This window comes from Melopsittacus undulatus, chromosome 8 (assembly GCF_012275295.1).
Source record: "Melopsittacus undulatus isolate bMelUnd1 chromosome 8, bMelUnd1.mat.Z, whole genome shotgun sequence".
In the NCBI taxonomy this organism is placed as follows: Eukaryota; Metazoa; Chordata; class Aves; order Psittaciformes; family Psittaculidae; genus Melopsittacus; species Melopsittacus undulatus.
Window position 1 is genome coordinate 50,792,002 of NC_047534.1, and position 51,785 is coordinate 50,843,786.

General features: G+C 40.1%; 2 protein-coding genes across 3 annotated transcripts; one reads left to right on the top strand and one right to left on the bottom strand.

The window, feature by feature from the left end:
• The first annotated feature begins 1,070 nt into the window (after window positions 1-1,070).
• Window positions 1,071-25,834, top strand: ANXA11 (annexin A11). Its single transcript, XM_005152703.4, has 16 exons — window positions 1,071-1,154; window positions 4,872-4,932; window positions 11,598-11,658; window positions 12,852-12,964; window positions 14,323-14,688; window positions 15,563-15,650; window positions 16,034-16,128; window positions 16,567-16,680; window positions 18,134-18,224; window positions 18,346-18,425; window positions 18,572-18,628; window positions 19,517-19,610; window positions 20,371-20,466; window positions 22,713-22,771; window positions 22,957-23,079; window positions 25,086-25,834. Exons 3-16 carry the CDS (start codon window positions 11,607-11,609, stop codon window positions 25,143-25,145), a joined length of 1,488 nt encoding a protein of 495 aa, XP_005152760.1. The 5' UTR covers window positions 1,071-1,154; window positions 4,872-4,932; window positions 11,598-11,606; the 3' UTR covers window positions 25,146-25,834.
• A 739-nt stretch (window positions 25,835-26,573) lies between these two features.
• On the bottom strand, window positions 26,574-41,149 carry PLAC9 (placenta associated 9). Of its 2 annotated transcripts, XM_031052261.2 has the most exons (4): window positions 40,682-41,125; window positions 29,314-29,414; window positions 28,813-28,933; window positions 26,574-26,738 (listed from the first exon to the last, which is right to left on the bottom strand). In XM_031052261.2, exons 1-4 carry the CDS (start codon window positions 40,737-40,739, stop codon window positions 26,728-26,730), a joined length of 291 nt encoding a protein of 96 aa, XP_030908121.1. In that variant the 5' UTR covers window positions 40,740-41,125; the 3' UTR covers window positions 26,574-26,727. The 2 variants fall into 2 exon arrangements, with proteins under 2 accessions (XP_030908121.1, XP_030908120.1); XM_031052260.2 differs by lacking the exon at window positions 26,574-26,738 and having other exon boundaries at window positions 28,781-28,933; window positions 40,682-41,149.
• Between the last annotated feature and the right edge of the window lie 10,636 nt (window positions 41,150-51,785).

Below are 51,785 nucleotides of genomic sequence, written 5' to 3' on the forward strand. Positions count from 1 at the left end.
TTCCACTGAAAGGAGCTGGTGGGCAAACAGGATGTATGTATGAATGCAGCCATCAAAACCAGTTCGGTCCTAAATCACCTGATACAGAACACACATATGAGGGAAGCAACCATTGGAAAGGTTCTGAGACCCTGTTCGCAAAAAATCCCAACTGCAGAGGCGAGTTTATTCCCAGCCCAAGTTGTATAATGCTATGATTCAGTCAGCAGTGTTATTGTGATGAGTGTCTGGCAAAACAAATTTAATTGGAAAATGCTAGGCCTTTTTATTCTTCATTTTTATTATTTTGGTTTCTATCTCTAAATGCTTCCATGTGAGCAACTTCACTCATCTTTAAAGAATGCATGTAGGAAAAAAAGATGTTTATTGGAGCATTTAGCTAGTACGGATTGTATTGGAAAAGGTCAATGTGAAAAATCTTCCTTTAAAACTTTTCTAGGATTCTACTGACGGAAATATATCTTATATAACATGGAGTTTTCTGTCCCACCTTGCCTTGAAAACACATCTTCTGAATGTCTCATAACTCCTGGTGAAAGCAGTCAGGATTGAGGGTTTAAAAGTCACGATACGCTGAGTACTTATACCTGTGACTTCGGCCGTAGCTTCCTTGGTTTGGTTTTGTGGGGTCTGCGTCCCCCATCCCTCAGGGAGGACGTACCCATACAGACAGCCCAGGCTGCCCGTGTGATGGGTGCAGTTACGTTATTTTCCTGCTTGTTCTGCTTTTTATGAAGCGAACCTCTCGCTGGAATTCGCCTTTCTGACAAACCTGTTCTGTGGAATTCGCCCCTTGTTTCCAGCGGAGGCCGGGCCAAGGCGGGTGGCCGAAGAACGCCACCTCCCTCAAGGACACAGCACCGGGCCTAGGGCAGAGCAGCGCTTCCCCGCCGCACGGAACAGCTGCCACAGCGGGCGGCCGGAGTCAGCCGTATCCGTCACCTTTTCCGTTCCCTGTCACCCTTTCCACTACCCGGCCTCACCCCTTGGTCTCCCGGCCCTCCCTCACAGGGAGGACAGCACTGGTAAGGGCGGAAGAAGCTGCGGCTGCAGCGGCCCCTCCTCTTGCCGCTCCGGCCCGCCCCCAGCCACGCCTCGCAACGCTACTGGGGACTGAGGGCGGCGGCGGCCACAGCGGCTCCCAGGGACTTGGGGTAGGAGCGACCCCCGGAGCGGGGTGGGACGGAATGGAATGGAATGGGATGGGATGGGAAGGGAAGGGATGGGGAGAGGGGTGAGCTGTACCCTGTGACTGGGCCGGTGTCACCGGGGTGCCGGGGAACTTGTGTCCGCCTGGACGGGGTGACGGATACCGGCCCGGGGCGACAGCGGCCCGGGGGCTGGTACAGGGACAGGTCGGGGCCTGCTGTGGCTCCTCAGTTCGTAGAAAGCTGTTCTTATTTCTTGGGCGGTTTCAGAGGTGGTTTCAGAAGAGAGTACGTGTTTTGCTCCTGTAGTTGCAGTTCCGGACTTTGCCTCTATCCTTAGTTTATCTTGAACTTTAATTTTGACGTGGATGGTAATAAGGAATAAGCCCAGGACGGCAGTCTTGTCATAGCCATTACACAGTGCTTGGTGGTTTTTTTTACCAAATATCCTTTTCTACGAACTGCGTGTAAACTACTTCTCACTTTTTCTTATGTCTATTTAAAGCGTCTTAAAACCAAAACTCTGAAGCTCTTGTTATACCTCAGCTATTCATATGACAGAAAATAACATAAACATCTCAGTATTCAGGAAAGCAGGTTTTCTCCCTGTCCACATCCTGTTTCTGGAGGGATTCGGTAGTGGGGAGAATTTTCTTTGGCTATTTTGTCCTCGTTTATCAGATTAACGGTAGTTCCTGGTAGCCTTTTCCTGGTAAGGAGGAGCCAGCTGAGGGAGCGGCAGAGGCGTGCAAAGCAGCGCAGCTAAAAATAGGGACAGATGCACCGAGGCAGAAAGACCTGAGGTGGAGGAGAGGAGAGAAAACACTGATGAGTAAAAAGTGCTGGTGCAGTGTCTTTGGATGAAGGAGCCGGTTTTGATGTGTCTGAAAGCCTTGCTGCTGTAGGAGCAGTTCATTCCTTGACAGTCCCCCAGCAGACCCTGTGTTCTGCAGTCAGTTCTTTCCTCGAGCACACATGGTAGCATCAGAAATGGTACAAACCCGGTGTGAGTGGATGGCTGATGTAAAGCCTGAGCGCGTGAATGCTTTCCCCACAGCTTGGCTGTTTCTATAATTTCCTGGGTTTTGGGCTGCTGTAAGTGTCACACGGAGTGCTCTCCTCCCACTGATGCAGCAGGTAACATGCACTGAGCATTGCTTCCAGACCTCTGTCCTGGTCCCTGCTGTATTGCTGCTAAATTTTTTCTCCTTGAAAGTGCCTCTGTGGCTAGTCTTGTGAATTCTTCTGCCCCCACAGTACCATATGTAGTACACTGTAATATAGCTAATAAAGATTCAGCAAGATTTTAAAGGGCCTAATGAGTTTATGTTTATATCAGCTTATGTTTACATCAGTTTATGTTTATAAGAATATTTATGTAACTTTCTTTTGCCTGAGCTCAGTGTGATGTTAGGAGCCAAAACATACCTGTGAATCTGGATGTCAATTTCTGTCAATTTTCATACCTGTGAATCTGGATGTCAATTTCTGGCACTCATTCATATGCTATATCACTTCTTTAGCTTGTTCTCTATAGTCACAAGAAGTTTTGAATCATCAGACTGAAAATTCTGTGAAATGTCAAAAGTCACTAAGTGATACAATGAAGCACAGTGGAATGGAGATGCTTCATGGAGATATTTATGTAGTCAATACAGTATACTAAGGAAAAAACATTGTAGAGACCGTAGTGTTAGCCAACAACTTAAAACCCATCATCTGATCTACAAAAAGTCCAGCCAAAAAGTCTGTCTGGTTTGAAGATTACAGGAGATGCTGTTTCCTAGACCTCTAGCAAGTTTCAGAAGGTGGACCATCTAGAGGGTCTGATAAATAACACTGCATTAATCAGAGCTGAGGTAGAGCTGATCTTAGTTCTTTGATAATGATCTAAGGGTAAAGGAAGGAAGCTATAGTTAAAACAGTGTAATAAAAAACAGTAGGTGGTTTAATGGTGGCTACAGAATTTGTAGCCACCATGGTGGTGCCGTTATGGTATTTGAACAAATCAAAAGTTTCATTTGTTTTTAGCCAAGGCTCTGTGTAATCATCCATAGACTTTTCTGTTGGCTTCAAACAGCAGTTAGAGGCCTCCCTTGAATTAAGTGTACAACTGAGTGACAGCACTAATGTAATTTCTCTTGTTGGCTGTATGTAGTGGCTTTTGGGTTGTTTTTGAAGAAGGTAGCAGAAGCCCTTAAAGAAATAAATAACAGGCAAGCCATCTGAAACTTGTCATGCACTGAAGTGAGGTGATCCTTTTGCTTCTGCTGTTGGCAGTTGATCTGAAAGCAGGTGTGTTTGATGTAAATGCTGAGCATCCTTCAGGCAGCCTCCCAAAAGGCGTAGACAAGTAAGACAGAAAGCAGCAGGAAGTAGATAGAGTGTATACTTTCCTTGTTGTTCCATGTTCCAGATTTTATCAGAGCTTACTACAAAATCTTGGTAAGAGGTTAGATCCTGTCTGCGGCAAGCCTGGAGTCAGTTACAGGTCAGACCAGGGACTTGCACAACCTCACACAGTCCTGCTACCTGACTGTCCTTCTCAGATATTACTTCCTTTTTTTTCCCTTATATGTTACCTGTTTGAGAGAGAAGATAATGTTTGGTAATAGGGAAGGTTAAAAGCACCTCTTTTTTAATATATATTTTTAACTACAAAGCATGGTGTGTGTTTTTTGTTGGTTTTTTTTTGGGCAGGGGGTTAGGGCATTGGGAAAGTGTCACCAATAAGTTGCTCTGTTCTAGCTTTAACTCAGCTGTTGTCTTGGTGAAGCACTAGGCTTCACAGTTTCCTTCCTTCTTTGGAGCTATTAATTGGCATTCATTTCATCATTAGGAGAGGTAGGCCTCTGATCCAGGCTTTTGAATCCCAGCTTCTCTCAGGGTTTAGAACTGTCATCTGAATTAATCCCATATTAAAGATCCACATGAGTTTTAAATCTTCACAAGGCCTCTGTGCTAAACTTTACTATAGCTGTTCAGTCAATATGCACATGAAACAGTACTCACTGTAAATTTATGCATCTCATTCATGTTCCCAAAGACATCTGGCTTGGGTAAAAAAAACATGTTACATTTCTAACTTCATTAGAAGATACTCTAAATTAAGTGCTTAAGTTGCCTAAAGCAGATAATGTGAATATCTGTTTTATTGTTGCTAGAGAGAGCAGCGCCAAGTTTGGAAAATTGCCCTCATTATGTAAACACTGTACCTATCTATAGTCCAAATAACAGGTTACTGGCTGCACTTGACAGTGTTCTGAAAATACTCAGTTTTCCATTAGTTAGGAGAATAAATGTATCTTACAAATGTTAGGATTTAAGGGGGGAAATCCACCTATTTTTCAGTAATAAGCTTTACCAACTAAAGTTTGCTGATCCCATGCATGAACTGGATTTGTACACCATAGTCTTGGTTTGTCTTAACTTTGCTTGTTTATGGTTGTTGTGAAATATCTGGCTTTCTAGTTTACTGCACTAAATTGGTCTGTCCTTGAATAAGTCAGTTCCTGGAAAGAATTAATCCATCATCTGCGAATCAGTGTTTCTGTATAGACAGGGATGAATGAAGTGTGTCCACTTGCTCACTGATGAGCAATAATCTTCTAGCATTGCTGGACAGCTATGTGTGTAAGCCCTCCATTGTGTAGAAAGCATGAAATCTGTCAACTTTAAGAAAAAGTTAATGTATTTACACATTTGTATTTGCCTCTTTTTCAGCTGGGAAGGCCCAAGGCTGTCAGCCTGGTGCGGAGCATAGAGTTTTTGTGAGAAACATAAGGTAAGTTCAAAGAGTTTTTTAACCTAGGGTCCTGTGCAGGTCCCGTAAGAGTGCCTTTCTTTGTGCAGTTGTCACTTGAACAGCTTGGTGTTACTCACCTTTTTCTGCAGCCCGAGCAATGTAAATGTAGGAAGTACTGGCACAGGGCCTAATGGAAAACTTTCATTGTCCTTTTGCTTCCCCATAGGTCTGGGGAATGCTGGAACTCTCCACTTTTGCATTGGAGCCACTGCCTGGCTCTGCACTTTAGGCTTGGGCATAGCAGCTAATTAAAAATTGATGGCATGAAATGAACAATTAGGTATTTTTCTAGTAACTGTTTTAGAGTACTGAACATTATGCTATTGCTTTAGTTTTGTAGGATTTCCCAGACAATGTACTTTGTGAAATGGGGTAATTGGTATTTGCCTATTCTGACTTGCACTGATGATGTTAAAGTTTGTTCTTGCATGGTAGATCTTAAAATAGATGAGTATAAATACCTGAGCCATTAGTCAGTTGAGAACATGATTCGGACTATTTATAGGATGACTGGTTTTTGCAGCAAATTATTTTGTATGTCAAGTTATGAGTAGAAAAACATCATTCTATTATTTCTTCAAATATAAACCTATTCCAGTACTTTTTCTTGCTTGTTGTGTTGTTAGGAAACTGTCCTTATCTGTGTTTTCATTTACGTTTTGACCGTATTGTAAATATTGTAAAGAGAACACTGCAAGAGTGTGCTACAACAGGAAACATTTGAGTTGAAGCAGAGCAGGAATCCAATGTGAAGTTAGCCTTCTGGAATTAACTCATGTTTTTGCTGTGTATGGATCTTCAGAGTCCATGTAACTCAATAAAGTTCACTGGTGTTTGTTGTTTGCGGTGTATATATATATATGTATATAGGACCTATTATGTAAACCCAAAAAGGTCTGTGATCTTCCTAAAAAGTTACAGATGCTGAATGAAACTGTATGCCTGGGGAATAAACGTTTAGCTACGCAAGCAGGATCTTAACAACGATGAAGTGTTGCCACTGAGTGATAACACTGTACTACCTTTTTCCCTCTCCCCTGCTGTCTGCTTTGATTGCACCACTAACACAAAGGTCAAAACCAAGCCCAGAAATATGCTTCCTTCTGTTCAGCTGTTTGCCATCACTGTGGTTCAGTGCTGGTGAATGGTGTTAAATTGCCATCTCCAGCAGACCAAGGTCCAGCAACTAGAATACGAGGTTGGCCTGCTTTCCCTTCCAAATTTTGACCCTCTGAATGACGTGGGTCTTGAGTTGTTGAGGAGAGTACACTTGAGCTGCCATGAGTGTGTCTCATGAAGGAGACAAGGAGACTGGTTATTGGAGCTTTTGGTGCCTATTTGCTGCTCTGGCATGGCAGATGCTGGTTATTATTATTAGATATTTAAAGAATTTCATCATGAAGTGGCTTAGTTGCTTGTTACATCAGAATTATCCTTTGTAGGCTTCTGAGGTCTTAGTTGAATGAGGTGTAATTTTTGTTTTGTTTTCTTCCTAGCCAATGAAAGGTATTAGTTGTAGGTCAGAGTGAGTCATCTGGTAAATTCCATGTGGACTATATGATCTCAGAGGAGGAAGGGAAACCCAGTCTACTAAATTAGTTTTTTCGTAGTCAGAGGAAGGCAAGGCAGGGAGTCACATCCATAAAAAACTCAATGGAAAACCAAATTGCAGGGCTTTTTGTCTGTCAGGATGGAAAATATTACATCTGGTGCAGGAGAGAACAATTTCTGTGCTGCAGTGCGTAAGTCAAAGCTAAATCTTGCTCAGGCTGGTACAATATCGGTTAGCTAGCATGATGCTGACTGTGGCTTGTCCTTGTCTTGTAAAAGCACAGTGGTGGATGACTCAGTTCACCTCTGATAAAAATCCACAGCATATTGTAAGGTGACAAATTCTCTTCTGCTGGTTTCACAATCAGGGCTCAGTCTTGGAGCAGGTTCTGCAATTTATAGCTTTAGGCAGCCTTTCATAGTACATCCTGGTAATTAACCTGGAGGGAGTAGTAAAGGCCAAAGGTTAACTTTACTCAGTGTTCCCTGGGAAACAGGCATAATTAAACAGATTATTTTGAACAAATATAGGTCATGGTCTTTTCATCCTTTTTTACCCTCAAATTATTGGACCTTGACATAGCTGGAGCCTGAACAGCCACTAGAAATATTCCAGGGATGGGTGTGAATATAACTGCTGAGCTTATATCTCTTGCACTTTGAAACAGAATTTTTCTGGCAGTCTTAAGATTTTATTCTTTACTTTTGCCATGTTAATGTAATGTGTATTTTTATTGTAAGTATCTCCAGTTGTCATTTTCTGCTGTGCTGTGACTAAGAGGAGCTTATTTTAAGATTCCCATTTAAAGTATATTGCATATTTAATCTCTTATGAACAGATCTGTTCTCTCTTAGCTGCCAAAGCAACAGGAAAATGCTGCCTGAGCAGTTCACGGCTTGCAATGTAAATTGAGATAGCAATGTCCATTACAGCAGTAAAATCTCAGATCTTTATTTAGTTTTGAGGTGGACCTCCAGGATGGGAATGGGGAGAGGACTTTAACAGTCTTTGTTCTGTATTTCCTTCAGGGCACTCCCTCTTTCTGTGTGTGGTTTGGTGATTTGGCTTTTTTTCCTTCTCTTGTGCAGAACTTTCTTTCATGGCTGGGCAAACACAGATCTTGCTGTTCCTGTATCCTTCCACACAGTATTTATAGAGCAGGGTGGACTTGTGCATGTTCAGTTCCTGGTCTGTGTTACCACTTTGTTGTCAGCAGGCAAGTGCTGCTCATCACAAACCCTTCTAGTAAAATGCTATGGATGTAGCAGAAGAAATTCGGGAAGCTGTGCTTAGAAGATGAAATAGAGACAAGGTTATGGGAATGATTGGGAAAGTTAACTTAGAGGAGTAAATATTTTCAAAGTTAGAGAAATGGCCAGCAGAGCCTTGATGAGGTAGAGAAGAGGTAGTGATGAGGGAAGGTTTTGAATATAAGAAGTCAGTGTGGTTTTGGATCAAACCAGTGTGGGAAAATTTCCCCTTAGAAAAGTCCTGGATAAATGCAGCATTTGAAGGAAGCAAGTGGAATATTTTTATGTATATATAGTAACATTTTTTCAGATTGCCAATGAAGTTAGCCATTATTTCTTAACTTCAGCTTTAATGGCCAAAAGACTCTTTCACCTTTTTCCTTTCCCAATTTGAAAGGAACTTTCTACATAGGATTAAAAGCAAACATGCCAACCCTACTAAGAAAAATTACTATTCCATTTCTCCCCACTCTCTACCACAGGAAAAAACAAACAAGCAAAACCAAACCCCCATACCTTTCTGCCTTAAAATTGCACCTAGAGCTTATTGAGAAGGCATCTCATCATTTTTAGGGCAGTATCCTGTCATTATTTTATTTACACAAGCTAAAAAGAAACAATTATGGTTGCATGTGATAAAAAAAATAATAATTTAAATGCTGTAATAATTTGTTGACATTATCAACATTAAGAATGTGGGTTTCTTATTTGTTTTTGAATATCTTGAGTAATAATCTTTTTTATTCTTTATTTTAGTACCATGCATGGGTTTATCGCATAAATCAAATTACCAATGTAGTTAGGCTCTGAAGCGCCCAGCTGCCTTCTCTGGCTTTCGGTTGACTTCTTGGTTTGGTGATGATGGAGTTGTTTAGTGTTTGTTTTTGGTTTTTTCCTGGGCTCTCCAGCTTCCGTGCACGTGTACATTCCCAGAGGCAATGGGGAAGCGGAGCTGGCAGCATGGGCATTGCAGGCATCAGGCTGAGCCACTTCTCTGCTGCATGCCTATGACATCCCAACATGTGGCTGGGACCCGGTGGCTCCCTCCTGCAGTCAGACATGCAAACTGTTAAGAGCATGAAGCACTAGGAGGGTGGAAGCTGCCTTCTCTTTTTCCATCAGAGAGGGAGAATATGTGTTTTGCTTTCAGCTCTAACCATAAATGTTGGTTTTAATTTTTGACCTCAAAAACTTGGAGTCTTAACGGTCCTTGGGTGGGTAACAGCAGGCAGTCTCCAGCAATTATGATTCCCTTGGGATAGCAATATCTTGCAAGCACTGTTTGTATAGGTTTTACAACCTGAATTTGTATCTATTTTAATAAAATGTTTAGCTTTACCATGTTCGTGTTTGAGTTGCAGTGAAGTGCAGTATCTTTCTGAAGATGTTCATGCTGGGACATTGTCTCTCATAGAGCGTTGAAGATCTGAGGTAGCTGCTACTATACCTTCATGCTATTGATGTTAGTGAATATTCAAAAGTAACAACTGATTGTTTTGCTCAACACTGGATGGCAGGGATGAACCAGCAGAGACAGTTCCCCAAGATTTAACTTTAGCATTATAAAGTGGACACAGATAGGAACCAAATCTTACTGTAGGATATGCATTGGGGAATAATGCACCTGGGAAAATAAGTTTGCTCTCCCTGGTGACTGCTATATATGCTGTTTGCTCTCCCTTATGTATATTGCACAAGTAATTGTATTCTGGGTTTGGTGCTGTAGGTTTTAGCACTGTGTTTGCATTTGAAAAATTCAGAAAAATCCACAGAGCTTAGTCCTGTAGAGAAGTGCTTGTATAATCAAAAGCTTGTCTCTTCATCTATAGCAGCTGATTGATGCTGCTTCTTACAGCAGACTCTTCTCTCTCAAGTGGAAGAGTGACAGTTTTGTGGGTAGTGCTGTTATTTCGAACTTTCAAGAATCCATTCTGGAACATTTAAGGTTTTTTTTTTAATGTGGCCCTGTGTGGAGGTTGTAGAATAAGTGCTACCAACAGCCTTGATATTTAAGTTATTCTCAAACTCCTAGATAGACTGCAGCGAAAGATCTCATTGAAAACCAAGGCTGAAGAGAATGTGGGAAAAGCATTTACTGTATTGTTGAGAACATCTTTTAACCATCTGCTACAATATAGAAATTTCTGTGAGCTCAATATAACCTGGTTATGAACGGTGTCATGTGAGCTAAGCTGTAGTCTGATCTTTCACTTGAATATGCAGAGTTGGGTCAAGATGGTTTTGAGTGGCTTTGAATTCCCAGGACCTTTTTTGAGGTTTAAGTGTGGCTCTTTGTGATTGACAGTTTACTGAGTTAATGCCTGATTCTGTAAAATGTCAGCAAGTTTCCCAGCTGTGTGTCCTGGTGGCCTCACATTCGGAGCTGGGTGAAATAACTGTTACACCCATCAGAGGAGGGGGTAATGGTTGTACTGGTTCCTGACCCCACCTTACACTTTGGCTTGTAGGATGAACGAGTATGAACAAATGGCATAAATGGAAGGGCACTGTGTAAATTTGCATGCACAGAAATAATTATTTTCCTATTAAAGGCATCCTTTATTTACTGATAAAGAAGTTTTTATGCTGAGAAACTGCTCATTTATGTTAGATGCTTTAAATACTGGAGTAGAGGTAAGGTAGGGTTTTTAATTATAGTCTGTTCTGTTCATTGCAGTTTTTGTCCATTTGTTTCTCTCTCTTTAAATCTAAATGAGTACATGCAGCATGTACTCCAAAGAGTTTTTAAATAAATGGAAGATTTCCTTTGAGAAAATTGAGGATTTTCCTTTAAGAATAAGAAAAAAAAATTCCAATTCATCTGTTGCTGTGCAAAAGAGCCCTGCAAACCAGAAAGGGAAGTTAGCATGATATTGCAAAATAATAACAGTCTCACAAAAACAGCATCCCCCACAACCCAAACCAAACCCAAACCAAAACTTCACAGCTGAAATCCAAAACACAGCAAAATGAGCCAAGTGCATAAGCTAGTGCTTTAGGGGAAAGAAAGGAAAGGGATTCTCTTTGCACAGCAGTTTAAAAATAGACTGAGAATTGTCACTAAAGACATCTTTGAAAAAATTAAGACTGATTGCCCTTCATCTGGAACAATCTCTCTTTAGTTACTTTTACCATTCTTCCTGATAATTATTAGGTTTTAAAATGAGGCTTAATGGGTTCCAGAAATTAAGTTTTGTTTTGTCCTTGTAGTTTTCCCTTTTGACCTTTCCTTCTGTTTTGGAACTGATGACTGTGTGCACTTCAGTGCTGACAAAGGCACTATCCACCAATTTGTTCTGGTCCTTTCAGTAAACCTTTCAGTAAACCTTTTGTACTTCATGGCAATGCTGTAAGCATGAGGTGTAGCCCTTCTCCTTACTCTGACCTTGCACTTTTGCAGACATTTGCATTTAAGTGCCTTCTAACACTTCTTATAAAATTACTCAATTGAAAATGTGGCTTGTTTGTCAAATGACTTTCTACTCTTGATAAAGAAGACTGCTCTGTATGTTATAAAATTCTGGAGACTATAATAGCATGATGAAGTAAGCATTTTCAACTAATACATTCTTAACATAATAGACGGAGTAATAAGTAGTAAGTGAAACAAATAAAAACAATAGTCTGAGGAGTGACTCTACAACTACTGAGATATCTGAATGCATTTATTGGTCCAGCAGAAGGTAATAGGAGGAGATTTCCCAGGGAAAAGCCTGTGCCACTTGGGCAAAGTATGTATACATTTTGGGAACTGGCTACTGGAAACATGTTGCCTGTTAATTTTGTGTGGTGTAATTAGGGAGACATTACAGAAGGTAACTGTATCACACATAATTTTTCAGATCTTTGGGATGAGTTACCCTGGCTATCCCCCAGCGGGTGGATATCCATCAGCAGCCCCAGGTAAGTTGTTTAGATGAAGTAAATGTTAAACAGCTGTGATGGTCCTATCTGGAGTGGAAAGATGGCATGGATGAAGAAGGAGACCATGGAGGCTTTTCATGAGTTACCAAAACTTTCTGTGCTCTCTTGTTAAATCCTGTTTTATTTTGGGTGAGGATTCTGGTTTATATAGCATGGGTGCTCTACCATGTGCTCATATGAAGTCCATTTTCATTCATCTCAAATGAAGCACACAGCACTAGGGCATGGTCATAATTTGGCCAAAATCAGTAAGTGTCAGTCTTGTCAGTACTGATTCTTGAAGACAGCTGATGAGAAAAATGAGTTTGGAAAGAAATTGGTCACACAATTTAAGAACATATTCAACAAAAAAGTAGGGCTTTAATTATGTTGTTATTCCTAATTCACTGTTCTTAGGCAGGTGGTTGTATATGGAAGGGAGAGGGCTGGTGAAAAGTGTATCAATTATAATAATATAAAGCTGATGAATTATGCTTGGTATCAGGGTGAGCTTCACAGTTGTCAGTAATGAACTTCACAGTTGTTGGTATTGTTGGCAGAAAGAAAGGACTGGAGTCATGTGGGTGTGGTGAAATGTGGAGTTAGGCAGGTGAACTCAGGAAGGGGAAGCAGTGTACTGTGAGAAGCCAGACTAGCCTGGGAGGATAAATCCAGTGTCTCTGCAGGATTTATCCTCCCAGACCATCCCTCTGAATGTTCTGGCTTAGACTGCTGTGGAGAGAAGACTGTATTGCTGTGTGCAGCTGAGTTTTGTAATGTAGGTATCTCTGAATGTATTGTATCATGCTCTGTAGGCATCTCATATTAGTAGCCTAAACAGAATTAATATAATCTTCCTACTGGAATACCCAGACAAATTTGTAGTTTAAGAGAAACTACTCTCTAATCAAAACATGGTGTTTACGGTATTAACTCTTGAGTGTTAACCTTGAAATATGCTTAGAGTTGTTTTAAATGAGAACTTTATAGATGCAACAGTAACTAATGTGGTTAGAAATATCGAGTGAGGTTTTTCTTTATATCATTATTGAATTGCTACCCTTCACCGCTTCAGCTGAATATCCTCCCAAATTGCTAGTGTTGAACAGACTTTATATTAGAAATGTAAGTAGTGAAGAATGAGTTTAAAAAGCTTTAGTTTCTTGTTTCAGCACAGCTGTGTTTGATTTCAGGTAGCAGTCCTTGGGGTGGTGCTGCCTGTCCACCTTTAAATCCACCTCCAATTGGTCTAGAAAATGTGGCTGGCTATGCCACTCAGTTCAATCCCAACTACATGGCTGGAATGGTGAGTTTGCTTTCATTTAGTGTACTTTACTGTCACTTCCTTAAGTGCAAGATGTGTTTCTGGCATTGTCACTGAGAGGTTTATCACTTGAGTTCTGTGCTTTTATGTCTAGTCTGTTTAGGTGTTGAGCATTCAATATCATCTATTGAAGAAAAGGATTACCACAAGCTATTCCTTTACTTTAGGAAATGAGACCACTAGTTAAATGTTGATTTAAGAGCCTAACTTCAAAAGTCGTGGGTATAAAAGTAATATAACTTGGCTTTTGCTGTGTACAGGAACAGCAGAACAGACTATTGACACTGAGTGTCCTTTGTCAGTATATTCACATTGACAAACACAGTCCGGATTTTGCTTATTACCTGGCTTTTGGCCAGTCTTTGTAAGGAACAAGACTGTGCAATTTGAGGTATCAGTGACTCATCCCTGAAAAGAATATGGGATCATCTGTCTCCTACAAGCACTGATGTTTAACAGATGGCAGCAGAAACCTTCTACATTGATTGAAGAAAATGCAGACATTTCCAGTGTGACTTTTTTCATAGAGTAGAAGAGAGTGACACTTTGACAACTTAGTCTTCAGAAAGCTGTTATGCTGCATAACAAATACAGTTTGTAGGAAGACATTTGCATTACAGATGCCTTTCTGATGCAGATTACATTAAGTGATTTGGCAGCCAGAAGTCAAACTGAGCAACAAATTACCTAGGATGCACAGTGCAATATCTGCAGCAACTAGCTTCTGTGGTCACTGCAATCATCAAATGTCAGTTCATCTGGTTCCCCAATAGAAGAGGGTCTGAGTAAGTCGTGGAAGATAGTATTGCATGTGGAGTGAAGTATCTTTGTGGCAGTTTCTGCAGATGTTTTTCCAGATGTAGTCCAGGAACTTTCTTGTTGTAAACTAAGTACTAATGCAGCTAGTGCAGCCAGGGATTGCTCGTAATAAATCCCTGCACTCAGATGATGTTGTGGTCATATAAGGCAGCCATGGACAGAGAAGGGATAAGCAGTTTTGTGTTGCTGGGATTAATAGGTGTAAGTTCCTAGAATAAGAGTTGGTGGCTATTGGTGCTGTTCCATGTGAGTGGTATGTCATGCTGGATGCAGTGGCAGGTATGTGACTGTTGGTTCTTCTTCATGTATGGAAGCCAATGATTACACTAAAGCGAGAGTCAACGGAACATGGGTTTTTTTTCACATCTTGTATGCTAGTAAGACATAAATGCAAAGTTTTTTACAGATTCAGAGCTACCTATCTGTGTTGGAGGGGGTAGGTTGTATTGTATTAAGCCCATTAATGAATCTCTACTGTTGGTATACCTTCCTACCTCTTGCTTTATTGGCTGTCATTGCAGGCATCCAATCTGGAAGGGACCTTTGGTGGAACATGTGGACCACAAGGCGTATATCCTCCAACACCTGGAGGTTTTCCCCCAGTTCCTCCAGGTGGCTTTGGGCAACCTCCATCAGGACAACAGCCTGCTTATGGAGGGTATCCTCCACCTGGAGGAAATCCACCATCAGGAATGCCATCTTATCCAGGATACCCAGGTGGTCCTGTGCCAGGCCAGCCCACACCACCACCCATGAACTATCCAGGACAACCACCAGCAACTTACCCAGGGCAGCAGCCCATGCCAAATTATCCACCAGGCCCAGCTGTGAATCCATCTATGCCCTCTTACGGAGGAAGTACAGCACCTACAATCCCTCCTGTAACAGTAAGAGCATCAATGCTGCTGTTTTGAGATGTGATCATATATGTGTTTCTCCACATTTTATTTGTGTATATTAATATAAACTGGTTCTAAAATTGAAAAAAAAAACCAAAACAAAACCCAAAACCAAAACTCATGAAAAGACGTTTGACTAAAAGAGATAGGTACTTTCCAGATGCAAGGAATATAGGCTCAGGATTTGAAATAAATGCTGGTTTACCATATTGTCCAAGAAGAAAGGTTTGATGCGAATTCAAAAGTAGTGAAATTTGCCTTCCCTGACTTAATAAAGTATTGCCAGTTATATATACAGTTTCATCAAAACTTGAATTAATTGGACAGCGTATTTGTATCAGAGAATCACAGAATCCCAAGGGTTAGAAGGGACCTCGAAAGATCATCTAGTCCAACCCCCCTGCAAGAGCAGGGTAACCTAGAGTACATCACACAGGAACTTGTCCAGGCGGGCCTTGAATATCTCCAACGTAGGAGACTCCACAACCCCCCTGGGCAACCTGTTCCAGTGCTCTGTCACTCTTACAGTAAAGAAGTTCTTCCTGATGTTAACGTGGAACCTCCTGTGCTCCAGTTTACACCCATTGCCCCTTATCCTACCACTGGATATCACTGAAAAAAGCCTAGCTCCATCATCCTGACACCCACCCTTTACATATTTGTAAACACTGATGAGGGCACCCCTCAGTCCCTCATAATTTGGAAATAGAAATTCCAAATTGTTTCAGGTAGGGGTTTTTTGAGTTTTCTCTGTTACTTCTCTAACGTGAACAAATTTGGTTCTAGTGGTCAGCTTCACTATGTAGTAAACCAGTCTTTTATTGATTAGCATTAATATGCAACTCAACTTGTCTTATTTTAGTATGGAAGCCGAGGCACAATCACTGATGCACCGGGATTTGACCCTCTGAAGGATGCAGAAGTCTTAAGGAAGGCCATGAAAGGATTAGGTGAGCAGTCTAGTCTTTTTTTCATATAAAAGAAGGGTTGTAGCTTTGATTCATCACTGAGCTTTCTCCATTGTTATGTATGTTATGTTAGTTTACATGTAGTTGTCCTTGGTAATCAGAAGAATTACTCATTTAGGCATAAACAACATCATGAGTTAGGTATTTGGCCTTCGGCTTGGTTTCTTTTTGTATTTGTACTGTGTTTGTGATTGGGAGTAGAGCTTGATGTTCTGTGGTCATACACAAGAATAGATACTGTAGATGAATTAAAAGCATACATGTCCTTCAGATGGGTTTAGACGAGATAGGATCAAATGAAAACAGAAAGTTGAGTCCTGACATGACGTGCATGCTCATTCTGTGGTGTCTGTGTGTGTGTATAGGAACTGATGAACAGGCGATTATAGATTGTCTTGGAAGTCGTTCAAACAAGCAACGTCAACAGATCATCCTGTCCTTCAAAACAGCTTATGGAAAGGTAAATACATCATGAGAACAGAAGGAAGAAATAAGAGCCTTCATTCCTTCACTGGAAGTTAGAAGACATAGTATTTGGAAAAAAGATTGAAAGTTGCTTAAGGGAAAGAAGGTTCACAAATCATAGCCTGTTTAGGGTTCTGCTTTTACTTTTGACTTTTTCATGCAGTGTTTCAAATGAAATACATAAAGCATTTTTTTTTCCTAAATGGTTCCTTTGACTCTGGTCTGTTCAGTCAATTTAATTGGACCTTAGTTACCTAGATGTACATGTTACCTTATGCTGGGTTTAGTGTTGTTAAGTGTAATAACTTTATTTGGGGATACATTATTGAATGCTTATGCATAAAGAACTCTAATTAAAATGCACAGTTTTGGTCCTTACTATGTCAGCTTTGGTCTTCATGCAGTTTTTTTCCCTGTTTTTACTTCTTATTAGGATTTGATCAAGGACCTCAAGTCTGAGCTATCAGGTAACTTTGAGAAGACAATCTTAGCAATGATGAAGACACCTGTCATGTTTGATGCTTATGAAATCAAGGAAGCTATAAAGGTTTGTGTAGGAGATATAAGTTTAGAAGATAGAGGAAATAGTTGAGCTGATGAAATTTTTGGTAGCCATTTAAAAGCTTGGATTTACATCCCCTCCTTTCTGTCCTGATAGTGAACCTGCTGTTTGTCTGGCCTGTACTCCATTTCTTGGAATTACATGATGGTAAAATTGAGAAATACTATTCCCATAGGTTAAAGATAAAATACCATTTGATAGGTTTGTGTTGTAACAAAAATATATTAGTAAATAAATCCATACAAAAAAAAAGAGGCAGAATTTGAGTTCTAACAGTCTCTGCAGTTCATTTATTCCATAGTCTTGAGTAAGCCACTGAGGCAGCCATCTTCTAAGCCAGCCACCGCATCTTTATTTCTGGAGTTTTGCTTTGAACTGTGATGGAACTGATTATGACAATGCTTAATTTACAGTTGACAGCAACTTTACACTCAGTGCTCAAGAATAGTTCAGTAAACTAGGCTCATAAAGATTTTGGGAAGGGTGTATATTTTTGTACTTCCTTTTATCTTTTCCCATGCTGAACCTCTTCTAAAATACTATGGAAGTATCTGAAGGGGGTTTATAAGGATGCTGGGGAGGGACTATTCTTTAGGGATTGTAGTGATAGGACAAGGGGTAATGGGTTAAAACTTAAACAGAGTAAGTTTAAATTGGGTATAAGAAATTCTTTACTGTAAGGGTGGTGAGGTACTGGAATGGGTTGCCCAGGGAAGCTGTGAATGCTCCATCTGTGGCGGTGTTCAAGGCCAGGTCGGACAGAGCCTCATGTGGCATGCTTTAGTGTGAGGTGTCCCTGCCCGTGGCAGGGGGGGCTGGAACTAGATGATCTTAAGGTCCTTTCTAACCCTAACTATTCTATGATTCTATGATTGTATACTTCCTCTTTAAAAGAGTTAAACTATTTTATATACATTTAGGGGTTTATAAACATTTAGGATTTTAAAATAAAGATAAGGAAACATTTGTATTTCAAGACAATGTTTAAATGAAGGTGAAATAAATATTTAAATTTCTGAGTCAATACACATTCTTTGGCCACAATTTTCAAGTAGCTAAGAGGATGAAATAATATTAACTTCATTGTAATTGCAACTGCTATTTATTAGTGAATGAAATTTACCTATTAAAATTAAAATCACTGATAATGGTAGCAAAAATGATTCCTAAAATGCCTGAAATCTGGGGTGAGAGATGACATTTTAGAATGAAGTTTTGTTTTCATAATCATTTTACTTATCTATTCAATTTGTGTCTTTAATACATCTCTGTCTTGGAAATATAAGTAGCATTTAAACTGCTTGCTTTGACTTCTCCTGTAAAAAGATTGTATTTTGAGTTGTATTTTGTTGTTTAATTTTATTCCATTTCTTTTATACTAGATTGTGTAATTAAGATGAGAGTCTGAAGTGTGGTTTTTTCTTATGCTTTCTTTCAGGGCATTGGCACAGATGAAAATTGTCTCATTGAAATCTTAGCTTCTCGCAGTAATGAGCATATTCAGGAACTCAACAGGGTCTACAAAGCAGGTTAGATTTGTTATAGTTCCATTACAGATTTCTTCCTTTTCTTCTTAATCACTGTCTGAAAACATAAAGTTAGAAAATGAGCAGGGCTGTATGATTATTTGTGACTCTGTGTCTCTTTCAGAATTTAAGAAAACTCTGGAGGAAGCAATAAAAAGTGATACTTCTGGACACTTTCAGAGGCTTTTGATTTCACTTTCTCAGGTATTTGCATGCTGGTACTTTGGAGTTTGGGTTTTGTGTGTGTGTTTGCAGATGGCTGTTTTTTAATAAAAGAAAATACATTAAAAAAAAAAAAGGAAAAAAAAAAGCACCCACCAGTAACACTTTGTATCTTCAAATTCTTTCAGGGAAACAGAGATGAAAGTACAAATGTTGACATGGCTCTTGTCCAAAAAGATGTGCAGGTCAGTAGAAGTTCCTCATCATTTCTAAATATAGTCAACTCAATACACTGAAATTTGATTGTGTGGTTTCTGCTTATTCCTGGTTTTGGTCACCTTGTGAGTTCTGTTGTAGTGCTTATGTTTCAGTGGGTGGATGTGATATGAAAGGCCCTGACACAGCAGCAGAGCCACATAGCTCCATTACAGAGATATGAAGTTCTTGGAAATAGAGTCCATAGGGTTTTTTTTTAATCTCTCATTCTGTCAGCTATCTGATTTTTCCATGTATTGGGTGGCTTCATTGTGCTGCTTTTAAAGGGAATGGATCAGAGGGTTTTGAGGATTAAAAGAGTTTTGATTAAATTTTAATGTATTCAACACCTGCATTAGCCTTTGCCTGCTATTTAAGGAACTCTGGAGTTCTGCAGCAAATAAACTGATAGGTCTCTAACCCAGTTAATTTTTTTTTGCATGTTCCATTTCACCACATAGCAAAGAGGAAAACCCTGGATCGTTTCAGCACACTACTGCAACATAACTAGTATGTGATTAGCTTTCTACATAGTATGCCTTAGCAAGAGGTGAGAATGTCCCAGAACACACCTAGGGAGTAGGGAAAAAGGTAGACATAAGCTCTGTTAGGAAGAACAATTTGCAAATACCTTTTAAATTTTCCCTTCTTCAGTAATCTGGAGCTCTTGTGTTTGAACACTTCCATATCAGTAAGCTAGAAAGACTGCAAGCAGAGCATATATTAGGTTAGAACTAGCTGCTACTTATTACTTGCTTCTGTTTTCCAGCAGAACTAAATATAAAAGGAGAAGCTGCAAGGAAGCAGATCTGTAACTCAGTTTTTCAAGTGTTACTGCTTTTCTGAGTAATGAAGTGGGAATTCCCTTCTGTGTTTAGGAGCTATATGCAGCTGGAGAGAACCGTCTAGGAACTGATGAATCCAAATTCAATGCCATTTTGTGTGCAAGAAGCAGGGCCCACCTCAGAGCAGGTAATGGTGTCCCCTACAAAATTGGTAACTTGATTCTGTTATGTGTGGCGATATAAATGTACAACAGTGCTCTGTGCTTGAATTTTCCCCTGTCTATAAAATTAATGTAATGATACTTCAATGAAAAGCAGGGTAAATTCTGCTGAGGGAAAAAATACACAAGAGCTGGACGTTATAGTATTCTTTATTAAATATCAGAGCAGGTAGAGGTCATGCTTGTTCAAATGTTTCTCTGATAAAAGAAGTGAAAAACTAAGATTGTTTCAGTTTAGCATGCTTGTGTGTGCACAAGACACTTGAAATCATTTGCTTCCCCTCTTACTTGCTAGTGACTAGGTGTTACATTGGTCTGTATAGTAATGCTGGAGATGTTGTAGTAACTATGTAGAAATGTGCTACATACTGAGGAAGTTATGTAGAGAGGAAAGGGATGGGATGTGTGTGAAAACCTGGATTTTCTTCTTAATTTTATTGACATACGGAGCTTTCCTAGAACAGTTTTCACTATATGCCTTAGTGATTTATTGGTCTAGCAATTTAAAACTGAGGACAGAACCAGACAAGCTAGAAGGAGCACAGCAACATGTAAATGGAACAGTATGGGTGATAAAATAGTATTAGTCTTTGAGATGTTAAAACTTGAGTGAGTATACTCTAGTATCTAGTTGAGAAGTGTGATTGAAATGAAGCCATCCAGCATGCACCAGTGCTGCCTCTTTTTGAGAGGCTGACTCCTGAAATCTTTCTCTGCCATTAACAGTCTTCAGTGAGTACCAGAGGATGTGTAACCGGGACATCGAGAAAAGCATATGCCGTGAAATGTCTGGAGACCTGGAAAAGGGCATGCTGGCAGTAGGTATGTGTTGTCTTAGCAAGTTCATTCCTGGTATTCCACTACAACTGGCTTAGATGGTGGCATCTGTGACTCCAGCTAAGGATGTACTTAGTAATAATTCCAGTTTTCTGCATTTTATTTTTCCACATTTCCTTTTTGTAGTTAGAGCTTTGTTAAGTGCCTTCTTTTTGAAGAGTAAAGACTCTTACCTCAAGTTTACTGTTGTCCTTGGGAAGGTAGTCATTTGTGTCCGTGAGGTTGGCACAAGGTCTCAAATTGTGCAGTACTTCTATTTGAAGTGTTTTATTCTACGTAAAATTGTGGACCTCTTTCTCTCTTCTTTTGTCTCTTGTTTCTTAGACAAGACTGCTTCTTTACATCTCCATTTATTTTTCTGTTTATTACTGTGAATTTACTGTGGTATCTACTGCTGCTGTTTTAAAAGTGGTATTCTTTGGTTTTGAATATCACAGTGGTTAGAAAAGTGCTGTAACAAAAACAACAACAAAACAAAACAAAGAAACAAAAACTCCCCCCAGAAATCCCAGAACATACTTGTGTCATCTGGGAAACAAGATGGGAGAGGACATTTGGCTCAACCACAACAGATATTTTTCATGGAGTTTTGTAACAAAATCTTGCAAAATGGGAATAAATTATAAAAGCCACATTTTTATTATTCCTGTCTTGTGCATATGTGAACTATGTAACTATTTTTCTTACTCTGCTTGGCCAGGCTGTCGCTATAGTAGCCCTTTAATTAACTAAACTGGGTACAGCTCTTGGTGTGGCACATTCACAGATCTTTTCCAGCCTTCAAAACTTGTCATCTCAGAAAGTATTGTTAGAACAAATCTTAGGGAGAATAAATATTTCCCAGTGTCTGTAGGAAAAGGTCACCCCAGCAAAGAGAATGTGTTGTCACTTTGACTTCATGGAGCTCTGCAGTAAGTTTTCAGGTCCCATGTAGATACAGGTTCAGAATTGGGAATGTAGCGTACAAATAAGTCAATAATCTTTTGAGTTATTCCCTAAACAACACCTTTATTGAATAGATTTTGGTTTGGTGGTTTTATTTATATATACATATATATATGTATACACACACATATATATATCTGTATCAGTTGATGGTAGCATCATTTGTTCTATGAACCTTATTTTCAGAAAAGAAAAAAGGTTTTCTAATTCAAAATATTTAATTTTGCTTTCTTTAAAGCTTTCTGGATTGTGCAACTGGTAATTTACAATAACATCTTCAAACATCTTAAAGTGCAAGTGTGTTGTTTTAGCTAAATGCAGTGATAGAGAAACATGCATTCCATTTGTCATTTGTTTTTGGATTGTATTATACATATCACTGAGAATTGTGTGTGGTGAACTGCTACCTCTCATCTACATTTTCCTACTCAGAGAAGTACTTTTTCCTATGTAAGATGTGTGTTGCTGTGAAATATATATTTAGGTTTACCTGTTTTGTTTTGTACTGATTTTATGTAATAGTTTATGATACCTTTTTGTGCTATAAAATACAGGAAAGGTGTGGTTTGTTTTCTATGCAGTTTGCCACGGATTGCATGATTGTGTGTTTGTAACCAACATAGGATCAATATATAGATTTTAAATCTGATGAGTGATAGAGGGTTCTTTCATTATCCTGATTAACATGGCAGTAATCTGATTTAGATTTTGCTCTTTCAGATTTCTAATGAACTGTTCTAAGTAAGTATAAAATCCAGTCATTACTAAATAAACAGATTAAGAATTTTTCAGGAGTCCTGGTGAACTTGGTGGCTAAAAAAAATAATTGTGATTAGCTTTAAAATAAGGTCAGGTTTCTGTTGTAGGTGGCTTCCCAACTTGTATTAGGGCAGGACTTAATTTTGTCATATGTTGCAGATGCATGGGCTAAAAAGTCTTAAATTAGGAAAAAGCCTGGGACACTACTATTTGTTCCTTCAAGCCATCTGCCCTCTCCCATCCCCTCCTTTCCCTTGATAAGCAAGATTCTGGTCATTATGGCTGGTTCGCACTGGATGGTTTCTAGTGATGAAAAAGTTTCCTCTGGGCTATGTTGTAGGTTCTTTAACTTTATTGCAGCTACTGTTTGGATTAAAATTCATTTTGGTGACTAACTGAAGAATTGGAAGCTGCATTATATGAAGTTTATGTTTATTTAAAATTAAAGCATGTAACTATCTAGGGTAACGACTGAGTTCTGATTGAGGGGGGATACCTGATTTCTATAATGCTGTTTGTTTTTGCAGTGAAGTGCCTCAAGAACACACCAGCTTTTTTTGCAGAGAGATTACAGAAGGCTATGAAGGTAGGTCCCTGTGACAGAATACATGAACATATAGTGTGGTGGGGTTTTGGTTTGTTTTTTTGGGGGTTTTATTTATTGGCTTGTTTGGTTTTCTTAATGCTTGTACAGCTTATTGGAATTAATTGTTCAGCTGAAGCATTTCCACACATTATTAATACATTATATTATTGTTTTGTTTGTTTCAGGGAGCAGGAACAAAAGACAGAACTCTGATTCGAATCATGGTATCACGCAGCGAGGTTGACCTGCTGGACATACGTGCAGAATACAAGCGGATGTATGGCAGATCCCTCTATGCAGACATCACGGTAAGTCTTGGAGATTTTATTTTCCCTCAGGTGACGTCCTTTCTGCTAGTAGAACATGAATACTTCTGCTGAATAGCTATTAACAGCACTGAGTGTAGCTGGCTATGTTTGGTTTGCTGCATTTGTCAGGGGAATGGAAGCTGAAGTGCCAGAGAACAGACAGCACTTGCCTTTGTGTGTGGGCTAGATGAGGTAGAAATGGGAAGGAAGCCAACAGAGAAGGAAGGAAAGAAAAATTGGTCCAGAGGGGTTTCAGAGACCTGGTTTTAAGCTTGGTTTCTGTCACAGTCTCTGTATATGATCTTGTAGAACCCACTAAGTCCTCCTCATAACAGTGGTGCTCTACCTCATGTATGTGTTGAAGAATGTAAAGCTCCTAATGAGCTTTGAAAAGATTGCCTCCTCTTTCTCTTGAAAGTGCAAGATTTTGGAAATAGCTTAAACTTCACATTCTTTAGCAATTAGTCAATCTACCCTATTACTGCTATTGACAGCTGTAGCAACAGTCAAGAGAATGTCTGGCCAATGGGGAGGGTAATAAAAGCTGCAGGAGAATAAGTAGTGCACCTACATTGACCTTGTAACAAAGGTGACAAATCTGTTAAGTCTCTATTTATTCTTTCCACTGATGGCACTGGGGCTGCACCAAAAAGTCTTGGTGTGAGTTTTCTGCCAGCAACTCTGTGGTCTTTCTGCCAGTGGGCCACAGAGGGTTATCTAGCAGAAGCTTTTTCCAAGTGTATAAATCTAGAGTGAAGATGTGCTTCTACTACAGTAGTTGTGCCCTGGAACCACCAGTGTGAGAGTAAAAAACAGTGAGACATTGGTGGAAAAGCTGTCCCCTCTCCCCATTTTTTCCTTTACTCCTTTACCCTCCTGCCCCCTTTTTTATTATCTTTTGTGCTGGCATTAAAATAATTCTACCATTCAGGAACAGGCCATACCCATTTAATGGGCTGAATGTCCTCAAAACTTGGTTTCAGTAAATGTGGGCATGCATGGGCAGTTATGTTGATGTATGTAAATTATAGTTCTTATTTTTGTTTTGTTTATTTTTTTTTCAAAATCCTTGGAAAGAGAGTTCATTCTTCTTCTCTCATGTGTATGTGTGTAGGTGGACAGCAGTTCTTTCCCTTCAGTGCGTATATAAACAGGAACGTTTCATATTTTGCCCATTGTGCTTTACACATGCACAGGATTTATCCTGATCCTTGAAGTGTCTCGTAGTTCCTATTGTAATGATTTTGCTTTGGGTAGTTTTCAGTTATACCTGAGAATGAAGGATGAGGGAAATGCATGAGCAGAAACTGTTCTGTGAAAAGGATTGGCAAGTCTCATCAGCTGAAACTAGTAAATGAGTAGCTCCCAGGAACACTTTCTACTCGCAAGAGCATCAGGCCAAACTCGGGGCCTTTTGCGATTACTTGCTTGTTTGTGTGTATCCATGTTGATTTTCACTGCCCACAGCATGAAAGAGTTGTTCTCTAATTGTGGGAAAAACCTGAACTCGTGTATCTGTTGATATCAGGGCGTTGTTTTTAATGTTTGAATATAGTGCAAACTTTCAGTTGCTGCCTCTGGAAAAATGTCCACATTAATGGCAAGGAAAAAGAGTTCTGTATTAACTTTTCTGTATCTTCATACTTTTTTCTTTTTCCTGGAACACAGCTTTTCAGTGAGGTGTTTTGTTTTGTTTTTAAATTGAACTATTCCCAAGAAGTAGTTGAACCTTATACTGAGTTCAGCTTGCTGAAGTAATGTATTTCTATGTACACATTCAGTTCCAGCTGTGAAAAGAGCAGATTTTACTGTGTACTTGTATTAGAGTGGTTTCCAACGAGTAGGCTTTTTAATTACTTTTTTTTAGGAGGATAATAATTGCATTCTTTCAGCCCTGGCTTCATCTCTTTTGATTGTTGATGTTGTATTTAGGATGCTAACACTTAATGTTTCCTCTACTTCAAAACACAAGTCTTCAACTTTTCTTCTTCTGGGTTTCTTTTCAGGGTGATACTTCAGGAGACTACCGGAAAATCCTACTCAAGTTGTGTGGTGGAAATGACTAAATGGAGCTTTGAGCTTTTCTTTAAAAAAAGCTGCTATTTTCATGGCTGTACTTTAAAACATCTTTTTTTTCCCTCCAGAAGTAAATACGTGATGACCTGTTTCTCCTACAGCAATTACATCTTTCAAGATAATATTGCCTATATTTTCAGTTAAAAAATAGTAGGTAATAAATGCCAAGTAAAAAATTCATATCAAGCTTATGTGCCATCTGCTCAGGATTCTGGGTAGTACTCTCAGCAATCCTTGAGTGACAGGTTGTCATTTCTTTCCTGCTTATATTATGCTGAAATAGTATATTTGTTTTATGGAAAAAGTCACAGTTTTATGATTTAAGCTTTATTTTATATGAACAGTCATGTCATTTTAATGCACGTTTTATATATATATTGTATGCAGAGCTGGATTCACGCTAGCCAACTCCCTGATATATGGAGAGAATAGCCTTAGGTTTTGTGTCTAGTTAAGACTGTTTTAAAGAAGTTTTGTCAACTCCTTTTTTCTTTCCTTGATTGTTTTTAAGGAAGATGCGTTCCACATTTCATTCTCACAAGGGCAACTGTCACAAGGCAGTAGTAATGTTCACAGTAGTAGAGATTCTATGGTTAATGTTTTCAGGTTTTGGATTGTGCCTTAATATATGTATGTAAGAAGATACTATGAAATTAAAGCTGTCTTCTAACTCTTTGCAGACTGTGCTTTTTAGTGTTGATGCTGATTTATCTGTGAGTGATGACTGAATGTGGCACAGAAGTTTTGTGCTTGAATCCACAGAATTACTCAGATAGTTATGTTGACAAGAGCCTGGGACTTGTGGCCTGTGGATGAGCAATTGTCTGTATGTGATATAGGCAATCTGTAGTTCATTGCTCAGTATTTTCATCTTGCATGTTATAATTTCTCTGACTCTTGTAACTCTGAATTTTTATTCTCTGCTAGCATGGATGATATCTCTTCAACTTCTTGTTCCCAAAATAGAAACATATAAAGAAAAATAAGTACAAGGAGGGGGAAGAGATTTGGAGCTAGGTCAGTGAAAATGTACATGGGGGTGTCATGGGAATAAATGTTGGAATTAATTCTGAGTGGCATTGTCACTAGAGCAAAAATGTGTAAATATTACAGAATAAGGTGTTTGTGAGTCCAAATGACACATTCTGACTAGGACATGCAGATAGGACTCCTGCTTTGGTCAGTGGCAGCAACATGACTTATGTCCAAAGCTAGACAACTCCATACACTCATTTTTGTCAGACAGTCTAAGCATATCTTGAGAGGAAATTGCAGCTGAAAGAGTATCTTCATTGGGAAGTTAGCTGCGCTTTAGTCCCAGACCCCACCTGATCTCATTTTCTTACTGAGAATGCTGTATTTGAAATGCAGTTTTGATAAAGCAGGCTGCTGAAAGATTAAAATATAAAACTTTTAAATAGTGTCTAGAAGCAAATACTTGTTTATTATAAAGCACAGGATCACAGAAGGCAAACTACAGTTGGGGATTGTTCCTCCATGCTCAAGCTTATCAAAGTGCAACTCTTCATGACAAATACACCGTTACATTCAGCCATCTTGTCTTTGCAGTGCTCAGCTGGTATCTGTATGGAGAAGAGTTGATGTAATTATTTTTAGTTGCAAGATCAGGATCAATCTTTGTGGATAAACATTGTTTAAAACATGAATCAGGTACTTTGAAGTGGGGAATTGTCACTTTGATTTACCATATCACAGAAGGAAGGTCCTATTTGCAATTCTTAAGCCACAGATGTGCTGTAAATATGCCTTGGTTAATTTTAGGAATTTCATTTCAAATTTACTGTAACATTTTACTGGAATACTTTTTAAAGTAAATTACCATTTCAGTGGTGTAACTTAATTGTTACCTATTAACTGCCCTTCACAGAAGACTTGAAATCTTAATGAATTACAAAATTAGTGAGGACATTTCAGTCATAGTGACCAGATCCATACAGCTGACTGAAAGAAGTAAAAATAAACTCTCCTGCTGTCTACTTTGTGCTGATCTTATATCATGTAAGTGCACTAATGTGAGTATGCATATATGTATGTACCCATCTACAGCTATCTTAAACGAAAAACCCAGCACTGATGAAACTGACTTCATAAACATGGCTGTGAGTGGCTGCTTATACTTTTCCACAAGAGGTTGTCTTTCCACCAGGAGTGTCTCTCATGGTGTAAAATGAGCTATTGATAATTGGGCAGAGAATGAAAAGGTCAGAGCAACAATAATACTTCCAATATCTTTTGTTGCCTTCTCTTATTTCATTTGCCATACATGAAACTAGAGAATCACCTTAAAGAATCATCTTAAAACGGAAAGAGATTTTGAGATTGGTTAGCCTGTCCTGCTGTTCTAAGGTATGATGCTTGTTTGACATTTCCATTGCTGGGAAAACCACAGTCACAGAATGGTTTGGGTTGGAAGTGACCTTAAAGATCATCTTGTTCCAACCCTCTGCCATGTGCAGGGACACCTTCCGCTAGACCAGGTTGCTCAAAGCCCCATCCAACCTGGCCTTTGAACACATCCAGTGATGGGGCAGCCACAGCTTCTTTGGGCAAACTGTTCCAGTGCCTCACCACCCTCACAGGGAAGAATTACTGGGTTGCTATGCTGTCATCTCATTGTAGAAGGCCACCAAATTTGTTAGCACGATTTGCTCTTAGTGAAGCCATGTTGGCTGTCACCAATCACCTTACTGTCCATATGCATTAGCATAGTATCCAGGAGGATCTGCTCCATGATCTTGTCAGGCACTGAGGTAAAATTGGCTCATCTGTAGTTCCCCAGATCTTCCTTTTTTGCTGTTTAAAAACAGGGGATTATATTTCCCTTTTTCCAGTGAGCAGGAACTTCTCCAGACTGCCATGGCTTCTCACATATGATGGATGGTGGCTTAGCCACTTCATCTGCCAGTTCTCTCAGGACCAATGGATGTATCTCTTCAGGTCCCTTGGACTTGTGCACCTCCAGGTTCCTTAGATGTTCTCATACCTGATCATCTATAGTGGGCAGCTCTTAATTCTTCCAGTCCCTCCCTTTGCTTTCTGTGACTTGGGCAATCTGTCTGGAATTCTTGCTGGTAAAGATGGAGGCAAAAAATTCATTGAGGACTCTAACCTTTTCCATGTTCCAGGTGACCAGGTCTCCCATAACCTTCCAGAGAGGAACCGCATTTACTGTAGTCATATCAGTGGTTCACTTTCTTTGTAAGAAAGCTTTGCAGGGTGTTTTGCTTGAGTCTTTCTTGCTGCATCATTTCTTGTTTTACTCCCTTTTTGCATTGGGAAGAAAACACACCATTCAGCTTTGTGGCAGCCTTGCTTGTTCTGGTGGGTTACTTCAGTACTTTTTAATCTAAACATTCCCGATTTAACAACCTTTCTGTGTAGCTTATGTATCCAGCTCCTTGGCTGGGTGTGTTGTTTGGTGGGATTTTGTTTTCACCTTCCCCTTTCCTCCCTACCTTTAGCAGTTGTTGAAACCTAGTGTTTAAAACTAGACCCAGTATTTCAGCTGGGGCCTTGGCTGCACCAAGTTCAATGAGGGAATTCCTTGACATCTTGGAAGAATAAAAGATGGTGTATTTGGCAGTAACATATGCAGTAACTGTTTTCAACTTAGGTTAAATCCCATTAGATACTTACCATCCAAAATGTCTATGAGTGGGGTTCCTGGAGCAATGGGCATGTTTGATGTTGTCTCATTGATGATGTTGAGGAGTGATTTGACTTCTGATTCTAGATGCTCCACTGTTTTTATTACTTTCTAATGAAAACAAGGAAGACATGAGGGAAGGAGATAGTCAAAAGGTCAAGTGGAAGAAGATGAACCACATTTGTTAGCAAAAATGCAGATCTGAAGCTAACACCTAATTTTATTTATATTGTGTAGCGCAGATATATTTCTTGTCTTATGCTGCTCTCTAGTGGCATAAGTATTAAAACTTTGTTTCACAAGAGTTACCTTTCAGCACCTCTATGTAAAGCTTTGACTTTTTGTAGAGTTGTAAACTGACATCTGAAAAAACAGACCTGGAACAGAATAAAATCAAGAAGGGACAGTGCCTAGAAACAGCATTTTTTCTTTGGCTGAAAGGACAGGGCAGAGCTCAGGTAAGGTCAAGGAGCTAGTGCAATAGCTCATACCTCTTCAATAATATCTAAGCGTTCATGGATTCCATCATGTTCATTACACCAGCTTCCTCCTCCCAGATTTCCAGGTAACACACTGATGGGGTCTGCAGCAGCTGGAAAAAATAGCCACATTTCATTAGCAGGAGGTTTTTAATAGCAGTCCTTACCTTTGTGACTTCTGAAGTGGTATTTTGCTTGCTAAACAACGTTCTTCTTGAAACCAAATGTAAGAGTCCCCGGTGGTAACTGAATCTCCCAATAACTACACCTATACCTTTGTGCTGCGAGTGTTTCCTTGCCCGTACACAGTGTCAGGATTGGTTGGAACAAGGTGTTTTCTTTTGCCAGGGGTATTTTTTTGTTTTGTTTGTGTATGTGTTTGTTTCACACAATCAATTTTTTCCTACCTGTGTGGGGTAAGTTTATAGACTGTAACTCAGTCTCTTACAAGTATACAATCTATGTGCTGGGAAGATCTGCCTTACTCATTAGCTTCTCCGAGACTTTCTTCAGAAGCAGCTGGTACTATAAAGCTTTGAAGGGCAAATAAGTTCATCCATTTACACCCCAAATGGATAATAGCTGATTATTCCACAGTGTCAGAAACATGTTCATAACAGTCTGATTTTGCAATGAGAAGGGAAACAATAAAAATGTGTGCAGCTCATGCCATTTACTGACCGAGTCACCTGTACATGCTGCTAGATACGAAGTTATTTATCTCTGTCAATTACCTATTTACCTCTCAGTACTCATGAACTCTTGTTTGAATGTTTTATTCTGCAGGTTCTACTCCATGAAAGGTCAGTACCTGCTGGTGTCAGTGCTTTAATGTAGCCAATTTCCTTCCATAGCTTTTGTGTATCAGTCAGTAACATTTAGTTTTTAATATGTGTACACAAAACTGTAATGGAGTATTTTAAAACCCACTAAAATGGTAGCATATCTTGCTCCATATAAAGTTAGATCTTGTTCTTGTTTGAGGCCTGAGGAACCTATGATAATGGGAAGGCAGCAGTAACTCGTTCAGTTGTTTGATTGTAACAGAGGCAGAGGAACCTGTGAGCTTGTGTTACAAAGAGCACTAAGAAACATAAAATCAGCTAGTTCTGTCTTCAGTACTATTGTGTGAGAGCAGTGATTTGGAACTGCTGCTGTATTTCGTCGCAGGTATCAGATCATAGCGAACACGTCAGTAAGGACTGTAGCCATTGCAGTTGGATGGCCTGAGAGATGTACTCGAAGTTGGAATGGTATCCTTGAATATCCTGTATCTTTGAAATTGGAGGCCAGAGGGAGGGGAAGAGGAGAGGATTAAAATAGGATCCAATGTACTAGGTGTTATTTAGAAATTGTTTGGGCAGAGCTTAAGAGAGAATGTTTGGTTGTTCATTTGTTGGATTTTGATCCGGGAGCTTTTTGGTACCTTCAACAGGAGGTGGTGCTGTTAGGACAGGATCCCAAAGGTTTACATCTACCTGTTTGTGGCAGGCTGATAAATACAGCAGGTACTTAAACTGCTCTGTAGTTGGCCCCCTCCTGCCTCCTCCCTGTCGGTGTTTCAGGAGTGTTCTTACCTTGTAACTTAGTGCTCAAGTGAACCATGCTACACTGCAAAAGTATTTCTTGTTTACATGGGTTTTTTTCCATCATGGCTGGAACAGCATGGGGATAGTGAAATTCTGTGTTAGAAATGGAGGTTACAAAGCAGTGGCCACTTTTTGTCTACAAACTTTGGCTTCCTAAGAATGGGAATTTAAGCTCCATTTTACTGTCAGAGATTAATAATTAACCACCTTTCCAATATTTGCAGCTCTAGCTTTCAGCATCAAGCTTGATGGCCTGACTCAGCTGTATGCTGAACTGCCATCCACAGTGTTGGAGAGAGAACAAGGGCAAGCAGAAGGCATGGTGATGGTGTAACTGTGGATTGCTTATTGACTGATAGGAATATTCCCAGATCTAACTACAAATGAACTGTGAAAAGAGGCAGCAGAAACCATTATGTGGACTAAGAGCAAATCAGAAAGTTGAAGAATCCCCCAAGAGGCTATTTTTGACTATATTAACCTCAGTGTAGATGCCTGGATCACAGGGTTAGATAGACACTTTGGGTGAAGGCCAGCATCAGTTGTATGTAGTTGTTAAAGGAGCTTTAGGCCAGCCTAAGTTACACGTTTAGTTTGTTCCCTAGAAATGGGAGTACAAGAGGGTTAATGCTGGCTAGTTCAAGTTAGTGTTGGCCACTTCTCTGGTCATGCCTCTTCTATTGTACTGATCCATTAAAGAAAGGCCAGAGCTGGTGCTGCAGGAGAAGCAGAAGCAGCTGTCTGTCCTGCCCTAATCAGACTCTGACCCACGCTGGCCTTTCCATACTGCCTAAATGGCGTGGTGGGCATGTGTGTTGACACTGTGCAGGGGCTCCTTTCACCTCTCCTGGTACAGGACCTTAAATCTGCAGAGTGACTTTTTGAAGCAGCAGTTATGTAAGGTCTTAACCCAAAATTGCCACTTTAATCCATTGTTTAGCTTAGCCCTTCCGTGTGAAAGAGGGCTTCATTCAGCACAAACCTCTGCACTGGCCTGACTGCCACTTTAGGCAGGTGTATGTAGATGGGGAGGTTAGAGATGATGGATGACTGTAATTTTTCAAAGCAGGGTGTGCCATGATAGGTATGTACAGCCAAGGTAAGGTTGTTGCATCTCACTGTGAGGTTGGCAAAACACTAAATTGAGTGCACATGCACATCTAGAGAACTATGTGTGAAGGTGGTGTTGTGAAACACAGGACTCAGTAGTACTTGGTTCCTTGGGGTGGGGTTGTCTCTTCTAACGTGGAGACAGACAGCTTTCTGACACTCGGGATACACTGCTATGTTATAAACTATAATGGGCTTACCAGAGGAGGAGGATGTGTCTTACCCAGGTTTGATAGGGCTGTAAGATGTTACTCAGAACCACAGGACTCACACAGTGCCTAAAGAATTTGAGAAGTAGTCTGAGCCTAAGTGTCTCAGGAAGTACCTGATCGCTGTTGTTAATGAGTGGTAAGAGTTAGTAGAAACCAAAGAATGTCTCATGCCCAGACCTCACAGTGTGGAGGTGGCTGGGGGATGACGCAGCAGAAACCCTCTCAGCTACAGCCTATGTGTGTGTGTAGTTAGTGATTTTCACACCAAAGCAGAGATGGTCTTGCACTTGCGATTGTCCCTTCACCACCACGCCAGAAGAGCAGAGTACCAGACACGGGTGGTTGCTGCTGCTGTCTGGCAGCCAGTGCTTGTTCAGTGTAGTTTTCTCCTGTTTTCTGAGACCTGGCTTGAGGCCTTCACTGTTAAAATCCCTGCTTGTTATTTTGTTGTCTGGCTTTAGCTCTTAACCCACAGCCTTTATCTCTAGGATGGGCTGCTCACAGTACACATCCGGTCCCTTGTAAATAAGGCATGTATCTGGGTCACTATGGTCAAACAATTCAGCTGAAGCAATAATTTCCATGTGCTCAAAGAGAATCACATGTTGCTTACGAGTGCTGCCCTTCTCTGTATTGCAGTTGGTGAAAGAAAATGACACGGTCTGCCTTTGGCACTGACCTTCTCCAGCAGCATCTCTACCTCGCATAATAATAGCAGTCACCTTGTAAAGGAAGTGAAGAATGGAAGGCTGCAGTGGAAGCCATTTAAGCCAGACACCTTTTGGGATACTTCCATGTACTTGCTCTCTTGCTGCCGAGGAAACATCTTAAAAATGTAAATTACAATTTTTGCTTGCCTGTGTGTCAAAGCATGTGCATAAATGCAGAAAACTTTCACAGTAAATTCTAAAGCTAAGAGCTTTTAACAGTAACCTGTTATTGTATGCTGTAGAAATTATGTATTTTAAATATGTGGGTATTTGCAGTTTCTGATAGCTTAAGCAAATGTGTAGGAAGCATATTTCAATGTCTTAAATGTTTCATTTCTAACAAAGGATTACTCCAGGCAGGTATTTATTGTAACATTTCAATACGGCAGGGGCACGTTACCTTTCAAGAAAGAACATTATCTTTCAGTTAATTTCCCATTTGCAAATTCCCACCTCATGTTTCCTGCAAGTAAAGCGTTTTGTTATTGAAGTCCATTCTATTTGATATATTGGTAATTATTTTCCATCGAGAATGAGAACTCTCTTGTTCAAGATAACAAAACAACCTGCACCTTTTTTCCTCTGATTGATCCTCTTATGCTATGTTGGTGGTGCCCATGAGGGTGGGTAGTTCTAACTGACCAATGCTGTCAGTCAGAAACCAGTAGATGGCGCAGGAAAATAGAGAATCTCTGAGTTGATAGCTAATAAGGATGTGTTTCATAAAAGAATATGCTTAATGTTTGAAAGAAGGAGCATTATGAAGAGTAAAGATATATGTATCATGGTCAGCCTGACTGTACAGAACTTGATGTTATAGCAGGGGATAGAAAGAGCAATGAAGTAATAACTGAAACAATCTTAGCAAACAGGTTAAGAGCAAAGGCCTTAGTTTTAGAATAACTCTTGGTTAAGCTCCTCTGCCTCCTGTACATAGATTCCCCCAGCGCCACAAGATGTTGCTTCTGCACACTCCCTGAAGAAGTCCTCATCTGGGATCATTGGGATTCTGTCTATCCATATGCTGTTAAATGGTTCATTTTGATCATCCAAGTAGTTAAGCACCAGAATAAACCTGAGTAACTATTTCTTCTGCTGTTACTAAGACTGACAGAGCTGAAGTACACAATCACACACATCTAAAAGGTCTTTGCAAGTATCCTTCCTAAAGATGCACTGCTGGTCAAACTGAAGTTGCAGGCTTGAGATAGAAATTACTGGGTTGGGTTCTTTGGTCTGTGTTATGGAGAAGGTCAAACTGAGTCCTTAAAGTCCATAAAATTCCTTTTGCACCATTCTGTGAGCAGTGTGGTTTTGAAAGTTAACTGAAAGTTCATGTTTGCTCAGTAGGGAGGGGAGGGGTAAAACTAAGCAGGCCACAAGCCTAATGAAAGTGTGATTGAAACAAGAACCAGATGGCAAAGAAGGAAGGCTGAAATCATGTGACAGACTAAAGGGAATAAAGGAGAACATGTAAAGCTCTCCAAGAAAATGTGCTATGCTGTGTGTTCTTATTTGCACTGCCTTATGTTTAGCAGTATCCTTTTATTCCTATAATGTATAGCATAAGGTGGTCAGATAACTTTTACTGAGAAAATGGAGTAGTAAAGGATTTATGTTCCTATCAAGTTCAAATGGTGAACCCATTAACCAGTTCAGGAAGAATGCAACAGACCTCTGAAGGGATTTGCTGATCTTTGCTTAAATTATTCCTGTCTAAATGTAAGTGTTGGACTCCCCATTAACAGTTGCATATAACTTTGGGTGTTAGTTCAAGGAATTACATGATTTACAAAAGTAGTTGATGAAGTTAACTTGCTGCTGAATACAGGAGAGGCTCAATTGCTTAGAGCCTGAACTGATACTAATGCTATCGGTTATTGTCAGACCTAAGACTAAGTTAGGCCAAGACTGTTAGTCATGTTTAATTTTTGGGGCAGTACTCAAAGGCATCAAATTTAATTTCCAGCTATGTCAGCCCTTAATTATGTTGGCATACTTAGATATGGAATATTGGATTAATTCTGTACCAGTACTGGCTTCATCATCACCAGTGTGCCCAAATCAGTTTTAAGCTGTATTATATATGTAATTTAACTTGTATTAAATTTTATTGCTAGGACACAAAAGATAATTGATTTGGATAGAACATGTTGTATTAGAAATGGTTTTTAATGTGTTGATTGTCTTCAAATTGTTACATGCTCAAGAGCATATCTTTAACTGGACATAGAGCATCTTCCAGGCTGTAACCCATAAACCACTGCCCAATGCTTAGCTGTGATTTATGCACTTCTGAACCTCTTTCTAGAGTTTTGAGTTTCTAGTTGCTTAAAGATAAGGGAATACTTGCCTTTGGCGATTGCAGTAAAGACTGCAGTGATTGTAATACATATGTAAGATTTATTTGCTGTTTATATACAGTCACAGCTTACAATGCTTTACACTGGAGGCAACAGCAAGAGTTTGCTTATATATTTACATGGGTAAATATATAACCAGAGATCACACCTTTATTAGGCTGTAGCTTTTATGACAGGACAATATTACAAATTCTGTACAGGGAAAATGTGGAATACCTGAAGTGGGAGATGGAAAGTAAGCATTGTATATTAGACAAAGAATTGTCAGCAGAAAAGCTCCTCTGGATTTTGGGGGATGGGGGATTGTTTGTTTTGCTTTTGTTTGTAGTTTGTTGGGTTTTTTTAAACAATTTCAAATAGGTATGTTTAAGGTTTTTAATGACTGTTTAGGGATCCATCTGTTATGTGTACATTCACAGTATACTTCAGCTGCTACCTGAATGCCAAGTTTTGGAAAGATTTCAAACATGGAACAAAATCCAAGGGATTCCACTGGTATGGGAGATTCATGAGCCTTTGACAGTAATCAGAGCATCTTGAAATAAGTTTCTTCCTTGAAATCAATTGCTTTTAATGTAAATTTTAGAAGCTAAATAACCATATCAGAAAGTAAAGTTCTAAACTTGCAAATTCAGTTCATACTCTGTTTATCAAGATGTAGAAGATGCTACTATGAACATTATTTCAAATCCTAGATCAGTTAAGATTGAACTTATTATAGTTCTATTTTTCCCTGAAGGAGAAGGACCAAAGAGGAAATCTCATGCGTTGTGGGATGTATTGCATTCAAGAAGGTGGATGATGATATCAACCTACCAGTTCTCACTCCTCTACCTTGTCTGTCCTGTCAACCTACATGCAAGGTGTAACATAGTGATGTGTTCTGTTCGTACCCTTCCTCACCTGTGCCTGTGAAATATGCAAAATCAGAAATGGGACCTGATAAAAGTTCATCCTGATTAGGAGATAATTGCCTTGTATTTCTGTGTAAAACTACTTTGGTTGGATGAAGTTTTTGCTATCATGATCTGTCTCATTCTGATTTCACAAAGGAGCTCTCACTAACCCAGCACTGGAGACTGAGAAGGAGTGTACAAGGCCAGAGGTAGCTCATGCTGCCAGTGGGCACTGTCTTTTCAGCCCCAGGAAAATCTGAGGCCCCTACCATCACTATCTGCCAAAAGCAAAATTACAACTTGAAAAAACACTTTCTTCTGATGTGTTACCATATTTGTGATTGTAGGAAGCACTGAAGTTTTGTGTATTTTCATTCAAAGGAAGGAGGATGACAGTAAAATGTTCTTGTAAGAGACTGGCTTGGATTATGTTTCCAGCAGCCAGGGAATATCCTCTCCTGTTTGCTGCTGCAATGGAGAATGACTACAGGGAACTAAACTGAGATGTGAGCTATGCAATTTGGAGGTAAGTTAAGCTAATTTGTGCCGCGACTTTCAGAGGGATACCCTGATGCTTTGGGAGGCAGAAAAAGTCTCCATTTATAATGTATTTATTTCTGTGTGAATATATACTTGTTTTGGAAACTAAGGCAAAGTGTTAGGAGGATTTTAGCCAGCAGCTGTATAGGGCATGCTTGTGTGTGAAAGGGATGAGCCACTTTAGAAAGGAGCCATGTCATAGCATGTGTAAAGAATGTAAGTTACGTAAAATGAGTGACCTCAAGTCTAGTTTGAGAATGGAGGATGTGAGATATATGAGTATTTGATGCCACCATCAATTTGAGGATGACCACGGGTATCAGGGGATAAAGAGTTTCTCAATTTTATGAGGACATGGGTTTTGGTCTGTGTTTAGTAATAGGAGATGCAGTCATGGGGAGCTGGTGAGGTGAGGCTGTGACCTATTAGTCAGCTCTGTGGTTATGTAGTTTGCATATGAGTCAGTTATGGTAGCAGAAAGAAATATGATAGTTCAATGAAAGAATATCCTCTTAGGGTTTTTTTCTAATAATTAAGTCTAAGAACTTGTTTGAAGACATATTTTCCTCTGGCAGCTAGTTCATGTATTCAGCAACAACTCAGGAAGTAAAATAGTGAGATAGCTATAGATACACACACACACACAGGTACACATACATGCATATTAGATCCTGGTATTAGAACCTGGTATTCATGGCCAAGACTCACAACTGCTTCAACCAAGATCAAAATCTGTGTGTATAAATATAGCTGCATCCTGCAGATGAACAGAAGGAGCCCTATATTTCCAAACTTTTTGAGTTTGATAGTAACCTTTGCTTTGCACATGGAGGTATCTGGTTTGTGTAGCAGGATTTTGGAGGGGGGTGATGGGGCTACAGGGACCCATGCTGGAGCAGTTTGTGAAAACCTGCAGCCTGTGGGAAGGACTCGTGTTGGAGAAGTCCATGGAGGACTGTCTTCTGTGAGAAGGACCCTACCCTGGAGCAGGGGAAGAGCGTGAGGAGCACCCCCCTGGGGAGGAAGCAGCAGCAGAGGCAACATGTAATGAACTGACCACAGCTCCCATTCCCCATCTCCGTGTGCTGATGGGGGCAGAGGGAGGAGGTAGAAAAAGTCAGGAGTAAAATTAAGCCCAGGAAGAAGGGAGGAGTGGAGGAAGATGTGTTTAAGATTTGGGTTTATTTCTCATTATCCTGCTGTGATTAGATTGATCATAAATTAAACTAATTTCCTCCAGTTGAATCTGGTTTACCAAGAATGCTAATTGGTGAATGAACTCTCCCTGTCCTTATCTCGACCCATGAGCCTTTCATTGTATCTTATCTTCCCTGTCCTGTTGAGGAGGGTGGCTTTGGGTGGCACCTGATGTCTAGCCAGGGTCAATGCATCACATTTACAGAACTTAATAAATTCATTTTAACTAAAAATAACAAAACATAGAATTTTACAGATACATAAATCCATTAAAAGACTCATTTCCACACAGTATCACTACCTTCAGATGCCTCATGGCCTTAAAAAACACACCTACATCTGGGAACAGTTCTGACAAACTTTCTTGCATCTTCCTTGGTGGAGCTCAGAGACAAGTGTTTGCAGGAACTGTAATCCTTGCATTACTGACAATAATACTGGCAGGTTTCTATAAGGACAGAAAATACCTGTAACATGGGGTATAGGTTGAAGCACTGCTAGTTTATTAGTACAGAAATATGAGTTCACGTCTGGTTTAAGATAGGATGACTCTCATAAACTTTTATTGTGGATTTAGTTCTATATGCAGTAGATTAATCTTCTGGAGGCAAAACGCTGTTCTGTGAGAATGCAAGTCCTCAATTTTGCACAAAAATAAGATGTTCTGAAGGGATTATTTCTCTCCAATTTCTAGGTAATGGTCTAGCTTATAGATCTCAGCTTTGATATTGCATGTTGATATCAGAGCATCCAAAAATTGTCTGAGAAATCATGTTAGCTGGATAAAAAAAGACATTCTCACGCTTGGTTTGCTTTAACTTGTAGTTAAAACTGAAGGAAACATCTGCTGTTTACTTACAAATCACGCCACAGTGTGGGGTATTGAGTAGTTATGTCTCCGCTGCAGTTCCTCTGTTGCCGTTTCCCTAGTAGCATGCTCAGTCTTTGGTTTGCTCAGCTAAATGGAGCACATAAGTGGTGCCAGCCTGTTCGCCTGCTTGCCAGGTACTTGTTTACCTGGGCTTCAGGTCACCTCCCTGCCATGCATAATCATACAGCAAAGACTTTGCTGCTGGGGACAGAACAATTTGCCCAGATGTTTTTGTAAGAAGGGAAATATATTTAAATGGGGCAGGCATTAAATGCTCCAGGGCTACAGGCTGTGTTGTATGCTATGTTAGAGCAGCACCCACAAACTACCCCAGCAACAACAGCGAAGAACAGCCATTAAGCAGAAGCATGTAGGTGCATCCAGAAGGGCTCTCACACCAGCCTCTCCTCCTGAGCTGTTTGGAGACTGAGCTCTATGACTATGCGACTGTTCATATTAATGGCTGAATTAAAACATAGATTCTGCTTTGGCCAACTGTGAACCATTTAAAGAGGAGCCCATGGGGGCTAGGAGGGAGGACCTGTAAGGAAGTTAAAAGTTAGGTTCCCCAACTCATAAGTAGCAATGGGAAAGTGGGGATGACTTCTTTTTAAGCCTGTCAGCTAGACAGGGTGCTGCCCTGGCTGTGACAGACACAATTTCCCCTTTTCCTTATGCCACTGAGACACTTAAAATGATTCTCTGACTGGATAGCTACCACCTGGCATGTTACTGGGTACTAGTCTCCACTGCAATTACTATTCAGCTGCTATTCCATTTAGCTGGATTTTATCTGATTTTGCTAATGATTTCAGTTTAAAACCATACATTTGGGAATAACCAAAGATGTTCTTCCAGCATTTTTTATTTTTCTTCTTTAATTTCACAATTTTTTATTTATTTTTTTCTTTTTGTGATGCTGACCAAACTCACAAAAGGATAGCAAGTACCTGTGGGGTGAAAACAAGTGAGAGTGTCCTTGCTAGGGTATTGATATTTCAGTCCATCACTGATAAACATTACAAAGCCAGTTGGATGGGAGGGAGTCAAGGCAAGAAAGAGGGACTAGGACTTGAGGGCAGTTAAATGTTTTGATTGTAATGGAAACTTACTACCCTGCCACAAAATACAAGCACTGTGTGCTGTCAAGAGGCAAGAGCCGAGGGAAAATAAAGCTGGGCCTCAGCTAGCAGAAAACACGTAATGCAAACAGGCTGGGAAGGCAGGTTTGTGGTTACACGGGGACTATAAACCCTTGAACTAGCCAAAGTGAATAGCTTTCAGCCACACTCTCAGCTATAACACGATTACAAATTATTCCATCACTAATGTGTTGTTAATGAAAGTAAAATTCAGATGCAAGTTTATCAGATGTTCTGTGTTTGTACTCCCAAGACATTGTTACGTGACTCAGTCTCGGGAATAAGTAATCCAAAGCAGAAGAGAGAAAACGTGATGCTGTTACCAACAAACCTCAAAACAAGGGTTTGAATCAAGGAAACTGTTTCTCTGTTCACCTTGAACTTGGATCTTGTTTCCAAGAGTGTATGTTAATAAGGCTGCCAGAACAGTAATTATGGAAATGCAGGGTACTGGCTGCATCATCTGAATGTGCTCCTAAATATCTGCAAATACAGTGATAGTATCTCCCATGAGAAGTGAAAACTCTTGACCAAAGCAGCATGCCTCCAGGACACACTCTAATAGCACAAAAATTGAGTTTTTCCTGTTAAAAACGATATTCCCACAGAATTGCAACACATACCTGTGTCACCTTCGCATAAAACCTATACAGTAAGCAATTCTTTACTCCCCCTCCCACCCTAAGCAAAGGCTTTGACTGTGCTACAGCTAAGCTACAGTTTCTGCTTTGCAAGCTTGGAATCACTTACCTAAACAATCTTGCTCCTGCAGGACTAAAACGAATGCCAGCACCCAAAGGAAAAGCATGGTTTCAGCCTCTCCAAGCTCTGCTGTAGTCCTGGTGGAGAGCTCTGCAGCCTCCCTCCCGGCTTCGTATCGACTCCTCCGTCCAGCCGTTCGTGCTGAGGTTTAGCCAGAGTTAGGAGGAAATGTGCCCAGGCTGAGCCAAGATTCTTGAGCTGTTCTCTTCTGCTTCCCTCCTTTTAAAAACACACCCTTTCCAGCTCCATGCAAAGTCCAGGCAAGCTGGCAGTTATCCAGGCTCCCCAAAGCTATGTTTTTTACCCTTCTATTTATTTACGCATGCTGAAGAGCTTTGGGTCCTGTAAATACAGAAGTTGGGCAAGAAAAGGAAGGGAGAAAGGAGGAGGAAGGGGTGCTGTATGTTTCTTTGCAGGGTTTCATCTAGGGTAAGGAAAGCAGGAAGACTGCAGAACACAGTATCTTTAGATCTTGTGAGCTTACAGGGCTTTTTCCATTATTTGTTCATTTTGAATACTGCAGAAACGCCTCTTTTGGGCAGTACAAAGTGTAGCGGTGCTGTGGCCAGTGGCAACTGTCTGTGGTGCTTTGTGTTTGCATGGTATCATAGGAGCTCCTGAGGAGCCATCTGAGCTCTTCTCAGTTTGGAAGGGTTTTGGAATAGGTTTGACTTGGTAACATCACATGCAAAAATATCCCTGCTAATGGTATTCTGACAGTGCTGTGATTTTTAGCAGGATCTTAATTAAATGTTAATTGTTTTGAGTGTTCGTGGGTGCTGACTGGATAAGTGTCAGTCCTTGACCCAACTAGACTGGTGTTCAAAGACTTAACATATCTCCTTCCTAGTGTTGTTCCTCATATTCTCTTTAGTTGAGTTACCTTTTTCCATACTATTGCAAGTAAAAGCTGAAAAGCCATTAAGTATCCTAAAGGCCATTGCCCAGGATAAACAGTGTTTTCACTGTTGAAAATGTTAACTTGCAAACCAGAATAGATTTCTTTGGTCTTTACCACATCCTTAGCAGTCAGAAAATCAAGTTCTTTGTATAAGATACCTGAAAGTGAGCCTATAGAGGTCTTATCACAGAGTTCAAGGTATAGTAATCCTCAGTGACTTCCAAATCAAGTTATATTTTAAGCTCAATTACAAGGCAAAATAGCCTCAATAATAAAGATTCTGTGATTGGAATTTAGCTAGAAACTTTGTTGAGGCACTAACCTAAACAGGGCACAGAATATCTTTAGTGTGTGTTGAGCCCTCAGGGCTGGTGTTATTAAGCCAACATTTTTATAGAATAAAAATTAAATAGGCTGTGGGAATTCTGGTTGTTTTGGCCTAAATTGCTACATAGCAATAGTGCAATTATAAAGAATTTTAGGAGTAAATCTATCATTCCTGCTGAAAAATTACATAAATTTTAATGTTGTTACAAACAGGTTGCTGGAGAGGAGCTGTGACAGGTGACAGTGAGTCCACTCTCTGAGACACTGATGTGGTAAGCTATGATTTTTATATGAGAGATTACCTGCATGTTGTCTGTGCTTTGGAGAAAGAAGACTGAGGGGTGGAAGAAGAGCATTTATGCCTGCTGTTTTCTGAATATGTTTGCGCTTTATCTTTTTCCTTTCTTAAGCAGAATCACCCCATTCTTCAGGACTCTCTGTACTGCAAAGGGAGCCTGTTCGTGGATGATTTTCTGCATGCTCTCTGTCGTCCTCCATGCCATACTATTAAAAAGCAGTGAACATTCACTGAACTGGTTTTCCTTTCAACACACTATTAAAAAAGAAAAGCAATTTCCATTCCAGGCCACCTCTGCTGAGGTTACTCACCCCCTTTACAACACATTTACTCCAGGTTCCTCCTGATTTGCCTTCAAGGCCCTGGAACAATTCAGTCCCTCCAAGGCACTTGCTTTTTATTTTAACATATTGTGTTATGTTTTACCATAGTGAGATGCTGGTAATATAGCCATGGAGAACTAAACCAAATAGTGAGGATTTCTTTAGAATGCTACTCCAGGGGTTGTTTTCGGTGATGAGAGAGGAGCCTTTTCCACTGCAGGGAAATGCAGCCAGAAAGAACCCCTCTGCCAAGTAGGATTCTGGTTTTCAGTAGGACTACCTGCCCTGAGAAGTTTTATTTTCTTAGTTAATTTCCTAAGGTGACTTTTGTTATTTATAAATACTCAGAATGAAGCTACAGATGAAGACAACTTAACTGAGAACATAAAGTAAAAAAAGTCCAGAGTGGGACAGAAATCTTTACATTGCAAAGCAGACTTTTTCTGCACAAGACTTGAGAGCCACAGAAAGAGCAGGATATAAACCTATTTGTCTATGATAAGTTAGTCAGTAACTGATTACTATCAGAGAAAGCATTCTTCAGCACATTCATTGTGGAAATGTCCATATATGAGAATATAATGAAATAATATGAATGTAGGTTTGCATCAAATCCAGCTGTTGCGATGTTCCCAAGATACCAGCAGCCAAAAAAAGCATACCAGTGAACAAGGACGTGAATGTTTGCCAGCAGTCAGTCTGCTGAAAGGGAGAGCAAGCATAAGGATTAAGTCTATTTTGGGAGTGGGTTTGGGGTTTTTTTTGCACAGCTTTTCTGTATCTCTTTCTTGGACTAGCCAAACGCTTGGCAAAAGCAATAAATAAGTGCATAGTGATCTCACAGTGTATAGGATGAAGGAATAGAATAAACAAAGGCATGTGTCAGCAGAGGAAATTTGCCACATGAAAAAGATCATACTGTTATTGGGCATGAAATTTTTCAGCATGGGCTGACAGATGATGTAGTTGAGCACACACTTGGCATAAACTAGAGTGCACTGTATGGCAGTCCTGTGGGACTATAAGTGAGACAGAGGGAAGTTAAGATTAAGTGGAGATAACTTCAGGGAACAAAAATATAGCGGAAAACCCATCCTTGTAGGAAGAGGGAAGCACCTTACACTGAAGAGAAAGAAATGAAGGAGAATAATCTCTCTTCTGGATTTAACACTGGTGGATGATGAAATCAGTGCAAGGTTTGTGTCCTGCCCACCTGCCCCTGGGAGAAGATTTGCGTCCATTGAAGACTGGAGATTCCTTGGGCTGTTGTTACAAGCTTAATGTCTCCTGGCTGCTCATGACCAGAAGTTTTTGCAACTTAGAGGCTGTTGCACACCTTACGTAAAATGAGGCTTGGTGCATGATCCTTTTAGAAGAGGTACATTATTTTTAGTTGGTTTACTTAGTTTCTGGCTGCTGTGTTGAAACGGTAGCTGGATAAGATGTGGAAGCAGAATTTTGTTACCTGGAGGGATTGATTTCCACAGAGCAGGTATGCACCTTGTGTACTGCTCTGATACATCTGTTTGGTGAGCAGATGAAAGGCCTCTTGCAGTTGCGATTTCACCAGAATGAAGTAGATGTGGCCATTGAAAGTGTTTGATAGTTGTGATTCTTAGCACCACATCCCTGATGGCTCCGCTGAGCTTTTTCATGGGACAGCCTCAGTTGGTGTTACAGGTCTTGTGTGCTGCAGCCTTCAATGTGAATACCTTCAGGTTCTGTGCCAGTGCAATTCCTTCTCCAGTTTGTTACATATCAACTCATACTAGTGTTTATTATACTGATTTGCAAGGGACATGGAAAAGTGTGAAGTTCTCCTGCTATTGTCACAAAGGTGTAGTCTTTGACACTACTAAAACAAAATCTATCACATGGTTGTTGGTATGAGGCACTGTAAAGATCAGCTGTTTCTAATTGTACCCTCCCTGGAGAAGTTAATTACCATATGTGTCACGAAGCAGACAACTGATCCAGCCTTCTTCAAAACAATACATTTTGTACTACACCTAAAGCCAGCAGTGATTCAGCTACGGGAATTAACTGTATTGTGTCATCTTGGTGCCAACATACTAGGCTGCATTCTGTTTGCCATCATTAGGTAAACATCTGATGGCTTCAGGCTGTTTAGCATCTGTGGCTTCAGCTTCCTGAGCAATCATCTGCAAGGAAACTGAATCAGAAAACTGAAGGAAAAGGCGGGTCACATGGAATACTGGCACATTATGTTGTTTGTTTTGTATTTTTAACCAGTTATTAGTTTGTTTCATTTGACAGATTTAATGCATTTTATGAAGCCTGGATATGCCTCGAAACCTCTAGGAAATATGGTAAGTAATATGCCTGCCCAGTGCAGAGAAATAACACCTTTGTCTTAACAAAGCTGGATTAACTATATTCCCAGCTAAATTAGTGACTCAGCAAGAGACTCTTGACTCCCAGTCTTATATTGCACATGTGGTGATCTGATAATATGTGATATATTATGTATTACAGAAGGCTGGGTCCCCTTGCTGTTGTAACTTTATGTCCACCCATTTGAGTCACATAAAAATGTGAAATAGATCTGTGAGTCCATGACAGACAATATTCAAGAAAATAATACTCACGTAGGAAGTACTTGATTATTCCCAAATTAGAATTACTCAGCTAGTGTCCTTAGTAAATCAGTATTGCAAAACACACCAATTAAATGAGATAGTTACTCAAAATTGGACCAACATTTTCATTCTATGAAGGAGCAGCTAATATCTAAGAAGCTATTCATCCACTGAATAGCACCTTGCTGAGCACGAGTCATGATAAACAGCAGTAAATCGGAAGTCTTTGTTACTTAACATCTGTGTACCTTTCTCCATCAGGCAGTGTATCAGCCATGAATATGAAGCCTTTGAATACAGGTAATATTTACCATATAAGGGCCCAGTGAATCAGAGAAGCAGCTGGATATAAATCCCATTTTTGATTACTAGTCAGCCTATTCTCCTTTCCTCTTAGTTACCACAAGGTCACGGACAGATGCAAGCGAAGGAATAACTTGCCAGAAAGAGAAGCCAAGCTAGTCACTCCTCTGCCATCCTTCTGAAAATTACAGTACATGTAATATATTAAGCCAATGTAGTAAAATGTTTGTTGGAGGAAATAGAATACTGTAGCAGGATGGTGGTGGTTCCTTTGCTATTATAGATCACTCATATCTTTAACTGCAATTTTCTTCAAACATACTTCCAACACATGATTCTAGGCAGAGACTGAACAAGAATGTGTATGATTTTTTTCATCCTGCTGTCTGTGTGGTTAATCACATGGTGGATCCTGTCCAACAGGATTCCCCAACAGCACAGCTAGCTGTTACTCTTTGGTACTGGCTTCTTACCTCTTTAATTCCAGCTGCAAAACTGCATTAAAAGACAAATAGTTTCAGAATGCCACTATTTAATAGGAGAAGTTGTGGTAGTTACCAGAGGGAAATTGTGTAATCATGAATGGGAAGAGAAGTGCCCATGGAAAGATCTCTATTACAAGTTGATCCTAGGCATGAAAAACATTGTGAATGTGTGAACAAATTAATAGATTAACAAGATTAGCCTATGCCACGAGCTCTGAAAGTAGGGCATGAATTCAGATTGTTGGATTCTTGTCCTCCACTCTTATTTTGACATTTTTTCTAACAAGATCATTAAAGTGTGATCAGTTCTGTGTCTGTTTAGGGGGGTAGGCTGATGGTGGTTACACCTGCTGTAAGTTTGCTCCATCTGCATGGATATTCTGGTTAGTGTTAAGGATGAAACAAATAAGAGCAAGAATTATCACCTGAAAGAAAGTTCTTGCAGGAAATCAGGATAGCATGGATGCTGTTTCCAAAGCCAGATTTTAGGACATCCTCTCTTGATTTAAGAAACCAGTTGGTTCTAAGTGTATTAAAATTTGTGTTAAAATACTCTGTTCAGATGTAGTAAAATGCTTCAAATTATCTGTCCCAACTGTTCTTTAATTCAGACCCACTGCTGGAACCCATTGTAAGAATAACAGAAATATTATTTCTTCATTCAAATATTCATCTATGTAATTTTGTATTTGTATTTCTTCAAGTGCATTCTGTGCTTTTCCTTCTTGGACACTACTTTTTACCATCTCCACAATAACGAGAGGATAATTTTCTGTTTCACAATGGTGACTGTCTAAGGTCTGTTCTAATTAACAATGAGAAAAGAGGAAATAGAAGATTAAAGAATAAAATAAGTGGAAGAGGAACAGAGAGTTTATTGCATGTGTTCAAGGAGTAAGAAGCATCAGAAGTGCAGGTATACAAGTCATGTGAATCGTCAGGATGCTGTAAATAATTCTAAGGTAATGTCTTTTCTTTAAACTGTCATTAGGAAAGTGAATCAGGAGAACCTGATAGGACAAGAGTCTGTAGTTTGAATTTAGAAGAAACATAATTACACCAGTCCAGGGTGCAGAGAGTGTTCTGGTACTGTTAGATACTAAGAGCAGGAAACAGCCACTGGGAGGAACTTTGTTGTGCAATCTTGCTGGAGTCAGTGGAAAGAGAGCACAGGACTGGGCAGACATGAGGCAAGGTGTTCAGGAGCAGCTCAGCAGAAAGGCAGGGGAAGGAAGGCAAGGACCAGGCTGGCCAACACAAGTAAACATCACCTGGCAGCCAGGGAGCTGCCTCATGGGTGACCAGTGAGGTGATCTATTTCTGTCTGCATGGCCACCAGGTTACCCTGGAGCGGCTCTGTCTCCCACCCCATCTTTGGTTCACATGCCTCCTTTGTTTTGCTCTTCCCACAGTGGCATTTGCCAAAGCTGAGGGCTGGGCTGAGTACAGCCCAGGTGAGCTGATCTCTGCACAGTGTGAACTGCAACCCAGAGTTCCATGTGTCAATTAGATGCAGTGGGAGGGGAGGAAAGAGGATTTAGATCAATGAGAGTCTAGTACAAAGTAACAGACCCAAACTGTTACGTGCTTGACCTTGAGCGTTCTTAGGCTGGTGGGGAAGCAGAGGAGCTCACATAAGTGCTGATGCTACTAGGGGCTGGTACACTGAAGCATTGATTCACATTCAGCAGAAACCACCATCTGTTCTTCACGGCTGTTGGATGTCTAAGCAGCAACATGTCAAACATCTCTGAAGGCTTTTTAAGCCTTGGAAACCATCATGTTGTAGTTACCTACAGACTGTGGCAAATCAGAATCTACATGAGAGTAAGTCTTTCAAAAGAAGGGAAGAAAAAAGCTAACAAACACTGTTCTGGTTCACACTCACTTGCCATTTGAATGCTTGGTGATCTCTGTTACTGAAAATAAATGTAACAATTATAACAGTACTTTGAAATTCTGCAGTGCCGCTGTGATGTTCTAATGCCTTCTGAAATAGCAGAACATGAAGCTGCAGATCACAGCGGCTGTGCTCTGTGCAGACAAACTACTACATACTTTAAAGGATTTACTGTATGGGCTTCTGCTGGTGCACCTTTCCTCTACTGTGAATACAACCTCATAACCGATGCTTTAGACCCAGGAGGACAAAAAGCCTGGAGTCAGTAATAATATGCAGTATCTCACGTTACCCTAAGATATCTACATACAGTCTTTGCTAATTATATAATAGTGAGGTATATTTGAATAGATTATTGGATACTTTCATGAATCTGCAATGCTAATTTACTGTCTCTGCGTGAAATTGAGAGCAGGATATCACAGAGCTAAATATCCCAAATAGCAGCACAAAATGTTTTGCTGCTTCTTATCAGTTATTTAGTCTCAGTAGCAGAGAGTGTGCATTTTTTTGTAACAGGAAAGCAGCTGTTATGCTGGAGTTCCCATTTTTTGCTCAGCTGGTGAAATGCATTGGTTCAGCATCTTAGAATTAGACCATTATGGATATGAATATTGTTTTGGTGAGATAATTTTTGGACCTGTAATGTAAAGATTTAGCATTTATCTTAAGAAATATCTACTCTGCAAAATGTTTACCTGACAAGCAGATCCAGTCTGTCCCATGTAGTAACTTCACACAAAGCACATCCACACTTCCCTCTAGCCTCTTGTACCCACAAAAAAGTTCTTTGAATTGATGCCTGTACTTTATCTCAGATGCAAGAAAATATAGCTTGAGGAAGCTAAATCTGTTTAAAACTGATTTCAGTCTACCTTATCAATCTTCTCTCAGCTCCCTAAAGATAACAAGTAGGAATGAGACATTTCATTACTATGGGTCAGCTGCTGTCTGACAAATAGAAATACTGGGGGCTGAAACTCCAGTCTGCTCTATAAATATTAAGATGGAAGTTAAATTAGTATGCTAAATTAGAAGGAAATGTGAAACTTTTTGGTGTCTACTCATTCTTTGTCTTTTTTTAAATTGGTGATTCTTTCTGAATTGTCTATATTCATCCATACTGATTATTACAGTGGTTTACCACCATATTTGCACTGATATATTGCATAATCCTAAATGATCATTTTGGTTTTCTGTGTTGCTACTCTCCGAACAACTGAACATCTTCTGTTGTTTTTCTTGGCTTAACTGCAGATTGTCTCCACCCTCTTTCCTTCTGCAACTGATCAAATCCTGCAAAGAATTCTGTGCTTTGGATAGACTATCAGTTCCCACCCATGCTGTTCCCACTGAGGTTGGAAATGTTATTAATTTTATTTAGTGTGGGGAAAAACTTGGCTAACCCTTCAAAATCATCTTTTAAGTTCTGTAATTCAATGAAGTCTTTATTTACAGTGGTAATAGCTATTTTTCCCAGTGCTGTCCCAACTGAGTTCTCTCTGGTTACAAAAGAATGAAGCACTCTTTTCCACTTTCATGGCAAAATAGTCCTATTTAGTTTTTCAGCTTGGGGAAAAAACAGCATAACCTAGTTTAGAAGGCTTTCCAGAAAAAAAAGAGGCAGCTGTTACTGTCCACATTATGCTATCTTAATGGCTTTTGTGCCAGGGACTGAGGGAGGAAGGCAGGCAGTCATATACAACCTGATGATTGTAAAACTGTTACTCTGAGTTTTGGATTTTCCTCTTCTTTCCAGTCCTGATCTTTGATCCTACACATTAGCACATGAGCACTGAATTTCATTTCTGTTCCTTGATTAAAGGGATGTTTCCCTTATTTAGACTCAAAATTATCTAAGAACAATATTGTAGTGTGATATATGCACAACCACTTCTCAAGCATTGTTGTTTCAGATATTTACAGTGCCCCTGATAGAACCTGGTGTTACTGAGGTCTTCATTAGGTATGCCTAGAGCTGTGCTGATATGAACTATGATTTCCTTGCACAAACCCAGAAACGTGAGTGGTGATGGTATGGAAGATGTAAATGAAATCTTTGGAAAGCTATACAAAACTGAGGCATTGGCTTTCTTTCCTGAGGACCCACCAAAGAGCAGCTGGGAGGAGGTAAGAAACATGAAAGGAAATGTGATCTGGGGAAGACCTGAAACTTAGTGTCATTCTTGACAACCTCATGGCAATTGTGTTGGGTTTCACTTGACCGTACCAATGTAGTTACATCTTACCTGTTGTTGTGGTTTAAACCCAGCCACACAGCTCATGGACTCACTCCCCCCCTTGCTCCCCCAACTCCTGGAGAGTTAGGAAGGAGAATCCAAAGAATGTAGCTACCACGGGTTGAGATAAGAACAGTCCAGTAACTAAGGTGTGACACAAACCGCTACTTTTACCACCAATAATAGTAATAATGATAAAGCCAATAACAAGTGAAGAGAATACAACACCTCACCAGCCACCGGCCCATAACTCACCCCACCCTGCCTGACCGAGCACTGACTGATACCTCCTCCATCCCCCCAGAGCTCCAGCCCTTCCTGGTAACTCTCGGTTACCTCCTGGGCATGACGTGCTATGGTATGGAATACCTCTTTGGCTAGGCTGGGTCAGGTGTCATGTCTCTGCTTCCTCCCACCTTCCCCTCCTCCCTGGCAGAGCATGAGGCTCACAAAGTCCTTGGACAAACCAAACATTTGAGCAGTAACTCAAAACATACTTGCTATCAGCAACTGTTCTCAGCCCGAAAGTCAAACCACAGCACTGCACCAGCTACCAAGAAGGAGAAAAAATGACTGCTACTGCTGAACTCAGGACACCTGTCCAGTCCCACCCCCTGCCTCATATAAAAGGTATTGCCTTCTGCTGGAGAGTTCTGGTTCCCAGGCAGCAGCAGAAGATACACCAACTCCTGCTAATAATTATATTAGTAAAAACAAAAGAAATAAATAGGAATTTCCTGGAGAATGATATTAGGAGGAAGTAGGGTACCAGGTTAACTTCTCACATGGAAGTGGTTAAGTTATACAAAGGATTCAAGTAACAACAGAGAGATGTCATAGAGAATACAGACAGATACTAAAAGAACAGTGCCTGTGAAAGGTGACAAAATCCAATTGCTTTAGAAGGAGAAAGAAGTATTCTGTACAGCCATTGTCTCTGTGTGCACAGACAGAAAAGGTGGATACATGAATGGGCACAGTGAAAGAAGCTTATAAGGACAGTGGAATCTGACACACAAGAATGAAAGGAAGGTACATCTAATATTGGTATGTATTGAACTACTTCTCCCCCATTAAGGAAATAACCAGTTCAGAAAATGGCTGTAGCAAGCTTACAGCAATAACAGTGGTGCAGTACCTTCTAAGACACTGCACAGTCAGCATTTCCAGCACACGCTTAGTTAATGGCTTTGAATGAATGTTTGACTGGGGCCTAAACCTACAGCAGAAAATTCCAAATATCCTTTTTCCCTGGTGGTCTGCTTGTTTGGAAGTGTTTTAGAAGGACAGCAGTTCGGTGGTTCCTGTACTTCTGTCCTGAAATATCCTGATGGATTTGTGTCCAACTGCTTGGTCGAACAACAGTTTCTTTTCAACAGTTTTGCATGGTTTACAAGTGCTGATCACAGATGGGGGCCTCATTCTATAAGGAACTGATGTCATGTCAAGACTCAAGCACATCAATCTGGACTCCCAGACACCTGAAAGTGAGGTACTGTGATTTTTCCCTATTATAAGTTCCTTTTCCTGCCCACCACTGCACTTCAGACATGTTAGGAGCAAAATAATAAATCCACGTGCATTCTCTCTATGCTTCAAGGCACGAGTGAAGTTGGCTTTAACTTCACTCTGCAGGTGTTGACAGCAACCTTATCTGCAAATGTGGCACTGCCTTTGCTGGCACTGTCTGAGGGCAAAGAAGAACAGATTTAGAT

What these genes read in the sequence shown, in the direction of transcription:
- PLAC9 (XM_031052260.2), bottom strand. Translation starts at nt 40,739, where the DNA reads ATGCTTTTCCTTTGGGTGCTGGCATTCGTTTTAGTCCTGCAGGAGCAA. An exon ending in GCAGGAGCAAGATTGTTTAG is followed by an intron (nt 29,415 to 40,681) that starts GTAAGTGATTCC and finishes TATTTTTTCCAG; the next exon opens with CTGCTGCAGACCCCATCAGT. An exon ending in GCTTAGATATTATTGAAGAG is followed by an intron (nt 28,934 to 29,313) that starts GTATGAGCTATT and finishes TGTTTTCATTAG; the next exon opens with AAAGTAATAAAAACAGTGGA.
- ANXA11 (XM_005152703.4), top strand. Translation starts at nt 11,607, where the DNA reads ATGAGTTACCCTGGCTATCCCCCAGCGGGTGGATATCCATCAGCAGCC. An exon ending in CCAACTACATGGCTGGAATG is followed by an intron (nt 12,965 to 14,322) that starts GTGAGTTTGCTT and finishes CTGTCATTGCAG; the next exon opens with GCATCCAATCTGGAAGGGAC. An exon ending in GATTACAGAAGGCTATGAAG is followed by an intron (nt 22,772 to 22,956) that starts GTAGGTCCCTGT and finishes TGTTTGTTTCAG; the next exon opens with GGAGCAGGAACAAAAGACAG.